The sequence below is a fragment of the Osmerus mordax genome, chromosome 12 (genome assembly GCF_038355195.1).
Source record: "Osmerus mordax isolate fOsmMor3 chromosome 12, fOsmMor3.pri, whole genome shotgun sequence".
Taxonomy (NCBI): Eukaryota; Metazoa; Chordata; class Actinopteri; order Osmeriformes; family Osmeridae; genus Osmerus; species Osmerus mordax.
In genome coordinates this window covers 15,548,676-15,620,764 of record NC_090061.1, presented here as the reverse complement: position 1 = coordinate 15,620,764, position 72,089 = coordinate 15,548,676, and the positions used below count along the sequence as shown (strand labels likewise).

The 72,089-nt window shown below is 43.1% G+C and overlaps 1 protein-coding gene across 1 annotated transcript; it reads left to right on the top strand.

The window, feature by feature from the left end:
• The first annotated feature begins 27,290 nt into the window (after positions 1-27,290).
• gcna (germ cell nuclear acidic peptidase) lies at positions 27,291-47,551 on the top strand. The gene is made up of 12 exons (XM_067247810.1): positions 27,291-27,415; positions 43,313-43,517; positions 43,605-43,671; positions 43,957-44,009; positions 44,126-44,192; positions 44,281-44,360; positions 44,520-44,972; positions 45,215-45,398; positions 45,700-45,832; positions 45,914-46,049; positions 46,190-46,394; positions 47,190-47,551. Exons 1-12 carry the CDS (start codon positions 27,326-27,328, stop codon positions 47,425-47,427), a joined length of 1,911 nt encoding a protein of 636 aa, XP_067103911.1. The 5' UTR covers positions 27,291-27,325; the 3' UTR covers positions 47,428-47,551.
• The last annotated feature ends 24,538 nt before the right edge of the window (positions 47,552-72,089 follow it).

Sequence of the window (72,089 nt, the reverse complement as noted above, 5' to 3'; positions counted from 1 at the left end):
AGCTAACAGCTAACCAAAATTAACTCACGCTTTACTCACATCACCTAGTAGCTAAATGTGTTGAAAGTTTCAACACATTTTACTATTGTATAACCAACCAGAGATCGTAATAATAGATATACATTCACAAATATGCATCCAAAACATCCGACAAGCGTCTGTCATTCGTCTCGTTTTGAGCTACTAGAGGCCATCTTTGATTTTTTTGTGTTCCGGCAACAGATATGACCCTTGATGATGTACCACTTGACCCCGTACACCTCAGTATTTTCTCGTGAGAAGAGTAAGTTATCTCGTTGACCCTTTGACACCCACAATGCATTGAGTACTGATCAAAACAAAAAAACATGGAAGCCTACATTATCGGTATTTGCCAAGTTAGCTTGTCGACAGCTACACTATGATAATATATCATATCTATTCACTGTGGATTCACTTGTGTGAATATTTGAAAATCGGAACAGTAATGACAGTACTAAGTTATTTTAATAAATATTTTAGTAAGTTAAAAAACCCACACGAACACGTTTCTTAATTTTTACCACAGTATCCCTTTACTCATTTCAGGTACATGTCCAGGAAAGGGTACAATCTCGTCATTCTCACGTTACATATCAAGGAATATCATTACCACAAACATTCAGCACACAGCTATAAAAAAAATATAAAAATTATTTAAAACCTTGATGCTGTATAGGGGTTGGCAAGGCTTCCGTCAACATATCGTCAAAAAGGTACAGCATGTTTGAGTTGTGTGATGTACTGGCTATATTTAGGACATGATCCATTACACAGGATCCACTATGGACATCCAGGATCATGAAGGGCTTGGGATTTCTGGGTCTGTTGTCATGACAAATCAACTGGCATTTATTGTCATCATATACTTACAGTACACAATGAAATGAAACAACATTCTTCCAGGACCTAGACAACTACAACAACTACATAGAATTAGGTCAAACAAGATTGGTCCAACAAGACAAGATCCAATTTGTGACAAATGCCTCAAGACACCAATAAGTGGGGATACTCTGAATGTAAACAAGTAGGCTAGTGCAAGGGAAACTGTGAATGTAAACATAACCTACTAAAATCATATGTGGACATCAGTTATTGAGGTAGCAGCCATATGCAAAAAAAAATATTGGAGTGATGATGTACAGGAGCCTGGGGGTGCATGGGTTTGTCCACAATGCGTGTGGCTTTGGGGATGCAGCGTTTGTGATCTCTCTTCCGTCCTCACTGTCCTCTGCAGGCTGTGATGCAGCTCCTCGGGATGCTCTCTATAGTCCCTCTATGCAATGTGGTGAGGATGTGGGATGGGCTGTCAGCCTTTGCAAAAAATAAACATGCTGCTGGTACATCAAGGAATTAGGTGTTCGACGGTCTCGTTGATGTTCAGCAAGGAATGGTCACTTTGTGCTGACCGTACTTGCCCGACACCTGAGAGAAGGCCATGTACTATACATGGACAGTTTGTACAGCAGCGCTGTCATTTTCTGTCTCTTGGAACGGGGCCTGTGCGGGCCAACATTCACCTGTAAAATTAGAAAGGGAGATGTTCAATATATAGAAAACGGTCAACAGCAGGCAATCAAGTGGTATGACAAGTGGTGCGTTTCATTACCCTATGAAATATTACAGTCATACATTGCCGTCTTGTCATTTCAATAGGTTGTTAGATTGAATAAGCATAAAGTCTGGTTTATTCTACATGTCGTCCATCAACTAGCCCTAGCCCAGATTTTCCAAACAAATGACACTTGCCTCTAATTTTTGCTTGAACTGTGGCCTGACAATAAATGAGGAATAAATTTTCTATCAACACGGAAATTAATGACAGTAGATGGTAGCAAGAGATCACAAAACATAGCCATCAATAGAGAATGGATGTCTGAATTATTGTGTTTGCTTTAATTTGACTAAACATGGCAAGTTAGTAATCGCTAGTTACCTGAATAATACCCTTTACGACGAGCTAGCTAGCAAAAACATCAGATAGTGGAAAACAACCACAGGTCATGTTTTCGTCTCAATATCATGCCACAGGTATGTGTATATTTTGTGGGTATAAATAATCTACTCACCAGAAAAGCTTCCCAGATAAATTGAAGCCAACCAAAAAGGTTTGAAGGTATCCAAGCAGCATGAGCTTGCTTGATCGCCTTTCGTCGAGGTGTCTGGGAGTCATGTTCCAGTCTCGCCTATAGCTCAATTTGGTTGACGATCAACAGTTTTTGCTAATTTACTTGGCTATGTTACGTAGTTTGTGTAGTAGGATTATAACAAAGTAATGCAAGTGCATCTAGTCAGTCTAGCGTGTTACTAGGATTGTAATGTATCGTTTTGTTTTCGTTTAGCTGGCTTCCATCCAGTAACTTATTTTGTGAACACGGGCTGCGTTGCCAACTCAGAAGGTTTACGAGATGGAAGCCAGCTAGAGAAAACAAAACGATGCATAGCAATCAAATCAGACTGACTGGATGTATCCGAATAATTTTGTATTCGTTTTAATCCCACCACACAAACAACGTAACATAGCCTAGTAAATTAGCAACAGCTAACTTGTTGATTGACTCTTTACTACACTACGAGCTAGCTAGTTTGGCAAAAACATCACCTCGTGAAATACAACAGTTCATCTCAGTATCGTGCAAACTATATGGGTGGTATAATTTGAGTTATACAAATACTTCAGTCACCAGAATAATCTATCTACTTTGAAGGTTTACGCCAGTCCCCTGAAGCGGAAGAAATACGTAACGAGAAGGTGGATAAACAAAACAACCAATGAATGGAGTATTCGTCACTAATACGGGGTGCAAACTAAGTCAATGGAAAATGCGAACCGAGAAATACTGAAATTGTATAGCAATTAAATTTTAATGCGTCATAATCAATTTCTGGAACGTTGAGATTGATCCAAACTCACGCGCATAAAAAACTCACTCTGGGGGACCAGTCAAGGAATTTAGAACCTACGTGTGAAAGGGTTAATAACTTTTCATCAAATTCGAATGGACGTGGCCGCCATTTTGGATTTAATGGAAAAGTGTAAAAACCTTTTGCACGCCCCAATTTTTGTCCAATGTTTACCAAATTTGGCAAAGATGATCTTTAGACCCAGTTTCACAAAAGCAATCAGATGAATTTTCAAAAACGTTTGTTCGGTAGAGACGATCAAAAGCGGTGGCGAGGCCGCCAAACGAGGCCGCCAAACGAGGCCGCCAAACGAGGCCGCCAAACGAGGCGCAAGAGCATATCTCAGCAACCATTTGCGCGATTGTCACCAAACTTGGGTTCCATCGTTCCCATGAGGAGCAGAGGAGGCCTGCAGTGTTATACCAGAAAAATAACTTTGAACTTTGAAATATGATTTTCTCCCTGTGTAGTTGGTCCATGCTATCAAGTGCGCGATTGCTATTGATGTGTCGTGTTAGCTGGACCTTCCCTTGTCGTGTTTTTTGGAGGCTATGTCGGATTCTGAGCTGGAGTTGTTCGAGGAGGTCGTCCCGGTTCCGGGTTCTGCGTCCCCCGCTGCTCGACGCAGTTCCCGGCTCGCGGCTCGTCGGGGCTCCGACGGGTCTGCGTTAGAGGCGGGTCTGCGCGCCGTGGGTGTCCTTCCAGCGCCCGGGTTGGGGCATTCCCAGCTCCGCACCCTGGCCGTCGGGGTGGACTGCGTGTCTCCTTGCCGAGTCCCGTCGCCCGAGGCTCCCCCTGTCTCCTCCGCTGCTCAAGGTCGGAAGCGTACAAGGAAGTCGCGCCGTCCGGAGGTGCTTGATTCGGACGCTGGGCCGTCTACCGGCCCTGCCGTCGCTCCTCTGCCTGTTCCCGTTTCCGATCGGCCCGGGGAAGCCCTTTCTTCTACCCTTCTGGTCCTGGCGTCTTCCCTTCAATCCATCGATGCCCGCCTGCGGTCTCTGGAGAACGCCGGGGCTTCCGCTCCCAGCCTCGGCGCCCCTCGTGCCCATGGAGGAGCCACTGCACATCCTGGCTTCCGCAGTAGCTGTTCTGTCAGCAGGTAGGCCTTACATCCCTTCGGGGGCTGACATTACCCCCCGCTTAAGATCCCACGTCCTGCAAGGCAGGAATATCAATTTGATTCGTCTGATCCTCCCCTCGCCCGAGTGTGACGCGAGCGTCTCCACCAGCGATCAGTACAGCACGGTGCTCCGTTCTGCTGACCCCAGGTTGGCAAGGGACCTGTCTATCGGGGAGTTTCTGGTAGCTTTCGGGATCTTCCGCGATGTGGTGTGCTCCGTGTTTCCCCTTAGACGGCAGGAACTAGACGGCTACATGGCTCTGATTGGGGACCTGAATCTGCGCTACGGGAGAAACCTGTTCTACCAGTATCACAAAGAATTTTCGAGCAAGGCTGCTCGCTACGTTTCCCGGTCTAACGTGTTGCTGGACTGGTCCGTGCTCGATACCGAGCTGTTGGTAATGCTGGTCGGGGGCTCCCAGGCCGTGTCTTGCGGCACGTGCGGCGGCTTGGGGCATGCTGCTCCTCTCTGTCCACTGGTTCCGTTTCTCCCGGGGGATCCCGGGGCCCAGCCTCGCGCTCGCGGGTTTGGTGCTGCCATCGGAAAGGCGAACGTGGACGTTCGTGGCCGCAAGGTGCGCGTTGCTTCCAGGAGGGTCATCTGCAATAATTTCAATGAGAGTGTGTGCTCCTACGGCAATTGTAATTTCCTTCATGTTTGCAGCGGCTGTCAGGAAGCCCATCCGTGGTCGGTGTATCCACGTCGGGGCCGCCCTCAGCGAGGGCGTCGTGGTGGTCCGAACTAACGGCCGAGCACCCATCCACTCCAATAAATGTGTCTGCACTGGCTTTCGAACACTCGTCCCATCCCGATTCCGTGTTCATTGATCATCTACTCACGGGGCTGACTCAAGGGTTCAGGGTGGGTGTTTCATGTCCATTGTCGTCACTTGTTTTGAGCAATCTCCAGTCAGCGGTGCGGGAGCCGGCTGTCATTTCCCAGCTGCTGGCCAGAGAGTGCGGTAAACGCTACGTGATAGGCCCGTTCGACTCGTCCCCTTTTCCACTGTTTCGCAGTAGTCCCCTCAGCGTCGCTACGCGGAAGTATTCCGGTAAGAAACGTCTTATCCTGGACCTGTCTGCTCCGCGCTCTGGTCTGATTCCCGGCATTAACGGGCTTATTCCCCTCGAGCCTTTTTCGCATCGCTATGCCATCGTGGACCACGCCATTAAGCTCATAAAGCTGGCGGGGTCCGGTGCCTGGCTTTCCAAAGCAGACATCACTGACGCGTTCAAGATCGTCCCCGTTCACCCGTCCCAGTGGCACTTGCTCGGGATGAAATGGGATAACCGGTTTTATTTCGCCGTGCGTCTCCCGTTCGGGAGCAGGAGCAGCCCCTCCATTTTCAACCGGGTTTCCGAGGCCCTTTGTTGGATCCTGTTAAACCGGGTCCGGGTCCCCGCGTTGCTCCACCTCTTAGACGATTTTCTCTTGGTGGATCCTCCGTCCGATGCGTCCGGCGCTTCCCTGCTGCTGTTAAAAAATCTGTTCCGCGGACTGGGCGTTCCCCTTTCCGACGAGAAAACTCTCGGGCCGGCCACTCGCCTCGAGTTTCTTGGTATCACGCTGGACACGGTTGAGATGAAACGAAATCTACCCCGTCGTGGTCGCTTGTTACCTGTGGGGCCAGTCGTGGCGTCGTAAGCGTATAGCTGTGTTGTGCGACAATCAGGCCGTGATGAGCATCATAAATTAGGGGCGCTCTAACTGCCCACTCATAATGTCATTCATGAGACGCATCACTTGGCTCTCCGTTACTCATAATTTCATCCTCACAGCACGTCACGTGCCGGGCCACGATAATGTTATAGCTGATTCCCTGTCCCGTTTCAATTTTCAGGTGTTCAGGGATCTGTGCCCGTACGCCAGCCAGTGGCCCTTGGCCTTCCCCTCCTCGTGTCACTGGTCCTAGATTAGAAGAACACTCCTTGCAGGCATATTTAGAGGTAGCCAAGGGTTATATGAGTAAGGGGTTGGCTGCTTCTACCCTTAGATCGTACGATTTCGCCTGGAGAACGTACGCTATGTTCTGTCTGTCTTTGTCTGTCCCGCTGGTACCCGTGTGTGTTAACGTGGTGTGTGCTTTTGTGTGTCACTGCACTGATGTTCGCCACTGTGACTACTCACTCCCCCCGCTAAGAACGCCCTACCTTCCCCCGTTCCCTGGTCGGGCGGTCACTAGGGTTCAGGTCGATTAGCGCTCCCGCTATCAATTAATGGTGTCACATGATCCGTGCCTTTAAATATGATTTTCTCCCTGTGTAGTTTGTCCATGCTATCAAGTGCGCGACCCTCCACCACCCCGTCGCCGCCCGGTTCCTGTCTCAGTTCTTCGGCTCGATTGGTCGTCGGCTGCCGCCACCGCCACCAGTGTCTGGACTCCGTGGGGGATTCTTCTTCGGGCGTTGGGCAGGCGCCCGTTTATCTATATAATTCCCCGTAGGGTTCAAGCTCCAAACACCGTAGTACATTTATTAGTCTGTAATAAACATCTTTCACGATTCCCAGGTCTCTCCTGATTGAATTATTGCATTTCAGGAAATTAACTTATGGGTAGGAAATATTCAATGGTTTGGGCTCTGTGGAGTATTTTGTAATGACAAGTAAAAGTTGGGTATTTTGTCATTCATCCATTCCTACTCCATGCTCTTGATTATGTAATTTACCTACAGGTATATCTTATAGGCTATGTTTATTTGTTTACATTTTCTAATGTGAGTCAGTGGCTTGGCAGTATCTTAACAGTAAGGTTTGGTTATTTGTGATAAACTTGTCATGATTATTTTGGTGAAACATTAATTTAAAGTGGAAACCATTTGCAAGATAAATTGTTCTCAGTTGGTCTTAAGTCTGTAAAATGTAAACATACAGAAACGGACTCGACTATAAATACAAATCAAATTTGAATGTAGACAGTGTAAATTGAATAAAGGGAAATAATGGATGTCTAAATATTTTTTTAAGTAAAAAGATTGGTGTTTTGAGAATTCTAACCATTTCAATATATTCTTAAAGTATGAAGTTATGATAATGTAAGATTATGAAATTGTTAAGCAGTAGTGTGGTATGTTACATTTAATAGTTTTTGATGATTTTTCTGTGTTTTTAGATGCCACGTTCCAGCAAGAGATCCAGTGCAGCCAAGAAAAGGATATCTGCTCCAGAAGATCAAGGATCCACTGTTGAGGTTAGACTTCCTTGTGTAAAAAAATGCTAAACCACTGTGTTTAAGTGATAAGGTTAATTGAGAAAAATGAATGTGAATGAGCATTTTTAACAACGTCTTTGTTACGGACCCTTGTTTAAAATGTCGTAATTCAGTCTGTATAGTTGTGGTTGTGTGTTTTTTCTTTCTATTCTCCCCTCTTTCTTTCTATTCGCTGCATGCAGGTATGGTCTAGTCGGCGTTTGTTGGCGGTTGGCTATCAGTCTCCCTACCTCGTGATTGGTAATCAGCCGCGCACTTCCAATCAGCACCGTACTGGTCAGCTGTTTCAGAGATTGCTTTAGAGAGTTGTCGAGTCAGAGAGACTTCTTGTTGAAATCATTGTAAATGTTGTTAATATTTTGTTAGAATGGTTTGCTTCATAGTGCACTCTTTTAATAGAGAAGTTATTTTGGTATTGTGCTTTAGGTTAGTTTGTTTTTGTTCACTGCACACGGGGCTTTGGAATAGATAAGCTGCCCTTCATGGGCATAGACCATCACACAGCGAACCTGTGTTAACACACTAGGTAAGGAACGGTGCCACCCCATGTATGTTTAGTCTAGGTAAGTTTATGTGTTTACTAGATAAGATCCATCCATCCATCATCTTCCGCTTATCCGGGGGTCGGGTCGCGGGGGCAGCAACCTAAGCAGGGAGGCCCAGACTTCCCTCTCCCCGGCCACTTCCACCAGCTCTTCCTGGGGGACCCCGAGGCGTTCCCAGGCCAGCCGAGAGACATAGTCCCTCCAGCGTGTCCTGGGTCTTCCCCGGGGCCTCTTCCCAGTGGGACGTGCCCAGAACACCTCACCAGGGAGGCGTCCAGGAGGCATCCTTATCAGATGCCCGAGCCACCTCAACTGGCCCCTCTCGACGCGGAGGAGCAGCGGTTCTACTCTGAGCCCCTCCCGGATGACCAAGCTTCTCACCCTATGTCTAAGGGAGAGCCCGGACACCCTGCGGAGAAAACTCATTTCGTCCGCTTGTATTCGCGATCTCGTTCTTTCGGTCACTACCCACAGTTCGTGACCATAGTTGAGGGTAGGAACGTAGATCGACTGGTAAATAGAGAGCTTCGCCTTTCGACTCAGCTCCTTCTTCACCACGACGGGCCGATGCAGAGCCCGCATCACTGCGGACGCCGCACCGATCCGCCTGTCGATCTCACGCTCCATCCTTCCCTCACTCGTGAACAAGACCCCGAGATACTTGAACTCCGCTTGGGACAAGATCTCCTCCCCGACCCGGAGAATGCACTCCACCCTTTTCCGGTCGATAACCATGGCCTCAGATTTGGAGGTGCTGATTCCCATCCCAGCTGCTTCGCATTCGGTTGCGAACCACTCCAGTGAGAGCTGAAGGTCACGGCCCGATGAAGCCAACAGGACCACATCATCTGCAAAAAAGCAGCGACCCGATCCTGAGGTCACCAAACCGGACCCCCTCAACACCCTGGCTGCGCCTAGAAATTCTGTCCATATAAGTTATGAACAGAATCGGTGACAAAGGGCAGCCCTGGCGGAGTCCAACCCTCACCGGGAATAAGTTTGACTTACTACCGGCAATGCAGACCAAACTCTGGCACCGGCCGTACAGGGACCGAACAGCCCCGATCAGGGAGTCTGGTACCCCGTACTCCCGGAGCACCCCCCACTAGAAAGATACTTTTTGATTTTTGCTTTGGCATCATTCCATTGTTATTCCCCTGTGATGAATGTGCATTTTCCACACATTGCCATTCCCTCCGTGTTAGGCAAAGAGGGTTGTAACAGTAACTGACTACTGTTTGCATTAAGTGTTAGGGTTAAAGATTTATTTTCTGAAGTGAACTGTAGGGTCAATAAAAGTATAACAACTACAGTTTATCATTTAACAGTGAGCAGAGGCTTCACTTGATTTCCTTAATGCTTGTTTTTATGAATGTTTAAATTGAATCAACTTCCCCTTTCTATCAGGCAGGCTCCTTCATTGTTTTTAAATCCAAACTTAAAACACACCTATATGCACTAGTGTTTCCCACTACCTCTTGAGTTGTGATTTTACTGTTATTGAGTGTTAGTATTTTTTTTTTACTATGTATTTTATGGTGTCTTTTTTATTACTATTTTTTTGTGCTGTTGTTCGGCACCTCGGTCAGCTTTTGCTGTGTTAGTGTGCTTTATAAATAAAACTTACTTACTTAAATGCAGATTGATGCTGAACCTGTTTTAATGTTGATGGCTACAGTTACTGTTTGAATCATGTATTAATAAATATGTTACTAATTGTGACATGTCATTCTAATCAATTAAATTGTCCTCTTATGATAAACTTGGAGGACTGTGTTCCTGTATTGACAAAATACAGACCATGGCATTCCAAATGTTTTCCTGTTTTGTATTGTATGAAATAAAATTGTCATAAGGTTGCTGTCACTTATTTATGCACTACAATGTGTATGAAAAGTTGTAAACTTTCTTCTGCCCATATCAAATAACCATGTATTTTTGATGAGCAATAATACATGTGATGTCACTGCTAATATCAGTAATGTACACTTGAAAAACTATATACCAATATAGCGTTATGAAGACTGGTACTGCTGATGTGTAGTTATTCTTCCTTACTTAATAGCTTTTCCCTGTTCTTCAGATGCCGAGGAAGAAGAACTGGCGGAAAGGGCGTCATCACTTGGCTGCTGCTGCAACATGTAGCGCCTTTTCTGATTTTTCTCTATCCACTGATCCCCACTCTACCCCTTGTGATATCCCATCTCCCTCTTCATCCCCCACCCCAAGCTTCACCTACTCTGATTTTCCTCCTCTTCTGACCTCTCGGTCATCTATCTTTAGGCCCTGTGACTCTCTTTCACAGTCTGTGCCTGTTGTGAACTGCGATAATGTATCGCAGTCTCTTTCAAGGACCAGTGGAGCATCGTTCACACTGCCTCTGCAATCTATAAGGTGTGCAGCCATTGGGGCAGACTGTTCTCACGGTGAAACTCTCAGTCACCAAGAAAAAACACTTGATACAAATCTTGCAAACTTTGGTACAAAACTGTGCAACGCTGCAAACTTTGAAATGAAACTTGATACAAATCTTGCAAATGTTGAAACATACACTATTGTAATACCTGATGAAATTGAAACTATCAAAAGTCATTCAACAAACTCTGTTGAATACATGAACAGTGGTGAGCTGTCCAACACCATGCCTCCAAGCTGTCATAACAGGTACATACAAGGATCTTTTCATCAAGGACATGTGATTTATGAAGAAAATGCAGGTGTACCATGTCTGACAAACAGTTTAACAGCAATGTTGATGAATGAACTGAAAGATGTGTGCACGTGGCAAAGTAGTGACCATGATAATATTCTTGTGAATGGAAACAAGCTTTATACGTCAGTGCAGAACCGCAATCAGGTAAACCATACTCATCTTTTGGTAAGTGATTTGCCAAAGTCTCATGTGTTGCATAATGTTGATTTTACAATTAATCTTGGACAAGCATTTAGTGGCATAGTAGGAGTACATGATTATGATCCAGAGTTGGCAGATATGTCAATACGCCTTTATGAAGCACTGCAAAGAGCACTACTAGGAGATGACAGCTGTTTTTTGGCAATGAATAAAAGTACTTGTGCCATTATTACACACCAGTGTTTACTCAGTGTTTACTCCCACTCACGTAGCTATGATGGCCTTGTTCATCCAACAGGAAAAAGTGTTGTGTGTTTCTTTCAAAGTTTTGATATGTACAGCCATCACATTAATAGGCTGGCAAGTTCAATGAATGCCTTTGGAAAACCGTTTGAGGTAACTGGAATGAGCTTTACAATGAGATTAGAAGACAGCAACAACGTAAACACTACAGCACTACACAAGTCTAGTAGACGGAAACGTAATGCAAATGCCATGAAAGCACAAATGACACTGTTTTGTTTGTATTGTGGGTTATTCAATAAACAAACAAAAGACTTGAAGAGAAGGTTCTTTATATATCAGAATATATCATGTCTAGTATGCAACAGGCTTACAACATGAAACATGCGACTTTGTGAGTTAACCTCTAGTAACACTCTGCGCATGCACCATCTAGCTGATGGTCATAGGCTTAACTGAACATAGCCAAATCATTAAATGTTCATATCATTACATCTCCCTTTCTTAACATAAAAGTATACTTTACTCAAGACAGCACTCATAACTTAACTACTAAACAAGGATTATCTAAATCTGTTCAATCAGTCTCAGGTGGCTTCACATCCCTAGAGGGTCTTGTAACAGGTGGTTCCTGTACAGGAACTGGTGCTTCAGCTGGTGGCTTCTCTGCGTGTTGAGGTTGATCAGCAGCATCATCAGTCCTCTGATCTGCTTTAGCTGGTGCCTTGATATCTCAGCGATTCCTTCTTAGCACAGCGCCATTTTCTGTCTGTATGTTGTACGACCTTGGTTGAATTTCATTGAGGATCGTGGCTTTCTGTGTCCATGTATTACTTTTGTCTTTCAGCCTGACATGGTCACCAGTGTGCAGCTTAGGTAGATTCTGTGTTCCTCTGTCGTAATAGATCTTCTGCTTCGCCTTTTGTTGTTCCTTGAACCTCTTTACCTTCTCCCCCTCCTTCGATTTCAGCAGATTTTCTTGAATGGGCAGGTTTGATCTCAGCCTACGTCCCATGAGGAGGTGCGCTGGTGACATACCAGACTTAAGGGGTGTTGTGCGGTATACCAGCAAGCTCTGGTAAAAGTCTGTCCCATCATCATTAGCTTTGAACAGCAGTCTCTTCACCGTCTGAACAGATTTCTCCACTAACCCATTAGACTGTGGATAGTGAGGACTCGATATTGTGTGCACAAAATTCTATTCTTCCGCAAAGCGTCTAAAGCTTGCATTGGAAAACTGTGGTCCATTGTCCGTAAACACTTCACTCGGCACGCCATGTCTGGAAAACACTGCCTTCATGGCTGTTATCACGGCCTCTGCTGTCGTGGAGCTCAGTCTACATACCTCTGGATACAGCGAATAGTAATCAGTCACTACAACATAGTCTTTCCCAGCACAAACAAAAAGATCTGCGCCCACCTTCATGTATGGCCTGTCGGGCACCGGGTGCGGCAGTAGCGGCTCGGCAGGATTGCTTGCTTGATATTTCACGCATGTTGAGCAGGTCGACACCTCATTTGCCACATCTTGATTGATACGCGGCCAGTACATTACTTCGCGTGCCCTTTTCCTACACTTTTCAATCCCAAGATGCCCTGCGTGTATCTTCTTGAGCATTTCTTTTCGCACACCTTTTAGGATTACAATCTTGCTACCCTTGTAGATGATGTCTTCCACTACCGACAACTCTGCTCTGCAGTTCCAGTACTCTGTTATATCAGGTGAACAACCTTGCTTAGTGCTAGGCCATCCATCTATGATGACTTGACGCAATCCTTTCAGAGTTTCATCCTTGCTAGTCTCTGATCTTATTTGTTTCATTCTCACGTCTGCCACAGGCATTGCGCTTGTTATCATGTCCACATATGTGTCCACATCATCTGACATAGCGCCGTTCGCTGGCTCTTTCGGATCTACGGCTCTTGACAATGTGTCTGCAGTGTACATAAGCTTCCCTGGCGTATACATCACAGTCAATGAGTAGCATTGCAGCCGGATCATCATTCGTTGGATTCTTAGCGGGCAGTCATTCAGCGGCTTTTGAAACAATGCAATCAGTGGCTTATGGTCTGTTTCAACAGATATGTCCTGTCCTGACACAAATTGATTAAAACGTTCACAGGCATATGTTATGCTCAGCAGCTCTTTCATAGCGCGTCTCTGCATCCGTCATTGAACATGATGCATATGCAACCGGTTGCCAATCTTCATATTTTTGCAACAAGACAGCTCCAAGTCCGCTCTGTGATGCATCAGACGAGATTTTGATGGGCTTCACTGGGTCATAGAACCTCAGCACCGGTTCCAATGTGAGCTGTGTCTTTAAGTCTCTCCGTGATTTTTATGTTCGTTGTCCCATTCCCATTCTGTTCTCTTTTCTGTTAGTTGTCTAAGGAGTGCCATGCGTTCTGAAAGGTGGGGTATGAACTTCGCCATGTAGTTAACCATTCCACTAAACCTCTGTACATCCTTCTTACATTGCGGCCTTGGCATGTTCTCAATGGCTGACACTTTTCTGGGATCTGGTTCAAATTCCTTTGCTACTCAGAATGTCCCCAACAAACGTCAGTTCACTCACCCCAAGCTGGCATTTCTCTTTGTTTTCCTTGTTGCCTCCAGCACATTTCTCAGTCTCTCATCATGTTCAGCCTTGGTACTTCCCCATACAATGATATCGTCCATCGATGTGTCCACTCCGTCCAGATGCTCATAGATCATGTGAATACACCTTGGGTGCTGACGCTATACCAAAAGGTAATCTAAGGAATCGATATCTGCCAAACGGACTGTTGAACGTGCACAGCTTTGAACTTGCAGTGTCCAGCTTCATCTGCCAAAATCCGGAAGATGCATCTAACTTGCTGAAGTATTTGGCGTTTGCAAACTGTGACATAATTTCCTCTCTGGTGGGAAGTTTAAAATGTTCTCTCTTAATTGCCTTGTTCAAATTCCTTGGGTACATGCAAACTCTTGGTTTTCCGTTCTTTTTATTCACTATGACAAGCGAACCCACCCAAATGGCACTTTCCGACATGGATTGATTACTGGCGGCACATTCTTGTCCACTCTGATTGTGTGCTCACCAGGTAGGCATCCTAGGCCCTTGAACAAGTCACTGTACTCTCTCATGAGTTCATCATAATCCATTTCTTGGTCTACTACCAGCACTCTCTTAACAAGGTTCAGTCTCTCACAAGCAGATAATCCGCACGTAGAGCTCTCCGAGCCCCTCGGAGAGCTCTACGTGCACCTCCTGATTTTCCTGACTGTCCGTCCGTCATTTTACGGATACCCCTTGATAAACAGGACAAACAGAATCCTTTGACCGCCATTGCTGTAAGTTTTTACAATTCATATTTCAGCTAAACAGTACATGTAAATCAGCATCTGAATCAAAATGTGACGAGAAATGGGCATGTAGTTGCAGAAAATGTGCGTATTTTATTGATGAAACGGCTAATTTGTAAATTTGCTCCGACTTCTCGATAACCTAGGTAAATAAACACTCGACGACGACTTACAAAAAAACGTTGCGCCACCTACTCTTATGGCGGTGAATTGTTTTCAGCACCCACAGCCTACGGAGAACCATAAACGAAGTCTATCCGTCCGTATCCGTGCGCCCGCCCATCCGTAAACGGAGACGCAGAAGCATATTTCGGCCTTTACTTAGGTTCCTCAGTTCGGTCACATATTGATCAATCGTTTCTCCCGTTTTCTGAACACGTGAAAAATCTGTGTCTCTCAAATGTGACATTTGTTTTTGGAATACAGTATGCTTCAAACTTTTCCAGTATTTTATCCAACTTCATCTTGTCTGCTTCTTCAGTGAACTGAAAGTTATTATAAACTTCGAGTGCTTCCTCACCCACAACATGCAAGAACACTGATGCTTTCGTTTTAGCATTCTTCTCATCGGCGCCAACTGCTGATGAATACAACTGAAACCGTTGCTTAAATCTTCTCCAATTCTCAGCCACATTACCTGTCAGCTGTAGATTGAGTGGTGGTTGTAACACTTGCATATTCACTTCGTTTAGTCCTTCTTCTCCCTCGGAAAGCAGGCTAACGATGTCCTCTGGCAGAGTCGACACTAATCCACTCGCTAGCTACTCACTCACGTGGCTCGTGGTCAGCAAAGTTGTGCTCTCTCTCCAAGACCATCTTCTGACACAATGTTTTGTTTGTATCGTGGGTTATTCAATAAACAAACAAAGACTTGAAGAGAAGGTTCTTTATATATCAGAATATATCATGTCTAGTATGCAACGGGCTTACAACATGAAACATGCGACTTCGTGAGTTAACCTCTAGTAACGCTCTGCGCATGCGCCATCTAGCTGATGGTCATAGGCTTAACTGAACATAGCCAAATCATTAAATGTTCATATCATTACAAACGCCAGAGGTATTTGTTTATGTTCCCGAGAGCACTTTTGAAACACAAACAGTGTGTGGTCATGCATTGCCATTGCAAAATGAGAATTTATTGTGTGAAAACAATAGGTCTATCAATGTTACTAGTGATGAAAGACTTTCAAAGATGAAAAGTATTGATCCAAGTGTAGACAAATACAGTGAGTGTATTGGTAGCACATTGAACGTTGTTGTAGACTGTAGGGCTACTGCAACAACAGAAACAGAATATCTGTACACACACATTTAAAAAATGCGACTTGCATGAAACATATGGCAACGCTGTCAACACAGTTGATGAACTGGGTAAAAATAATGATGTTGTAATTGGTGACGTGATTCTGCCGACATGGACGTTTAATCCCTTAACATGTATTAATCAAAGTGCTTTATGTTCACAGTTAGATTTGCAAAATGTAAATAATAACCATGTGTCGACCAGAATTCAACCATACACTGTATTAAGTTATCCATGTGAGTCGAAAGCTATTTAAAAAGATGGTAACTGCTTATTCCGGTCATTGGCAATGGCAATTTGCAGCAATGAAAGCCCTCACATGAAAATACGCAAACATGTGGTAAGACACTTAATGAAAAATTAGAAAACATTTAAAAGGTTTCTGAGAACTGAATACACATCTGTAGAACACTACATACAGTCTTCACGAATGATGTATGCAAATACGTGGGGCACTGAATTAGAAATTATGACGGCAGCAGATCTGTTTCACACTGACATCTACACATTTAATTCACACCGCTGGAACATCTACAAGTCTTTCAAGAACGAATGACAATGCCATATATTTGCACCATGTAAATGGAAACCATTATGAATTGGTAACTTGTGTAACAGATACACATCGTGAAGGTACATGTGCATCATTGTGTCAAGCAAAAAACCCTATACCAAAGTGTAATGTACATTTGAGGAAGAGGCCATCAACAACAGCCATTGGTCAAATCAGTGGCGGTTCTACATTGAATTACACCCAGGGCGAGACGCCCTTCGCAACAGTTTTGTTGCAAAGCACACTATTATGGTGAAATGTTATCTCATGTTTGTTGAGTTAAAACCGAAATATTGTTGTTGCATAGCAAGCATCATAGCAAAAAGGCTAACAAACGTAAGAGTTAGCCTATACCCACCAATTATCATTAGCCCTTCATTCATGACATGGATACCGTAATAATCATACGGAGACATATTTGCATACCTTTATCTTTTTCTCGTTTCTCTTCTTCTTTTCTTTTTTTTCGAAATTGGGCACCTGATGGCTTACTTGACCTTTTCCTGTCCATCTTCTTTGGCACTCAATAGTCAACAGATTTCCCATCCCCCCAACACTATCACTAACGACCAGAAGTCAAGACTAAACCAATTCACCTTGGTGACCACAATCGTTTTGTGTTACATATTTTTATTAGCCATTTCACACAATTAAAAAAAACAAAAATGTGCAGGAACTTTAGGCCTATATTTATAATATTATGAATAGTAATATATATTATATTATATTTGAGACTAACTATTTTGAGGACACTTAACCTCAGGGAATTTAACAATTTTGAGGACACTTAACCTCTTTAAGGACACTTAACCTCAGGGAATTTAACTATTTTGAGGACACTTAACCTCAGGGACTGTAACCCTTTTGAGGACACTTAACCTCTTTGAGGACACTTAACCTCAGGGACTTTAACAGTTTTGAGGACACTTAACCTCAGGGACTGTAACCCTTTTGAGGACACTTAACCTCTTTGAGGACACTTAACCTCAAGGACTTTAACAGTTTTGAGGACACTTAACCTCAGGGACTGTAACCCTTTTGAGGACACTTAACCTCTTTGAGGACACTTAACCTAAGGGACTTTAACAGTTTTGAGGACACTTAACCTCAGGGACTTTAACAGTTTTGAGGACACTTAACCTCAGGGACTGTAACCCTTTTGAGGACACTTAACCTCTTTGAGGACACTTAACCTCAAGGACTTTAACAGTTTTGAGGACACTTAACCTCAGGGACTGTAACCCTTTTGAGGACACTTAACCTCAGGGACTTTAACAATTTTGAGGACACTTAACCTCTTAGAGGACACTTAACCTCAGGGAATTTAACTATTTTGAATCATAAAAACGGTTGATTTCCCACTACTGTTGATTTGACTAGGTACGATGAAACATAGTAATCGTCTAAATTTGGTTCTCAGTTCCGAATAGCAGTACTTTTTAACAGGTGTCTGCTTACCTTTTTTATATTGAAGCGCCTCTGACGATTACGTCTGCCTCCTCGTACCGGTGTATGGGTCTCTCTCCCGATCTGTCGGTCGGGCCGGAACCCTCTGGACTCCCTCTTTTCAGCGTCGGGGTCACCAGTTGAAGGATTCAAAATCTATGTGTCTATTCCAATATGTAATGATGGTATTCAATGACACAAGTCTGTGTTCTAGAAAGAGTGTTCTGGAGTCGCAGAGGTCCCATAATATCAGCTTTAATGCAGCAGTTGGAATTCAACAAGTACAGAGCTCTGGGGTTGTCTAAGTTTCCCTACCCGCAACAGAGTTTGGGCTGGTTCACGAAGTCCAACTGGCTATCTTTCCCTGCCCCAGCATATTATATACAATGCAATTGAAACACAAGTATCAAAAAGGGTTCAGCTTGTTCTCTCGTGCGTCAGGGAGTTGTTCTTGCCTACGCGCGTCCCACCTGCTCGGGTGCCATCTCCACCCAGTTTCAAGGTTGTTTCTGAAAATGAAGAGATAGAGACACAAAGAACAGCCTGCTTCCCACACTCAGTGTGAGACCCAATGTTTAAGCCTGAGCACACTTCTAAGTTCATACCTTTAATAAGCACAATGCATAACTTTAATAAGCACAATATATTCTTTAGTTTACATATAAATCTTTGTCATCGTGAGTTTCCTGATCAACAAGAAACACAACATGGTACCAGGAGTAGCCAGGGGCGTGCTTCCCACACTCAGTGTGAGACCCAATGTTTAAGCCTGAGCACACTTCTAAGTTCATAGCTTTAATAAGCACAATGCATAACTTTAATAAGCACAATATATTCTTTAGTTTACATATATATCTTTGTCATCGTGATTTTCCTGATCAACAAGAAACACAACATGGTACCAGGAGTAGCCTGGGGCGTGTCCAGGGAGTGGCCAGGGGTGGCACTGGCCACCACTGAAAAGTGATTGGCCACCACTGGTGCCACCCCTACCATGCGATTGGCTATTGGCTGACAGTCTTGTCCATATGCATGAATACTGGCCAATGAAAAAACATCTCAAATATGAGGGGTGGGAGTTCAGGCTGAGCGGCATGTTCAACAACCACACTGGAGAAGCATGAGAGAAGACGCTGATGATACTAACGTCGATTTTTCCATGTGTGCTGGGAGATATTCGTAAGGAAACATTCAGAAGCTAAACATGAGCTAGAAATTTGTATGACGTTATTTAACACCATGCAGCCCGCTTACTTTCGGTGTATGGAATACAGTTCGTATTCGAAAAATAGCCTGATGTAAAGTCTTTACAGTCTGCAGCTTGCTTTGCTAAATAGCATGCTAGCTAGCAAGCATTCACGATATGTGAGTCAGGTGGCTGAGCGGTTAGGGAATCGGGCTAGTAATCTGAAGGTTGCCAGTTCGATTCCCGGTCATGCCATCTGACGTTGTGTCCTTGGGCAAGGCACTTCACCCTACTTGCCTCGGGGGAATGTCCCTGTACTTACTGTAAGTCGCTCTGGATAAGAGCGTCTGCTAAATGACTAAATGTAAATGTGAGACATTTTATTTATAAGATGTTAAATACCCATGCCATTTGTCTGTGTTTCACATGATGATTGGTTTGTAGAGTAGTTAACAAAAGTAACGCAATGCATTGTATTGTTATTCTGCCAAGTTTACTATATTAAATGGAAATCATAGTCCTGTATTACTTCAGTCAAAAGATGACCGAGGTGAAGTTAGTTTCATATTTCGACATTTGTCTCACATTCGGAAGACGCTACTTTGCAGCGTCGCGTTAGGGACCGGGTAAAAACTACTCATACATAACATATTTTGAAAAATGATGACTTATAATATTTTAATGAATATAAAACCTCAAACGGACACCAGAGTATTCTAACAATGTTTGATGTACTTCCTCAGCCTTTACTTTTTCAATTAAGTTTCAAACAAAATGATAGAAAATCACTATCTGAAAATAGCTTAATCCTCACAAATCTTAATAACTTTTTCAAAATTGTGTCAAAATATTTCAAATATATACCTGATTATTTTAATAATATCTGGCCTACTTCCACATACAATACAAAAGAAAAAATCTTTGGAATTCTACATAAGGCTGACGTGAGGTGAACATAATATTATTGAATAATGTGAACTTTCTGAAGAACAAAGAAATGACTCTGACACAGGCAGCAATGAGCCCCCAACAGTGCCTGATGCAGTGTCTGCTCATCAAGGTATGTCCTCTGAACATCAGTAAGATTTAATACGTACGTCATACAGTAAAGGTTTGATATCAGTTATATTGTTTGTTTGTTATTACTCTAGGAATCTATAAATAATGGTAAAATGACTGAATAAATGGTTCTAAATGTATGAGTAGGCCTACAAATAATACATCTGTCATTTCAAGTTTGCAGTTACATTTAGTCATTTAGCAGACGCTCTTATCCAGAGCGACTTACAGTAAGTACAGGGACATTCCCCCGAGGCAAGTAGGGTGAAGTGCCTTGCCCAAGGACACAACATCAGTCGGCATGACCGGGAATCGAACTGGCAACCTTCGGATTACTAGCCCGATTCCCTCACCGCTCAGCCACCTGACTCCCGTTGGAGTTGCAGTTGGAATGTTTCTGACATGTATGACTGGTAGAACTTACGGAATCCATTGAAGAAACTGTAGACTAATTTCTAGACTGTTGAAAATTATTATGAATACATTAGAATAAATTATAATTTGCAATAGGGAAATCCCATATGCGGGATGCTCAATTTAGATTAAGGATGTGACCATTTACTAACAACTACACACAGGAGGAAAATGTTAATAGAAAATGCTTAGTTTATTGAGATATAACACGCAGTTATATATACCTACAACAAAAAGGGTAGATAAAAAAATGTGAACTTGAGTCTCGATATGTGGTTGATGGCCTCCCTGCTCTGAGGCTGTGCCCCTGCCTGGCCACCCTGTTCAAAATGTTCTAGACACGCCCCTGGGAGTGGCCGAACTTGCCTTTAACGTCGTTGAGTTTTAGTACAACAGAATACTAACGGACAGACGTGTGGATTTAGCAGTGTTTGTTAGCCCGTTGCAGTCATGGATCAACTAAAGCCTCCAGCGGAATTGAAGCTTACTGGCAATGTTGAAGACCAATGGAAGCGTTTCAAGCAGCGTTTCAGTCTCTACCTTGTGGCGATAGGAGCGGCTGAAAAAGACGACCAACAAAAGGTTGCGCTATTTCTCACAGTCGCTGGCTCGGACGCCATTGACGTCTTCAACAGTTTTCAGTTGACAGGTGAAGAACAAAAGAACTATGAACTAGTGTTAACTCGATTTCAGATATTTTGCACTCCCAGGAGAAATGAGATATTTGACAGGCATCTTTTCAACAGTAGATGTCAGAGTGAATCAGAAACTGTAGAAGAATTTATTATGGACCTAAGATTAAAATCGGTCAACTTTCAGACTCGCTAATACGAGATAGAATAGTTATCGGTGTAAGGGACAAAGCGCTCAGAGAAAAGCTACTGGGCGAGAATGATTTGATGATGGAACGGGCCGTACAGATGTGTCAAGCCAGGGAAGTGACACAGAGCCACATACGATCAATGGACATTGGTGTTGTGGGTGACACCGAGTGCAAAGTGGAGTATATTAGTAAAAAGAACGTGACTGCAAAGAGGTGTGGCTCCAAGGAAAGCGCCGAAAACAGGCAGCAGCGCACGTGCGGCAATTGTGGAGGGGTGCACTTACCTCGTCAGTGTCCAGCATATGGAAAGGAGTGTCACCACTGTGGCATGAAAAATCACTTTGCACTCAAATGTAGGCAGCGAAGACAACAAAAGACAGTGCATTACGTTAACGAGGAACAGGACAATAACGAGTTTGGTGAGGAGGCTTCAGCTGACCTTTTCGTGCGAACAGTAGCACTTGCAGGACCAGAAGATGATTGGACTGGTACTTACAAAACGAATGGAACGGACATTGTGTTCAAACTAGACACAGGGGCACAGGTCAACATAATTCCTGAGTCTGACCTGTTACGCTTCCAGGTAAAACCACAAGTAAACCAAAAACATAGGTTACGGTTAAAATCATACAGTGGTGAAGAAATTGCCACTTTAGGGACATGCACATTAGTGATTCAGATTGATGATAAATCAAATAAGGTCCCTTTTGTAGTAGTTAAGGGTGAGAAACCACCCATCATTGGGTTAAAGTCATGTAATGAACTGGGTCTAGTAAAACGAATTCACACCGTGAATGGTGAAATACCTAAGGTGGAGGATGAATATGCCGATGTGTTTCAGGGGATAGGAATACTCAAAGTGCAACACAAAATTGAGTTGGAACAGCCAAGCAGGCCAGTGATACATGCCACTAGAAATGTACCACTGTCATTAAGAGACAAGCTAAAAGCAGAGTTACATAGGCTGGAATCATTAGACATAGTAGAAAAAAGAGAAGAGCCTACTGAATGGGTACACTCATTAGTCATAGTAGAGAAGAAAGATGGCTCACTTAGGCTATGCATGGATCCCAAAGAACTAAATAAATATGTAAAAAGAGAACATTTCCAACTACCCACCATTTGGTTTTACTTCTGCACCAGAAGTTTTTCATAGGACAGTGCAACAGATATTTGAGAATGTGCCAGGCACAAAAGTGTACATTGATAATTGTTGATATGGGGTCAGACCCTTGAGGAGCACAACACAAGGCTGAAATCAGCACTTGATCAAACTAGAGTTAATGGGTTAAAACTTAATGCTGATAATGTGAATTCAGAAAAACTGAAATTACCTTCTTGGGTGAAAAATTAACATGTGATGGTGTTCAGATAGATCTCAAGCAAATTAGCAGCAATTAATAACATGCCACCTCCTACTGACAAAGAGGGTGTACAAAAGTTCTTAGGCATGGTTAACTATATAGGTAAATTTGTGCCTAACCTGGCAACGCATACCACTCAGATGAGACAGCTGCTGTGCCAAACCTCCGAGTGGCAATGAGACGGCAATCACCAGAAAGACTTTGAGGAGCTCAAGGCATTAATCATGCATGCTCCAGTACTAAGGTTCTATGATGAGAAACGTGTGACCAAAATCTCAACGGATGCCTCTAAGGCAGGTGTGGTTGCGGTCCTTTTACAACAGTATGGAACCAGATGGCGCCCAGTTGCATATGCATCCAGGGCACTGACACCATCTGAATGTAACTATGCGCAGATCGAAAAAGAGGCATTAGCCCTGTCATACGCATGTGAGAAATTTCATGTATTCATCTACGGTAAAACAGTGTGGGCAGAAACAGATCATAAACCATTGGTAACTATAGCCAAGAAAGGTCTAGCATTCACACCACCAAGGGTACAGAGGTTGTTCCTGAAACTTCAGAAATATGACTTGCAGCTTGAATACCGACCGGGAAAATAATTGCTCGTAGCAGATACATTGTCTAGAGCTGTTGATAGTTCTGAACCAAACCACATGTATGAGCAACAAGAGACCATACATGTAAATCTTATCAGAAAGAGTTGCCCTGTATCAGATGAAATGTGGACTGTGATTTCACATGCTACTGCTGAAGATGTGTGTTTAAAAAAGGTCATTCAGGCCATAAAATGTGGGTGGTCAGTACAAGATATACCAAATCCATATGGCCAATACAGGGATGAATTATCTGAACTGGATGGAATCCTATTTAAGGGTTCAATAATTGTTATACCAACAGTGTTACAGAAAAACATGCTGATCAAAATACATGAGGGTCATCTAGGGATAGAAAAATGTAAACGGCGGGCAAAAACAGTGTTGTTCTGGCCAAAGATGAATGCAGATATAGAGCAGTCAGAGCCTGTGAAACATGCCAGAAATACAGATCAAAACAGAGCAAAGAGCCAATGTGGGTTGAGGAAAATGAGGTGTTGAGGCCGTGGGGTACAGTAGGAATAGACCTATTTGCTCTTGAGGGAAGGAACTATGTACTACTGATGGACTATTACTCTCATTACCCGGAGATGGCGTTACTGAAGGATACTACTGCTAGTCAGGTGATAACTCACATAAAGTCAGTCATTGCTCGTCATGGAGTCCCAGATGTAGTCCGCACGGACAATGGCCCACAATTCAGCTGTACAGCTTTTAGTGATTTCGCTGAACTTTTCGGATTCAAGCATGTCACATCCAGTCCACTGTACCCGCAGTCTAACGGGCTGGTGGAGAATGGTGTAAAGATAGTGAAACGATTACTCAGTAAAGCTTTTGACTCAAAAACAGATCCGTACCTAGCATTGCTTAACTATAGGGCTACACCTCTAAAGCATGGATTGTCTCCTGCAGAGCTGTTGTTCCACAGGAAAATTGGGACAAGGTTACCAGCACTTCTAGAACCAGAAAAAAATGGATATAGTCATTCCTAGCAGGCTTACGAACAGACGGCAACAAAAGAAGTACTATTACAAAGGTTCCAGGGTACTCAGTGCACTTAGACCTAATGATAGGGTGAAAATGCACAATGGAAAAACTTGGAGTGAAGAGGCCCATGTGGTAAAATCAGTAGCACCCAGGTCATACAATGTAATGACACCGGAGGGAGTAACATACAGGAGAAATAGAAAACACCTGTTACTTGTTCCGGAACGAGCAGGCAGGCAGTCAATCGGACAAGGTCAAACAGAGTCTTGCTCAAACACTCCTGTGTCAGACAACACTTTAACACAGCCTGCTGACATGAGGAGGTCGGGTAGAGAAGTAAAAGCAACGCAAAGGCTTATTGAAGAAATGTAAGGTCTTAGGATCTATAGGGAGTAGAGTATGACTATGGAAGTAGTTGAAATTCAGTGTTCTGAGAATGTTGATAATTAGATGTGTAAGTTGGCACATTGATGACTTTGGTTATTACATGTATATAAGGTTAGCACATTGGTGAATTTGATTAATACATGTATTTAAGTTTGTTTTTAAGTTATTTTATGTTTACGTTACTGTACATGTGATTGGGTGTATTACATGTTGCATATATGTCTAGATAAGGGAGATGTGGTATACTGGGCTCAACGTCATGTGACGTCGAACCAGGAAGCAGCAGACAGAAGAGAGCATGGTGAAGGCGGCACATGTAACATGCGTTACAGAAATAAACTATGAATGAATAAATCATAAGTTTACATATATATCTTTGTCATCGTGAGTTTCCTGATCAACAAGAAACACAACACCTGGTACTTGTCTCCCTCTCCCTTGTGCAGGCATTACTGTATTCTTACTTTCTTGTGTTGCTCTATATTGTTGTTTTTCCACACCAGATCAGCCCAAAGAGGTCCTCTTTACTGTCTATACCATATGGTCATGCAATTGAAAGAACCTCAACACCTGAGTGTTTCCTAGTTGGGAATCCGATGTGATTTACAGTATTTGCATAACTTAACCTGTTTCTCAGTAGCAATGGAATACAATACAGGGGATATTTGTGTTTCAATTCACAATATAAACAGCTGTTCACTTTGACTTAAGCCAATAATTTAGGTTTTGAACATGATGTTATCTGTTTTGCTGACAGTGTGAAAGCATTGGTAAATTGGGCAGTAAAAATCGATTGTTTTGGTCTTGGTTGAGCTTGAGTGTAAAAGAAGTTAAAGCATTTGGTGGAATCAACTCCCCACCTCCATCAGAGACACTGACTGTCTCCCCACCTTCAAGAAAAGGCTCAAGACGCACTTGTTCCGGAAGTAATTTTCATTGCACAAACTAAAAAACATCACTAAATGGTACACTTACGCTGGACTCTTATGCCTCTGGCATTAAGATGGCCCAACATCATTTTATAGCCAGTGTTTGGATGACGACGAAGGATTTCACGTACTGCCAAATCCAACTCTTCATTACCAATGGTGGTAAACAGATCAGACGCCCTTAGGAACAAATGAGAGGCAAATAAGACTTTACTTAGACAGGTTTTTACATCAAACTCTAACTTTTAACTAGCTTACAGTATTTATGCCATGCTATCATACAACTGACAAAGGCCTGAATAATCAAGTTACTTAAAGAATATATTGTGCTTATTAAAGTTATGCATTGTGCTTATTAAAGTTATGAACTTAGAAGTGTGGCCAGGCTTAAACATTGGGTCTCACACTGAGTGTGGGAAGCAGGCTGTTCTTTGTGTCTCTATCTCTTCATTTTCAGAAACAACCTTGAAACCGGGTGGAGACGGCACCCGAGCAGGTGGGACGCGTAGGCAAGAACAACTCCCTGATGCACGAGAGAACAAGCTCAACCCTTTTTGATACTTGTGTTTCAATTGCACTGTATAAATATATGCTGGGGAGGGACAGATAGCGAGTTGGACTTCGTGAACCAGCCCAAATTCTGTTGCGGGTAGGGAAACTTAGACAACTCCAGAGCTCTGTACTTGTTGATTTCCAACTGCTGCATTAAAGCTGATATTATCGGACCTCTGCGACTCCAGACCACTCTTTCTAGAACACAGATTTGTGTCATTGAATACCATCATTACATATTGGAATAGACACATAGATATATGAATCCTTCATACTACGTCTCACCACCAGCTTTTAAGTAAGTACAGTACAGTTGCGACACAAACATAACTGTTAAACCTTAACCCCCCTAAATCATCCTAGTTACACCGGCCTAGTTTGCAGTCAGTAGTAAGGGCTTGCCAAACAAATGCAATCACCTTATTCCATGATCTGCCATTCGGTGGTGAAGTGTTCTTTCACCAACCCCAAAAAGAGTCGCAATGTCACGAACTGACACACCGGCTAACAAATAATTCTCCACAGCGTCTAAGGGCAGTACAAGAGAAGGGCGTCCAACTGTTCCGGAGTCGACTGAATGCATCAAAACATTAGTGCTAGCTCTAAGACTATGTTCCACTTCTTCAAAAATGTTGAACACTACAGGGTCAACCTCTGTGTCCGTAGATGAAGATAACTGTAACAAATACTCAGACAGAGCCTGAACACGAAAAAGTAAAACATCTGGTGAGGCACTTCCATTTTCAGCAAGATTTGCCAAAACTCGCAACTCTCTGGCTATCTCTTGTCTGTGGGCAGCCATTTTACTTAGTTTACTAAGATAGTCATAGTCATAGCAACCCCAGGCATGGAAAGTCCATCTTCGCACTCTGATACCGATCAACCAATGGGGTGACACCGTGACATAAATTGATTGACAGCTTACCTCATTAGCTTAAGGACAAGGAAATACAGAAATAAATGTACACATAAATAAATAAATACAGAAATAAATGTACACAGAATTAATAAATACAAAAATAAATAAATACAGAAATAGATTTTTTCATACATTTATTTTTATAGATTTACATTTTTAATGTATAAATACATTTATTTATACGTTTATTTATTCATTTATTTTTAATTTTGGCAGGTTTGGTCCTATTAAACAGGCTCTGACACCTATTATTTTAAATATCTCACTTCCTTTATTATGGTGACTACTTCCTCCGCGCCCGTTTTGAATTGGCGTTGTGTAACACAAAGCAATAATCCTAGCAAGTAAATAGGACGTTGTCACAAAAAGTAAGTAGGTAGCTCTAACTGTTTTGGCAACCAAAAGCTAGTTATCCATTATTATATAGCAAATAATTTGGGATTTACTAACCAGTTTCGCTGTTGATTTTTTTGGACATTTACCAACATACATAGCTTCCTGCTTCACACATATAGCTAAGATAACTTATTCGTGGTTTCACGGAGAGCTAATTATCAGCATGGATGGAGATACCCAAATGTTATTTCAAAGAATTGCTGACAAAATGGGATGGACAGAGGAAGGAGCATTGGAGATGGCTGAAGAAGAGGTTTGTTGTGTTTAGTGTTATTTTAACAAAAATCCTCTGTGCGGAGACACAGCCGACTTAAAATAAGAAACAAGGCGGTGTGTATACGTAACCTCCCAACGAATACATTGTAGCTGCAGTGTTTCCCACACATAGACTAATTCGTGGCGGTGCGCTACAGAATCAACACCAGCCACCACATATTGCGTTTCGTTATTCTTTTTGTAATTTTGTTTAAGCTATGTAGCTAAAACACGCAGCGTATTCGTTCAGCTGCGTTTCCTTTCCCTGCTCTCCCTCCGTCTCTCGGTCACTCACGCGTCTCTCTCACATACAGACACAGTCACAATGTCAGCACACGTTAGCAACGACGCATAGATATGCCGTTCTAGACAGACAGCGATATCAGCGAGCCCTCAGCATTAGTACCATAGCTGAAAGTTGAGGAAAGTTGAGGTTACTATTCGCTAGGTACCTATGAACATGTCTTAATCTGCTAGACAAGTGGGTTCCTCTTTGTTCTTTTGGTGAGCAATCTCACGTGCCCTACTTACCGGCGTCAGGGAGCCGACCAGCTAAATAGTTATTTATCACTAGAATCAGAAATTATTCGCCATGAAAGTTTGCACAGACAAGGAATTTGCTTTGGCAGGAAGGTGCATACAATAAACATATAGGGACCTAAAATTTAGTCCACATATTTAAATTTTAGGTCCCTATATGTTTATGTACCCTTAGTATAGATACTAAGGGTACATAAACTAGCAATACTAAGTGGAATTAGAATTAAATAAAATATACAATAAAATACAAGTTGCCGTAATGTACAATATAAAAATACAAATATAAAAAAAAATACAAATGTACAAGATACAATTTTGTAATGCAGTGCAAAAAGCAGTGTGTTTTAAGCAGGAAGTCATTAGAGTCAGTGTGGTCCCTTGGCCTTGTTGAAGAGGCCAACAGCGGAAGGGCAGAAACTGTTTTTGTGGCGTGAGGTATTGGTCCTGATGGACCGCAGCCTTCTGCCGGAGGGGAGTGACTGAAACAGGGAGTGTCCAGGGTGGGAGGACTCGGCCACAATCTTCCTTGCTCGCCTCAGGGTCCTCGAGGTGTGCAGGTCCTTGAGGGTAGGCAGATTGCAGCCAATCACCTTCTCAGCAGTGCGGATGATACGCTGCAGCCTGCTCTTGTCCTTGGCAGTGGCAGCAGCGTACCAGACGGTGATGGAGGAGGTGAGGATGGACTCAATGATGGCTGAGTAGAAGTGCACCATCATTGTCTTTGGCAGGTTGAACTTCTTCAGCTGCCGAAGGAAGTACATCCTCTGTTGTGCTTTCTTGATGAGGGAGCTGATATTCAGTTCCCACTTGAGGTCCTGGGAGAGGATAGTGCCCAGGAAGCGGAAGGACTCCACAGTGTTGACTGGGGAGTCACACAGGGTGATGGGGGTGAGTGGGGCTGTGTTCTTCCTGAAGTCCACAACCATCTCCACTGTCTTAAGAGCATTGAGCTCTAAGTTGTTCTGGCTGCACCAGGTCACCAGGTTGGCCGCTTCTCACCTATAATCAGACTCGTCTCCACCAGAGATGAGCCCAATAAGGGTGGTGTTGTCCGCAAACTTCAGGAGTTTGACGGACGGATGACTGGAGGTGCAGCTGTTGGTGTACAGGGAGAAGAGCAGAGGAGAAAGGACGCAGCCCTGAGGTGATCCGGTGCTGATGGACCAGGAGTCAGAGACTTGTGTTCCCAGCTTAATGCACTGCTTCCTGTCAGACAGGAAGTCTGTGATCCACCTGCAGGTGGAATCAGGCACGTTCAGCTGGGAGAGCTTGTCCTGAAGCAGGGCGGGGATGATGGTATTGAAGGCAGAGCTGAAGTCCACAAACAGGATCCTGGCATAGGATGCTGGGGAGTCCAGGTGCTGTAGGGTGAAGTGGAGGGCCATGTTAACTGCATTGTCCACGGACCTGTTGGCTCTGTAGGCAAACAGCAGGGGGTCCAGTAGAGGGTCTGTGATGGATTTAAAGTGTGCCAGCACCAGGCGCTCGAAAGACTTCATTACCACAGAGGTCAGGGTGACGGGTCTGTAGTCATTATGTCCTGTTGGCCTTGGCTTTTTGGGCACAAGGATGATGGTGGAGGACTTGAGACTGGCTGGCACATGGCATGTCTCAAGGGAGGTGTTAAAGATGTAGGTAAACACCGGAGACAGCTGGTCAGCGCAGTGCTTGAGGGTGGCTGGAGAGACAGAGTCCGGCCCAGCTGCTTTGCGGGGATTCTGCCTCTTGAAAATTCTGTTAACTTCACCCTCCTGAATGGAGAGAGTCGTCACTGTAGAGGGGGGCAGGTGGGAGGCCTCCTGGGTGGGAAGGGGTAGTTCAGGACTGTCCAATTGTCTTTCAAATCTGCAGTAGAACTCATTCAGGTCGTTGGCCAGGCGGGAGTTGTTAGTGGAGTGGGGGGCTCTGGGCTTGTAGTTGGTAATCTGCCTGAGCCCTCTCCAGACAGAAGCAGAGTCGTTTGCAGAGAATTGGTGTTTTAGTCTCTCCGAGTACAGTCGTTTAGCCTCCCTCACCGCCTTGCTAAACCTGTTCTTCGACTCCTTGAAACTGTCTTTGTCCCCACTCCTAAACGCAGCCTCTTTTGCTGACCTCAACCTTCTGAGTTTAGCTGTAAACCAGAGTTTGTCGTTGTTGTAGCTCACCCTGATGCGTGTTGGTATACAGCAGTCCTCACAGAAGCTGATGTATGATGTCACAGCCTCTGTGAGGTCATCCAGACTATTGGTAGCAGTCGACTAGTGTTGCTACTTGCATTGCTACCTGCATACCTACAGCTGGCAGCTCCGTTTTTCTCCTAGATTCAGACATAGCCCCGATAAATTGTAGAGCTAGTAGGCCGTAAGGTGAACCCTGTTATTGTTTCAACCCGCTCCACAGTCTGGCATTTACACAATCTGGCCCGCACAAGCGGCCCACCACGGCTAAATTTCTGCCGCCATGGTATCAGAAATAGGGCTGTACCAAATTTTAGGACATCTATGTGATTGTTAAGAGTGCATGTCGGAGAATAGCACGGATACGCGCTTCACACCGCAGTTGAGATATTGTGCGTCTTTGAGAAGTCGTATAGCTAACTTGGAAGTTAATTTAAGCCTGTTATTTTATTAGTCTATAGTTCTTGCTGGTGATCTTCGTTGTTTGTAGCGATTGCTGCCTTTGCTTACGTTTTGTATTTTCGGTGCATTACTATGCAGAAGTAGTTTTAATTAATAAATTGTGGGTTTATTGTTATTATTTGCTACAGAATGCTTATCCTATCAAGCTCAAATGAAGCAGACAGTGTACATGCTTTCGAGTACCTTAATCGATAGGCTATAGGTTACTGACCAACGTCAATTATTAATACGTCAATTAATAATTGGCAGCATTTATGCCATTTAGAACATACTAGAACATACTCATTTTATGAGTGGAACGTCTCTAAGTAGCCTAACCTTATTGCTTTAGGGGAAATAGTACGAAAACGTGCAATATTACATTAGTTATTAAACTAGGCTATTACCTTAACCTGGGGGGGGGGGGGGGGGCAGACTTATGTCGTTGTTGTAACATTCATTCATTCTTCCACAAATGAAAACACTGATCAACCATAAAAACAATAGTTATTGATGAAGAAAGTGTTTTGTCCGTCTCTTCATAAACGGAGTGACTAAGTTCAGTTAAGTTCTGGATTTTAATACGTATTTATCAATCTGCAGATTGGGAGAGAAAACCAGTCTTCTGACCATAAATGACAACACAACACCAAGCTTAGGTCTCAACCAGGGGGGTCCATCAACCATCAACGTCGATTAAGGAAAGTCTCACTTACTTTAGCGAGAGTTCCGTTCCATTAAGGTGGCTTATTTTAGTTCTAGCTACGTAACCAAGGTAACTTATACTTCGGAACTAGCCTGATCCGTGTCAGGCTAAAAGTCAATCTAAACTAAAATGTGTTGCAAATAATTTCAAACAGGCGGAAACAGAATCTCAAAAGACAGTTCCGTCGAGTAAATTCCTGCGCGCAAACCACTTTAGTCCGTGTTCGGAAACGTAAATTCAGACTTTTTGAAGTGCAGACATTAATGATTTAGCTACATGTTTACTTAATCTCCCAAAAATATATTAATTTAAATAAACAAGTTAAGAAATAATGTCACTTTTGTTTTCAAAAGCCATTGGTTAATTGACATAAAATAAGGACTTAGAAACTAAGCAGAGCATCTAGACAAGTTACAATCAATTATGGCATATCCGTTCTTTGACAACCCTGTGGTGGATGAAGGTGCTCAGATTATACAAAGAGCGTTTATCCCACCAGCCCCAAGGGTCTTCAGAGACAGAAGTAATGGTTCCCTGACCAGTATCTGTGGAAGAAGTATAGGTTCAGCAGGCCCAGCATAGTTTATCTAGATATTAATAGTATTATGTAATTGTCATTCTTAAAAAAAAAAAAAAACATAAATATATATATATATGAAATAACACTTTAGCAACTCTTAAGGATGGCAATGAACACATAAGAGCAGCCTACCATCCTTTGTAAAAAGTAATAGAAAGGAGAGTAGACTATAATAGTAGAAAGGAGGGTAGTAGACTGCAGTCTATGTAGGTAGGCCTAGACTATGTAGTCTGCTGGAATCACACACAAGGAAGCAAACCCACTGTAGCCAAGCCTTGACACTGTTCAGTCTGTCTGCATCTGTCTATGTCTTTGCATGTGGGACATTCTTGAACGGGCAACTATGCCAGGAAATATGAAGGGTATACCTTGCTTCAAAGCGGTACCTGAATATTATCATCAGTTTTTCAGGTAATCTTGAAACACAAAGAATCAAGGAGGACTTTTTATTCAATTGTATAAAGTATTTTCATTGTTTAAAGTAGCCTATATGTTGACAAGCCTGTATATTACCTCTCCTCTGGCTTCCCCAATATTATAGGTGCAATATACTGTCCCCATGGGTATATCCAGGCCCATTGGAAGACTCAGGGGGTGACTGCCTGGTGCCCCCATGGTTGAAAGTGTTTCTAAAATGCCCAGAGTGGCAAAAATTAGACCAAGTGCCCTACTGTCTGCCATTCACATTGTGAAATATGCTTGAGTGCACAGGATGCCCCATGCAATAAATGACAGTGTGCCCTCTATAAATGTAAAAAGAGTTCCTTTATAGTATAGAAAATGTGATGCAGTACCCTATAAGGTGCCCTTACAATGGCCTAAATTGGACTGTTCCCATGCCCTTACGTCCAATGGAAAAAGGTGCTGTTATGAAGTGCCCTTTATGCTGCCCCTACATGACAGTGTCCCAAATGTTGCCCTTTCCAAAGAAGACAATTAGATTCTGTGCCCAACAGTCTCCCCTAATGTTCCCAGTAGGGCATGCTTTCCCAAAGTGAGGCTGTGACAACACTTGGCACAGCCACAGTCTGTCACTGTCCAAGCCCCCTCTGGATCTGTGGAGGCAGACTATGTTAATTGGAAATACTCGTAATATAATCATGATAGTCATGCTGAGCAATTTTAAATGACTGTTCTGCCAAACAAAGTGTGCTGTTTGGGTCACCTTCCGATCTAAAAAGTCAGTGCTGGATCTGTGCAATACTAGTCATTTCAGTGAATCCCCATTTAAGTCATGGTTATCTTTCCCTTTTATCTTAAAGCTCAGCATTTAGCCTATCAGTTAATAAATGTGTGTGGCAAAGTTATTTTGAAGTAATTTTTGATTTTGTTCAAGATGTGAAGACAAAAACATTATTAGCCCACAATTAACCATGGCCTTCTTCAGTGTTTTGAATTTTATCCTACAATTTTCAATTGCTGCCACGTTCTTTTTTGGGATATTATTCTCAATCTCCTGTTGAGAATATCGACCATAGGCTAGCCTGCCAGAACGGTTTCAGACAGCTCATCAAATTACGCTAATTATCAGTAGGCCTAAATGCATATATATATATGTTAAGTAGATTTGGTAGGTCTACAATTTACGCATTTCAACGGTCGTAATGGTTTGACAAGTTGTCTCCCTTGCCATGTTAATTGCGGCAACATTGCCCTTTTAGGGAACAACAAAACTCAAAAAATCAATTTACGCTGCTGAAACAACACACCTCTGCTGCTTTACGCTATACTTTTTGCGACATAACTCCTCTTTTCGACGATCGCCTGATCTGGGCTGCACAGTCTAAGCTTATTGAGGTCTAGCTTGAATTAGCGTTGCCTGTTAGTGGAACGGAACGTTAGTGGAACGGCTTGAGGCTTAAGTCTAAGTTGACGTTTACCCAAGTGAGACTTATTCGTGTTAGCGCGACTTGCGTTAGCGACGTTGATGGAACACCCCCCAGGTCTCTCTCAGCTCCGAAAGCCGGAGGACCATCTTTTATAGGGCACAAGAATGTAAACATAGATTGTGACAGTCAGGCAGTAATGACGTTTCACCAGTCTCAGAGAAAGAGATTCACTGCTCCCAACACATGACAACTCTCAGACTAGAGAGTTCATAGTTGGAGCTCTCCTTGTAGTCATGACAAGGACCGTTTAGCCAGTACTTTTTCCTGACTCCGAACATCTATTAACCCTGACACATAGACACAATATACTCTTATTAATAGCAAGCTTACATGAGAACGTACTAACTAGTATCCAATGACTAGTTCTATTGATTAGTGAATAATGTAAGCACACCGGAAATCCCAATTTCTTCCACAGTCCCCCCTTTTGACGTTTAACGTCAACACAACAAACATTTATCAACTGTTTATCTGGGGCCTGCTGTAGTGCCTTACATTTCACAAGTTTCATAACATTTCAAAACCTTAACAATCAAACAATACTTTATCTGTTACTACTCAGCACAGCATACATGATTATAAGATTTGAAGAAGTATTAGGTAGTACCCAATCAGGTGAAAAAGTACAAAGTCAATGAAGTGAATAGCTTTTGTTTCGTTCTCTAGATAGGGCTCCTAGAAATTTTTCCTTGTTCAAAGTTGCATGGCATTATACACTTTGGTGATATTGTGACCTCTGATTCATCCTAGTAACACAGGCACCCCCTAGGACCTTACAAAAGAACTAGCTTATAGCTATTCACTTCATAAGCAAACAGCATAATGACAGTTTATCAATGATACTAGAAACATAGGCATATTTCTCTCCTGGACATAATCAAGGGTCATGCTCTCATGAGCTCAACACAGCATGGTATAGATCAAACACTGTTCATAAATTCCAATTATTTCAAACAGTATAAAAGTAATAAAGTAACCACTATCTTTAATTATTGTTCACTGATCTGTGGTTAAGGACAGATCTATTCAGATTGCATACAGCTTTGTACATCAGTTGGAAAATAGGAGGCAAATGGCCATCTTTATTACATTGGCAAAATAGTCACTTGGTACATGAGATTACATATCAGACATTTCAATCATTCTCAGGGCAATGCAGTAATCCTCATTCTTGCTTGCTTTTGTCTGTGGCTTGATTTGGGCTACCATAATCTTACTGGCAGCCTTCCGAGAGCCTACTGCACAGCACTGTACACAGCAGGCAGTACACATCTTACAAGCACAAACCACAATCAGCACAACAACGATTAACAAGCCCATTTGAATGTTAGTCGAAAAAGAAACCCCGAACAGAGGAGGTCAGTCAGCACAATTCCAAGCTTCAGGTTCCCCCAAAGCTGAAATTATGTTTTAATGTGAGCAGCCATACTTGTGATATTTGCAGATTCATCGTGAATAAAAGTACAACAGTCATGACCTATCACAGCACAGGTTGTTCCCTGAGCTGACAACAGATAATCCAGTGCCATACGGTTCTGTAGCGCTACCTGCCTCATGGCCTTCATCTCAGAAGCAACCGCAGTTAAGGCGTTGGCTGTCTCATTACCAATGGACTCCAACCCTACTGCTAAGCTCCTAATATCTCTAAAGGCAGTGATAACACCATACACAGGGAGAATGGCAGCTGAAAACTTGAAAAGTGACTGTGTACTATTGAATCCCTGTGATGTGATCCCAGCTTCTTAGCATCTGCATTAATAATACTTCTCTTGTGGCGGTGCCACCAATGTGTGTAACCATCCAACCCTACACAAGGCCACTTCTTGACCTTACACATATCAGCCATTGACAGAGGGACAGATCCGTGGATAACCTCCAGAATGCTTGGGACTCTAACCACAAACCCTGCAAGGTCTGTCCCCTCTAATGCTGCGTCAAGTCATTTTTCCCGTCCACGGTAAGGTGTTGTTGTACAGATTGTTCTTCATGTGTGCTTTATGATGAATCTCAATGTTCACATCAGTATAATTGGGAGCGTGCAATAGTGACTCTCGGTGTGGCTCATGTATGCGATGTCTGTGGACTCGTGCGTCCAGTATCAGTAAATGTCTGTCAGGTGTGTGCGTCAGTATGTCTGGATCTCTTCTCTCATCGTAGCTCAGGCAGTGGCCTCGGTTTCCTTGAAACAACCCAGAGCCTCCACCACAGTATCCTCTCGTCCCCGTTCTGGGTGCTGTCATCTGCTTCATGAATCACACATGGGGGAGAGAGGCATGGTAGCAACAGCAGCCCCTCTCTGGCTTTCTCCTCATGTGACTCACCTTTCGACGTCTTCATCCCCTCCGGGTGGGTGCTCTTTGGGACCTTCTTCTCAGTGCCCCTGGATTGGAGTGCTGGATGGCGGGGTCCTGGTTCTGGCTCAAATCGGTCCGCTGGACTGGAACCTGCTCCCGGATCAGCCGCTGCGAACGGGGCTCCACCCCCCTTGGTGTACTCCCGGAGGAGTAACCCATGAGACAAATGGCAAGTTGGAGGAGGTTCCATTTGGAGGTGCACCTGCTCCTCCACTGGCCCCTGGCTCTGCGTTGGGACCCTCCACCGTGTTGTTCGGTGGAGGGGCCGTTTTGCAGTGTGTCGCATGGATCCATGTCGGACGACTTCCACTTTCACCGCTGTGTGAGTCACCAAGAGAACCAGGTATGGACCGGTCCATCTCGGTGAGAGGGCAGTCCTCCGTTTGTGCACTTTCACATACACATAGTCTCCCGGTTGATAGGGATGACATGGCTCCCCAGCGGGTTCAGGCAGGGCAGCTTTCACCTGTGAATGCACTACCCTTGCTGCTCTAGTTAGGGCATAACAAAGGGTTAACATTGTATCATCCATCTGGTGGATATCCATCTGTTTCAATGATAGTGGGGGAGAGACAGGCAATCTCATTTGTCTCCCTAAAACTATCTTGTGTGGAGAAAGTCCATTCCTCCGCTGGGGAGTAGATCTCATGGCCATAAGTGCTAGTGGGAGTGCATCAGGCCATTTTAGGCCAGTCTCTTCACATATCTTGGCTAGTTTGTTTTTCAAAGTTCCATTTTGCCTCTCCACTGCCCCTGCAGACTGTGGGTGGTAGGGACAGTGGAAATGCTGGTTGATCTGGAGCGCTTTACAAAGTTCCTGAACAATTTGACCTGTGAAATGTGAACCTCTATCACTGGACAGTCTTGTGGGGATCCCATATCTACAGATCACATCTCTCATGAGAATCTTGGCTACCGTGGTAGCATCAGCTTTCCGACATTGATAGGCTTCTACCCATTTCGAGTACATGTCAACAATTACAAGCACATACTCAAAATTACAACACTTGTTCATCTGGATAAAATCAATTTGTAAATGCATAAAAGGACCACTTGGTGGCGGGTGGTCTGCGTCTCTTCTCTTTGGTCCCTTTCCGGGATTATGCTGCTGGCAGGTATGGCACTGAGCTCAACGTTTCTCTGCCTTTTTGGAAAAACCAGGTGCAAACCAATCAGTATTTACTATTGAGACCATACCCCCCTTGTTCGTATGGGCACAGCCGTGCGCCATGCGAACTAACCAAGGGATCAATGCACGTGGCGCCACCACGCGGCCGTCTGGGTGGCTCCACACTGTCGAAGTTGGACCTCTCACACAGCCAACGGATAACCAACCATCCCTCTCAGTGTTATCAGCAGCGGCTTGAAGGTCCGTCACATCATGAAGAGAGGGAGTGTGTGTTTCCGGTTGCTGAGACACAGAAAAAATAGAGACCTGGGACACATCAGAGGATTTGGCCGCAGCCTTTGCTGCTAAATCAGCTCTAGCATTTCCTCTTGAAACATCATCTGTATTGTTAGTATGAGCCTCACACTTAACAATAGCTAGCTTTGTCGGTAGTAGTATTGCAGATAACAAATTATCAATCATCTTTCCATTCTTGATTGCTCCACCTGAGGAGTTAATGAAACCTCTTTCTCGCCAAATGGCACCAAAATCATGAGTAACTCCAAATCCATACCTCGAGTCAGTGTAAATATTTACAACCTTGCCTTCTGACAAACAACATGCCCTTGTCAACGCAAACAACTCTGCCTGCTGTGCAGTGCATTGTGGAGATAGTTTACCAGATTCGAATGTCTCACTGTCCGTGCAGACCGCATATCCGGAGTTTAGGGAGCCATCCCATGCTCGGGACGAAGATCCATCTACGTACAACACAAGTTCAGCATTATCCATAGGTTTGTCAAACAAATCAGGTCTGGGTGTTAGCACTTTATCGACAACCATCTCACAGTCATGTGGTTCACCATCATCAGGGGTGGGCAACAATGAAGCTGGATTCAATGGGGAGCATCTATGGATCGTAATGTTACTTTGAGTCAACAAAATCAATTCATACTTTGTGGCTCTGGTGGCTGACAGGTGTTGAGTTTTGGTGCGTAACAGAAGAGCACTTACTGCGTGAGGAACCATCACTGCCAAGGGCGACCCCAGCACTATATCTGTAGTTGCTTCCACACATGTTGCCGCAGCACAGACTGCTCGTAAGCACGGGGGGAAACCTGCTGCCAAAGTATCTAAAGAAGAACTCATAGGCGATAGGCCTCCTAAGATTACCATGCTCCTGGGTTAGTACACCCTGGGCAAACCCTTTGGCCTCGTGGCAGTACAGTGTGAATGGCTTGCTGTAGTTTGGCAGACCGAGAGCTGGCGCCTGGGCCAAAGCCTGCTTGAGAGATACAAATGATTTATCAGCTTCAATGTTCCACAACAAATGAGTATCAGTCTGGCCCTTCATTAAATCGAGGAGAGGTCTAGCCAACACAGCATAATCAAGGATCCACTGACGACAATACCCGGCTGAACCTAGAAAAGATTTGAGTTGTTTTGGTGTTCTAGGCTTCGGTATCAATTGGATGGCCTCCACTCTATCAGGAGTCAAATAGTCGCTCTGTACCTTGGAGTGTATGGCCCAGATACTTGACCTCCTCAGACCATAACTGTAGTTTTGCCTTTGAGGCCTTGTGGCCCTTCTCAGCCAGTGCCTGAAGCACAGCAATAGTGTCCTGTTGGCAGGAGGCAACATCTGTAGAACATATCAATACGTCATCAATATACTGCAACTGAGTAGAGCCGGCTGCTAAAGTGACATCCTGGAGGTCCTGTCGTAATGCTTGACTAAACAACGTAGGTGATTCGGTGTACCCCTGTGGTAGAACTGAAATGTATAGTGGACCTGGCGAAACGTGAATGCAAACAGATACTGGCTCTCTTCTGCAATGGGAACAGAGAAGAAAGCAAACAATAGTCATTCACAGAGCATGAAAGTAACAAGGTTACTTGCTAAGTATCGTAACAGGGTTAGGCACAACAGGATGTATAACACAGGCATTATCTGCTTATAAACCCATAATAAACTTCCAAGTATTTTATTAGCCTTAAAGGATCAAATTGACCTTAAATCTACCTATAACTCCTTGTTTCAACAAAGCATCAATAACTGGGACAATACCTTTCCCTACTTCTCTATTACTAGCATACTGAGGTACGGTTCTCAAGAGTTGTACTACAATCAATGATAATAACAACTTGGGTAGCATTCTTAATGCGCCCAATATGATTAGCGTGTGTAGACCACAGTAGCTCAGGCCCAGCTTCTAGCAAGGCCACATCTGCTGTCGCTAAAATCTCTGCATTCCACTGCTGGGGGATGTGTATGGGATTGCTAGGCCAAGTGTTCTTTATCCTAAGGAATAGATAAGAAAAAGTCAGTAGTGCATTTCATTTCGGTTCAGTGTGCACAACAAATTCCTTTCCAACAGATTTACTTGTTACTTACTTTTACATAGTTGAAAGAAATACATGTTCATCTTTCAAAGATCCATCTATCCACCCATAAGAGCTAACTGAGAGTTGTGTCCACAGGAATCCTAGAAACTACCACTATCATCTCATTGATTTGGGTACTGTGTACTGTTGAACTGGCTAACCTATAGTAGCTCTGTGTCTTACTTGAAAAAGAGGAGCTCTCTGCCTCCCCTATTCTTGATTATTATTATTTTGATGGTGGCTGTTTACTGTCTGAGTGTCCTTGAGCAGGCCACAGCAAGCTCTTCGTTCTGAAGAAAACGGAAGGGGTTGAGTGCAGTAGTATGGAGTATATGACTGAAGGGTACTGACTATTTCTGTATACTGTGACAATAACCAGCCCTGTGGCATAGCTGTTTACAGAGTATGCACATATCCCTGTCTATCTCTTAGTCCCCTTGCTGCCTGACCCTGGCTCTCCTTTTTCCTTTAAACATATTATTTTCTTTCTGTAAGACATTCATTTGCAAGGGTAACAGCACGCTAACAGCAGTAGTGCTTCTTCTGTTCTTAGGCCTTCCTGACTAACCTCACCAATCATATTTTCTGTGGTATGAACCTCAACCTTCTCTTGTAGGTTCTGTGCTGGTTGCACCTGACCCGCTGCTTCCACTAACACTGCATTTCCCCTGTCTCTGGCTCTCCTCTGCATAGCCACAGCTATAGCAACAATCTGATCACGTTTTAACAATGACTCCTGGACGCTCTGTCTCTCAAACTGCTCTAGTTCAATTCTAGCAGCCTCTTGTTTGTCTTGCTCAAAACGTTCTAGCTCACTTTTCTGTTCATCTTTTCTCTGTCTCTCAAGACGCTTTGGCTCATTCCTAGCTTCTCTATCAGAATCAGTTTTAGCTTGATCTGACCGTATTTTCTCAAGATAGACAATGCCACGTCGTCTCGTAGCTTCAGTTAACCATATCATAAACATTGGCCAGCTGACAAATTGTTTACACTTCCCACTTGTTTCCTTGTCTTTCAAAACCGCTTTTAGACTCTCCAATATTTTTACGTCAAACGTTCCCTCATGATTAGTCCACGCATGCCATTTCTCAATGCTTGACACTGCTTGAATTCCATGTAGCTCAAACATATATCTGGCTGGACTGTTCGCAGGTAAGAACGTCTCTATCGTTCTCGTAGTGGAAGCTAAATTACCCATACTGAATTACAATGTATCTGAATACAAAGTATCTGTAACAAATCTCATAACGGTAGGCTATGTAGCCAACTCTTATGATTTACTGCAGCAAGAATCACACAGCACTTTAGAATATAGTCGCACAATCTCATAGCACTGTAAAACGGTCACAATATTGAAGAATAAAAAGAACTACAATATCATGTGGTAGTGAACTACAAATATGGCCTTTTTCAAGCCAAACTATCCTCGCCCTCCGGCGCTCGATCATGGGACGCGCCTACAAAGACCCAACCCTTTTGGCAACGCGCATACAATAATTTCCTCAACTCCGTTACCTCATAAGTAACAAAATAATCACAATTCGTGCTTAAGAGAGACGTTTTAATCCATAAACTGCCAGTCTATCTTTCCCTCAGTATTTGATTGTGTCCCTCGCTGATCATTTAATGCCAAGTTTGTCAGTAAAAACCTAACTGTCCCTTTACATTGTCAAAGTATCCCTAACTTGTTTAAAACACTTTACCCTTAAAAGTCGGTCTCTCGCATAAAGCCTTTGACCCTAATACATTATGACCGCCCACCTACTGTGCTTGGTCTTAAGAAAAACTCAAAACAACACAATACAGTTACAATTCAAACTAAAATAAAAATCCCAACAAGATCTCTGTTTAAAAGAGAAAAACTACTTTAAACATGCATCTTAAAAGTAACATATACATTTGGTTCACCCCTGGTCTGTATATATAAAACCATACACTCTGTTAACAGATCCTTTCCCCAGGTCAAGAGTATGGGCCGTATTCTCTGTCAACAGATCCTTTGCCTCAGATCAAGAATACATTGTTTTACATATTTCTTTAAATACTTCACACGACCAGAGTTCTTGTACGCTATCAGAGTTCGCCAACTCTGACCTAGACAAAGTAAAAATAGCAAGCCAATTAATGACCCAAATTTACTAAACCAAAACTCTAATATTATCTTCCTCCTGTTGAGGCCTAGCAGACTCTGGTCTGCTAAGACCAGGCTCCCAACTGAACGTCACAATAAAAAGTTCTTAAATTGTTTACGTTACCAGCATCGCAGAGGGACAGCAGGCGCACCAAGCATGAAGTAGTTCGTGAATGGGGTTTTGGAAAAGGATCCCCTTACCTTTTAGTTTTGTGCACCACGGGTTCTGCTTTATACTGGTGCCGCCGTGGGTCTCTCAGATTAAGGACACTCAGTCCTCACTGTCAGTGTCAGGACAGTTATCTTCCAGTTCCTCAGTTTATTTTGTGTTGGCACAATTACAACAACGCTATAAGTCTGTGCAACACAGTCCTGCAGAAAAACATGAACATCTGCCTGTCTCACAAGCACTTTTGCAGCCGCAGTGTATCACATGCAAAACAGTGTCAGGGGCCGAATTTCTGTTACGTGCAAGGTCCCATCCTCTATTTGCCAAACATATCCATCCATGTTGACAAAAAGCAGCTACCTTATTGGTGTAGAACGATCACGTGTCGAACCGTGCCACCAAAATCCTATTACGCTCTGAAGAAACTAGTTCTGCATAAAACATAGACGCAACGATAATCGACTGGAATTTCAGCGACAAACTTTTTTTGGGTAGCTTAGCACGACTCGTTCTTTTTTATGAGCTAAAGATTGTGTAGATGCCAGACTGTGGAGCGGGAATCATTTTCTAAAAGGGAGTCAGGTGGCTGAGCGGTGAGGGAATCGGCTAGTAATCAGAAGGTTTCTAGTTCGATTCCCGGCTATGCCAACCAAATGACGTTGTGTCCTTGGGCAAGGCACTTCACCCTACTTGCCTCGGGGGGAATGTCCCTGTACTTACTGTAAGTCGCTCTGGATAAGAGCGTCTGCTAAATAACTAAATGTAATGTAAAATACTTTTTGTGGTTCACCTTGTGGCCTATAGCTAACTACTACACTTCTGTAGTAGTGCAGTAGCTACTACACCCCACAATTTCCCCAGAAATATTTTCAGGCTTCAACCAGTGCTGCTCAAGCAGAAAGAAAGGGTCAGGGAGAGAAAGAGATATTCGTTAGGCATTGACGAAGGAGTAGGAGAGGAGGACAGCATCCAACAAGCTGTTGTGAGAGAGCCAGCTGAAGCAAAAGGTGAGGTGGACAAACAGATGTAGAAACAGGCAGGTAAGAAAGCAGGTCTCAGGATAAGGGAACTCTTTTCTATTCTTCCGTTTCTGGAAGATTTGAATGGGGTGTGAATTTTGTATAGGGTGATAAATGTGTGTATTTGGGGTTGGGCGTGTGATTCATTTTTGATTAATATTATTTTATATAATAAAGTTCTGTGTAACTAATTATTAACAAAGGAATTATTTTGAACCCCCCTGGTCTGACATGGAACACACACCCCCCCTGGGCAGACACGGGGCGACCCCCCCCCCCCCCCCCCCACCACCACCACCACAAATTGCTTTGTAATCTGTGGGAAACACTGAGCTGAGTTCCTACTAAAATAAAGACAGATCTGAACATAAGGCGGAACAGAATATCTGACCAATGGTTTATGCACCCTCCGGACAGCTTCTAAGGAGCATCAGTAAGACCCGTCTGGCAACATGCCCGACCCAGCCCCAGGAGTTGCATTCGCCAGTTAGGTTTCTCCTGTTGGACAGCGCAGATGACATCTTTGGGAAGGAGAACCAGAGAAACCAAGCCTCCAATGCCAATGCCATAGACTACAGGGATCAAGTCCAGATTGAGTCAAGCGAAGATGACTTTGATCAGTGTGAGTTTGAAATGGTAGTGCATTAACATCACACTACACGTGTCTGTAGGCTAGCAACGTTTAAATGTACGCTCTTCTCTTCTTAAGTTCTGATGCAGAATGCTACACCAAAAGAAGATTTAAGAAAATCCAGGAGTGCTCCCAAGAAAGAGAGGTATAAGAAAGACTAACGAGAATATAATTTTTTTACAAATAATACATTTTACTTGGCGTCTTAAGTAATCTTGATTTATGTATATGGGGTAGTCAGATGGCTGAGCGGTTAGGGAGTCGGGCTATTAATCGGAAGGTTGACAGTTCGATTCCTGGCAGAGCCAAATGATGTTGTGTCTTTGGGCAAGGCACTTCACCCTACTTGCCTCAGGGGGAATGTCCCTGTACTTACTGTAAGTCGCTCTGGATAAGAGCGTCTGCTAAATATAAATTTATATGTTCTCAGTGTTTCTGTTGCTGTTGTTGTGAGTTCAGACTGTGAGGACAGCTTTGAGGCCTGTAAGTCGGATTCGTTTTTTCTTTAAACATTTTTTTTTAATTAGTTTGATTTTATGTAGTCTATTTTAGGCCCAACATAAATCTGTGTTTTGGTTTTTCCTTCCTGTTCATGACAGTTTTAAACCGTGTGAAAACACCAAAGGCCAAGCCTAAGACCACAGCCGAGAATGAGGGTGAAGACAGGTATAGTGTAACCTTACACTAGGGCTGCCAAATCTCATTTGACTTCTGTTGTGTTAAAGTTAACATCATTCCTTGGTTCTCCCCTCAGTTTAAAAAACGTCATTGTTGATGACTTTTCTTCTGACGATGACTTTATCATTGAGAAGAAGAAACCCTCTACCTGCAAAAGTAAGGTTCATGACCTGCATACATACTGTATTTGTAGGGTATTAAGGTATGAAAATATGTTACCCGTTCTGGGAAATGTGCTCTTTTCACAAGAGAGTAAAGAAGCAGTCAGCACCAGTGATTATTTCAAATTATACTTCTCTCTTTTCCGCTCACCAGTATACAAGACTCCCAAAGCCAACATTTCCCAACCCCCAGTCAGAAAACCCCTGACTGAATGTGACTCCCCAGTCTTCCTCAGTGACAGCGATGATGATGATAGTATTGTCTCTAAGAGCACCTGGAGGAGCCGTCATCCTCCACGCCATCCCTCATCACGTACCAAAACTGTCAATATTCTGGAGAGTAATCTGGAGGACATTTCTCCTTCATCCTCTCAGTCTTCCTCCCCTTTTCTGCCATCTTTCCTAGCTCCTACTCCATCTTTTCCCTCCTCCCTCTTTTTGGCCCAGCCTCAGCAGACACACTCTGCGTCCCCTCGGCGGACATACTCTGCTCCGTCCAAGCTGGAAGACTCTGTCAGCTCAGAGGAGGAGTTTCTCTCCTTACTTGACAGAGTGAGGAAGAACAGATTGCTTGGCAGCAACACTCCTACACCCAAAAACAATACAGGTACCAGGCTCACACCTTTTTGCAAAAGGTTATTAGCTTTTCAATGGTCACACATTTATACACATGTTTATAGGAGATCTGAGTGGGTTGGACAGGTTTAAAAAAAGTAGTGTTGATAGTCCTCTCCAATGAGTACTTGTTCTTGACTGACATTTCTACATGTTTTTTTTCTACACTTTTGCCTTGGGTTCTCTTCTCCTGTTTTCTCATTGGCTACTTAATCTGTCCCACATGGGGACAAGGGTCAAGTTATAGGCTTCATGCCTCTACTCCTACTACAACACCTGTCTCAAAACCTTCCACAAAGGGACAGAAAAGGGCGGGCCCTCGACCTGGAGGAAGAATGCCAATGCATATGAAAACCTCAGTGCCGCCACAACCTGCAGTCACACATACGGAGCCCAGACCCAGCACCTTCAGCAGCAGGTACGAGGAATCTTCCCTTTAATGATGAAAGGAAAATAGATCAGTGTTGAAACTCAGGTGGTAGGTAAACAGGCAAGTAGCCCGTCCAATCATTGCATTCGGTCTGAACTCAATGATTGGTCGTGTTTATTACAGTCCTGCGATGGCCACAGATATTTATTTGATTTTACTGTCAGAGCATTTGATTTATTGATTGCTATCAGGATGTGAAGTTTATTTTAGCAAATATGACAAAAAGTGCTCCTCAAAAAAATTACTTATCCTAGCTTAAACATATTCTGACTCTGTCCCCTCACCCAAGACTAGGGATGTGTAGGACTCCCGGTTGTTTCCTTCAATCCCTATCCACCTACGCATGTGGCTTCAAGCTAATAAAGGAAAACCTCACAGCTAAACTCTTCCAACTGTACAACACCAGTGTATTTGAGAGCAAGGTCAGCAGGACATACACACTCACAAATTCTTCTGAATAAGTCTATTTCCGTGTTGTTTGTAAAGCTCTGTTCCTCCTCCAGCTGCCTGCTGGCATGTCAGTCAGCTGGAACAAGAAGATGAGGAAAACTGCAGGATATTGCATCACTGGACAGGAGCGGGTGGGAGGTAACCGCTACGCACGCATCGAGCTCTCTGAGAAAGTTTGTGACTCTGCAGGTAACTCAACACATGCTGTAGATAGTTTCTGTTTTGTTCTGTCTTGACAAAATTCCTCTGTCCCTCCCCGTCTTCAGACACACATTGTTTTTCCTCTCTATAATAATCTTGTCTTTTTTCTGGTCCTCTTTTCTCACTAGACCGCCTGAGGGACACCCTGGTCCACGAAATGTGCCATGCCGCCACCTGGCTAATCAACGGCGTACGAGACGGCCATGGACCCTTCTGGAAACTGTACGCCAGAAAGGCCACGCTGGTCCACCCAGAGCTACCCATGGTGACCCGCTGTCACAGCTATGACATCAACTACAAGTACAAGTACCAGTGCAGTCACTGCAAGAACACGTAAGTTATGAGTCCAAATAGCTCTGGGTACTTCAAGTGGACCTGGTTATTTCAACATCGCCCTGTGTACTTGCATAGTGTAAATCAATATCTAACTGGCTTTGCATTTATTTGAAGGTCCCATGGCATGCTGTTTTTGGATGCTTTTATATAGGCCTTAGTGGTCCTCTAATACTGTATCTGAAGTCTCTTTCCCGAAATTCAGCCGTGGTGCAGAATTACAGCCACTAAGAGCAGTCCTACAATGAGCTTTCCTTAGGACGTGCCACTTCTGTGTCTGTAGCTTTAAATGCTATGAGGAGGAGAGAGGCAGGGCTAACTGCCATGCTTTGGTCGTTTGCAAGCCATGATGTCTCTCGAGGAAAAAAACAATATCGTGCTAGCACGGTCGTAGCTCATTTTCTCATTGGCGGGCCAAATTATCTGGGCGGGCAAAGCACAGAAAGGGAAGGTAACATTTCCTCTTATGACGACATAAGAGAAACATTTTCAAATCGGAGTGTTTGAGCTTTAATTTTCTCAAAGGTGGAGAAAAATACCCAGGGCTTGGTTTACACCTATCAACATTTCTAGCCACTGGGGGACCTCATATTAATGTGAAATAACCTCCTAAAGTGAAATTTTCATGTCATGGGCCATTTAAACGTTCTAGTATGTATACACTACACCAGAATTTTGTATTAAGTGTTCTTTTCATAGTCTTTCTTTTTTTGTGCTGCTAAAGTACAAAACATTCTTGACTCTACACCCCTTAGTGTGAACGTGTGAACTCTGGTCTTTTTGTGATCTCTACAGGATCGGGCGCCATTCCAAATCTCTAGATACTCAGAGATTCATATGTGCCCTCTGCACAGGGCCATTGGTCCTTCTGGTCTCCGCCAATAGCAAGCCCCGTGCACCCACACCTTTTGCAAGTTTTGTCAAAGAAAACTATGGAAGTATGCGCCAGGAGCTGACGGGACAGAGCCATGCTAATGTGATGCGTAAACTCAGTGCCAACTTTGCCACCAAGACTCGCCTTAGCCAGAGCTGAGATTCAAGCAGAGGCCTGTTTCCAGCATCTTCTGCCATTTATGCATTTAAGGAGATCTGAGAGGGTTGGACAAGTTCATGTAATATGTTGATAGTTTTAACTTAACCAGATTCATACTCCTCATGTCGTGTCTGTCAACTGCTCAGCCCTCAGCAGAAACGCAAATGTGCAAATTGTGTTTCTGCTGAGGGCTGAGCAGTTGACTGTGGCAGGACCTCACTGTCTGAGAAACAAACTGGGTTTATTGTAGCACACCTCTTCTTAATAACCTCCAATTTAACCTGCTACCAAAGTGAAGTAAGATCTTCTGGAGATGCTGTGATGGTCCATACCATGCCATACATCTTACCTGGACACTCATTGCAGCCTGTTTCTGTGAATCAGTATGTCAGGCACTGGAGGCTCTAGACTGAACTAACAATGGAAACCTGTCCTTTTATGTATCAATTGCAATAGTATAGTCATGTGACTGACAGAACTGATCAATTACCTCAAAATGAGATTGTGTATTCGTAGGACCATTATGTTGTCACTTTTGGGAATGGGAACAGCAGTAATGATACTCCTCTGGCAAATGACCCAGCGTTGTGAATTCACCAAGTGAAATTAAATGATTTCTTTTTTTTGTAATATTTGTCTTTCATGTTTGTTCTGTGATTTTGAATAAAGAAAAAAAAATATTTTGTTCGTTCATTTTCCAATAGAAACATACGGTAGAAAGTTTGTTAAGACTTTTTTTGAAGAACATTCTAGAATTTTTGTTTGATAAGTTTGCCCCTTGAAAGCTTCCAGTTTCTGATGCGAGAAAGATTGTTTTGATGCAGTCAGCGAGTTTAGAAGCGAGCAAGTTACTGTGGTATTTTATTTTAAATATCTTTTATTTTAAACATCTGTCGTCTTTTGGATCCTGTTGCTATGTTCGTTGAGATTGGGGACGAACAAGTTGTCCACAATCAAGATGTTTACATTTCCTATAAAAACGGGACAACGGAATGACTGGGTTGCTGCTGTAAAGAGAAGCTTACTCAGTGTTTTAAAAAGGTTGTTTGGGGTGCCATAACTTGTTATGGAAGGGAATTTGAAATCATGCCTAGCATCAGTGGCGCTGTGTCCTGGCTTAGGCTACTAAAATAAATTTGCGCAACAGGCAAGGGATCCACCTGAACAATAAATATACTTCCGCTAACTCGGTTGTGGATATGACACTACCATGCCTACTGGCTACTGGCTCTCTAAGCCGTTTCCATCTTAGTATGTATATTGTTGACTCAGACTCTTTATCAAGTAGTGTACAAAGTCGAGGAAGTTTTATTTGCTTGCACATGTAGCAAGCAGACAAGGTATGGTGGTACAAAGTTGTCTGCCGACCAGTCTCCATGCAAGACCATTTACAGGGCTGCCAACTTTTCAAAAAACCTGGGACTGAGATTTGGTGGGGCTAACCAAAATGTTGCTGCGTTTAGTGATGTGTCGTTCGTGAACGATTTGTTCATTTTGAACAAATCCTTACAAGGACTCGGGAGTAACGACAGTCGAGGAGCCAGAGGGGTGGCCGGGGTGGCACTGGACCCCCCTGATATCAGACTGGCCACCCCAGATGCAGTGTTGGAACCAGACTTTTATATATGGGGTGGCCAAGGGGTGGCCAGGGCTACTTCAGGGGGTCCACAGACCAAGACATCTAAGCATTTTACCCATGCTTGCAACTTTACAACTGGCTCTGGAACCAATCGTCACTCCTAATGCCTAAACCTCACAGCCAATCAGGGGCATAGTGGGAAGAGGTTTTCTACATTCATCTAACCTCTTAATTTTGCTCTCAAAGTGCACTAGATTGGTGTGTTTAACTTTCAAATTTAAGAAATTTTCTTCTGGGAGTTCCCTGACCCCCCTAGAGGGTCGGGGGTTCGCTGTATCGTTCTCACCTTTTTTACCCCTGACCTGTTTGCATGCTTGCAATGTCGTTTTTCTCATTTCATTTATATAGCACACTTTTAAAACAACAACAGTATCATTTAGCCATTTGAAATCTATTGTAATGACCTGACTAGGTCAGAAAGGAACATTGGTCCAAGCATAAGATGAAGTTCCCGAATTGACGTTTATTAACCACACGGTACACAGGCACAGTAAGCCAAACCGCTGTTTGGCCCTATCCCACGCTAAATAAAAGAAAGGTAGCCCACAAAACAATAGTGACCTCTTGTGAAACCCAGACATAACAGAAAGAACAGACGCTAAACCTGGTCTTAACTTAGAATGCTCTATAGCCCCTGCCCAACCCCCCTCCATACCCCTTCGCCAACCACCAGGATGCCTGGCATCTGAACATTCTGGGCATTCCCGTGATTAGCAGACAGCAGGTTGATTGGCATGTCTGACCCCGCGAACACTAGTGGTAAACAACCAACTAACAGCCTAACATAACACACGTCTTTCGGTGTGGGTCGCTACACTATTTTTGTACTTTAACTGCTAAGATTCCTTGATGAGATGCCTTATCAATCTATTAACATTACAATAGATTAACACTGTAGTCAAATTGCTACCCTGTTTGCTATTGTAGCCTATGCCTGTTTGAAATACGTATTCAGAGTAGGGCTAGCCATGATCTAGTAACTTGGTAGTTGATTGAAGATAATAATGGGGATATGTTTAAGATTGAGATTGGACTCAAATGTGGGTAATTGGATGTGTAGGCCTACATGTTATTTTTGCTTAGGGTTCACTTCAAACACTAAAAGAAAGGGTGAGATAGCAGACTTCTTCAAAAAAGCTGAGCAAACAGGATCAGGTGGAAATAGATCCCAGTCCTTGCACCACCCCAAGACCTCAGAGCAGCTCCCTCCCCAAGGCTACAGGCACCAGGTCAGAGCATACTAGGCAGTCAGTCACATGACAAGTTTAGCTTGTGTTTGTAGGCCACACATGTAAGCCTACCAGGGCTCTAGAGTGCGACCAATTTGGTGCGACCAAAATGTGTACGGGTGCGACTAAATTTTTTCCTAGGTTGCACCGGTGCACCTAACCTCCTCGCATCCGCTGTCTCTCCACAAACAAAGCGTTTGTTATCCTAAGACGGAACTGACACTCATGGTTGGATCATATCGTGGTATAAACCAATCAGAGACAGAGATGGGGCGGGTCTTTGCCTCTGATTGGCTGTGGTCCAGATTTTCCTGTAGCTCCGTGCTGTGTGATTGAAATTACGACCTGAGCACCAGAGAGTCTGTTTAGCAGACCTGGGCATTGTATGGCGCGCGGGCCATAACCGGCCACAGGCTGTCTCAATCCGGCCCACGTGAGGTAAATCAAAAATTTAAAATAAATAAATGTGTTGAGCCGTAGTAAATATGTAGTCCTGAAAGACTACAGTGATCAGGCGATTTGCATATGTGCGCTTGCGCAACCTCACCGACAGGAGAGTTAGCTGTTGGTTAGCCCTCGAAAATGAAAAACTTTGCCACTGATTAACTTTTAACAAGACATGGACTTCTAAGTATCTGTTTACTGAGGTCAAAGTGAAAGCTGTGAAGAAAAAAAACTAACGCGGACATAATAAGAACTTCACTGATTCAGTGGGCACGGGCTGATGGTTTGCTAGTTGAACTGCAGACCCTGATCATTACCTGTCAGCTGTCCTTCGCATATCCACCTCAGACATTCAGACAGGTTTCGATGCACTTGTTCAAGCCCAGTGGATTTCTCTCACAGAACAAAATGAACTGAAAAAACGTATTGCTTTTTGTATAAAGTTGATCAATTCCACATCTTTAACATACTGCAAAACAACTTTTCAGTGTTTGTGAAGATTAACTGGTTACAAATAAAATGAAACACTGTTGTTGTTGTTGTTTATACTGTTTATTACTTCTATAATCTTTCCTATTTGACCTACACCAAAATCTAAAATATTTATATAAATATTTACAGAATATCCTTATTCTTCTGATAACCAGTAGCAGCTAATCAAAATATATACTTTACTGCTTTTTACAATGGGAGAAAATGAATAGTGAGCAAATTGATGAGGCCCTCCAACACATTTCAGGTTTCTCATGTGGCCCCTTGTAAAAATGAATTGCGGACCCCTGAGTTACGAAGCTGGGCCATGGAGCTAACCCATGGAGCTAGGATTTTGATGCTAGGGAGAGTGTGGCAAGATGATTTAGCCAAGGCCATAGGGCAAGAAGGCCAAATTACAGGTGTTGGCCATCTGAAGGGCATGGGACAGCAAGGTGGGACCCGCTATAAGACTTTGAGCCATGAAATGTTAGGTCTCAGTTCAGGGAAGCACTTTTAAACTGTAGCACTTTCTATTTTGAAATGTTTTATTTTGCTTAAAATGTTTTAGTTTGGTAGCTCAGTGAAGCACTTAAAAGATTTTTTTATATATATATACAGTATGATTGTGCTTCAAATAAAAAAAATATTTACCTACACCTTATTCTTGTTTAAGATCATTTACATAATATATATGAATGTATATGGAGCGTGATAAAAAGGTGAACTTGAAATTGTGGCGACGCAAGGAAAAATTTGGGTGCACCTAAATTTTGTGCTGGTGCACCTAAATAAAAAAGTTAGGCGCACCAGTGCAACCAAGGCAACAAGTTAGTCTGGAGCCCTGCCTACACAAAAGTTTTTTTCAGAGTAAGCCTCACTTTAAAATGATGCTTGTTGATTTATGAGTGTTCTTATTTTGATGTCTGTGTCATTTTTTGTGTGAGTATACACTAATAGTTACGTTTTAATGTAAAAGATTCATCAAAAGATCTAACCTCTAACCTGGTTAGACCCAGATTATATATTCATGAAAACAGAGTGACCAAAGTCTCTCCAGTTTGTGAGTACACTACAGTGTGTGTAAGAAAGAAATTAGTTGCAATTCAGATGTAGAGACAGTCTATTCATAGTAAATGTAGAATTTGATTAAAGTAACCCTAGTGGACCATACTAGGCCACACTGAAGAACTCAGGCTTAAATTAATTTCAATTTCTCATCAGCAATCATATGAATAATTTACACTGCTTAGGTGCCAGGCTAACACACACATTTTCAATCTTGGTCTGTGGACCCCCTGCAGTTGCCCTGGTCACCCCTTGGCCACCCCATATATAAACTGTTAAAGAAACCATCTTTTCAACCGGGGATGCTACACCTTGCACCTTGTTTACTGGGTTAATCTGATTAACTGTAAAAGTGCCCATCTTATCAGTAGTGATGGGGGAAACAAAGCTTTCCGAAGCAACGAGCTATTTGACACAATTGTGTTGAAAAAGTATTGCTTTTTCGAAGCGTTCGATACATCTTCACCATAGGGACATCTGCTGGTCGAATTATGGTATGGCGACTGTATCGAGCGATGGAAGGAATCAAGTGACGTCAAGTCCTCGAGACGTCAGTCTCACAATCGTCATTGACAACTTGATAAATAAATGTTATGTGACAAATGTGTCGATTTGTTAGTGTCAAAAATATGTTAGCATATTTCTTATTGTAGTAACGTCTTTGCTGTTTTACATTCATAATATTTGTGTTCCGGTTCTTATAGCAATATTCTAAAATATAGTTAGGTTCCGTATGGCCTCGTGGTAAGAGCTCTGCCTTATCGACTGATCTTGCGAGTTCGAGTCTCGGGGATCTCGTTTTAGAGGAAGTATATGCTAAATGAACAACTTATTGTTTGATAATGTAGACTATCCGCTCAGGTTTTGGAACATGCTTTTGCAACTGGGAAAGGCCACATTTGAAGGTAAAACTAGAGAAAGATGTAAGTGCTTGTGTACACCTACTCTCTCACATCTTTATCTCTGTATATCTAGCTCTGGCAATCTATCTGTATTTCAGGCTCTGTCAATGAATATATTCTATAGCGTCCGTAAATAGGCCTATGACTCCTCTCTATAACCTACGAATATTAGTGATTTCTGATGTATTTTTAAGCGTTTGAATAAAACGCCGTTGTCTCAGCCGCTCGTGTGACATCTGAAGCTTCGGACGTCACTTCGACAGGTGATCACGTGGTTTTTACCCAATTGAAGCCACGCTCGACAAGTTTGTATCGGTACAAATTGTTTCGAAAGGTCGATACCGCTTCGTGAGAACGGTATCGAGCATAACATCACTACTAATCAGGCAATCCACAATTACCTTCAACCTTCAAACATACCCCCTGTACCCTAATCCCAAGATTTCAGCCTAATTTTCTCCCTCTCTCTGGCTTCTATCTCTCTCTCTACCCTGTTTTCTCTCTCTCTTTAACCTCTTTCTGAATCTTTCTCTCTACTCTAATTCTTTCTCTCTCTTTCTTTCCCTTCCACTTGCCTTTTTTTTGCTAGTATACATATAGTATAGTATACATACGGGGTGCAGGCCTGTGTGAGTGTCAAGGTACTGCATGTGGATGTGGGCTTGTCAAGCAGAGGGCAGTGAATGTGTGGCTAAAACTGGACTTTGTCAAAGCCACCCCAATATTTCCATATTTTCTAGCGAGAAACCAGGGCCCACACAAACAGGTCAGAAAAAGCAGTCTGGTATATGTTTGTTTTTAATTGGGAACACCCTTTCAGTTAGATGGTAGAGGGATACTGTCAGTGGCGGTTCTAGACACATTTTACTGGGGGGGGGGCCAAGGGGGGCCAGTGTTTAATCAGAGGGGCACATTAAAAACGGAAACAAATGATATTTAAACATTAAATACTTTCATTTTGCTTTACATTAAAATCATACAAACGGCTCTGGCTTTCCCTCTTCCTGCTCCTCAGCTCTCTCAATACCTTGATATGTTTCTCTCACTTTTTTTATTTACTGGGGCAAAAAAGGCTGCAATGTCCCTTCCTCATTTCATGATGACTACTAGAAGAAGAAAAAACACTTAAAAAAAATGATATATACCGTATTTTCCGCAGTATAGGGCGCACTGTCAATGAATGGTCTATTTTCGTTCTTTTTTCATATATAAAGCGCACCGGACCATAAGGCGCATTAAGCGAAACAGGTCATCTTCTTGCTTCCTCCACTTCCGTACCATTGATTCATTAATGTTGAATTCTCTCGCAGCTGCTCTATTCCCATGTTCTACTGCGTGACTGATAGCCTTGAGTTTGAAGTCTGCGTCGTAAGCGTGTCTCTTGACAGGTGCCATTTTGGGGTCCTTATACACACACACTGTAATATTATGGTGAAGCACAGTATGTATTACTCCACGACGCTCCTGACTACGGTAGCTGTAATGCTGCAAGCGGTGCGGCTTTGTAGTTTACCAAAGTCGTACTAAAACATTTTGACCGAGCGCCATGTACCACACAAAATCGCTTTGAGGTCAGTGAGCACAACCACTGTTTACCGCCTTATATATAATCCATATATAAGGCGCTTCGGATTATAAGGCGCACTGTCGTTTTTTGAGAAAATTAAAGGCTATTAAGTGCACTTTATAGTCCGAAAAATACGGTATTCAGTCAGCTCAGAGGGGGCCAGGGACATTTTTACAGGGGCACTGGCCCCTGTAGGCCCCCGTGTAGAACCGCCCCTGGATACTGTTATCTGTGGATTGGGATGGATTACGGTCATTCCAGACCCAAATGAGACCTTTTTAGGGTCCTTTCCACATGAGTAGGTTGTCAGGAGAAAGTAGGGTATCACACTAATTGGTGCTGATTGCAGTGCTACCAGAGAGATTCTGTGTGTGTGTCCATCTGCATAAACAGAGCTTGTTTCTCTCTAAACTGAGCGCAGTGTGAGTGCTCTCTCCCCCTCAGAGCACAGCCTAGCAACAGTCTGTCTTCCACTGGAAATGGACTAATAATTCAGCTTGTCATCGTTACCCTTCAACGGAAACTCTTACCGTGGGTCCCCCTGTTTTTCTCCCTCTGCAAAACATGTTGGTTCTCTCTGTGTCAGGGGGAGAGAGGGGGACAAGATAACTGCCACACAGTCCCAGCTTCAGTTTCAGCTCTAGCCCAGCCCAGCCTGAAACAGCTGAGGACACATTGAACTAAGATCAAATATTACAACTTTGTTTTATGCTCACAAGTTCAAAATTGGTGCTGGGGGTTATACAACCCCCTGTGCTTTTCAACTTTGAGAATTAATTTGATGTTGTCCATCTCCTTGAAATTCTCGGGAATTTTCTGACTCTGCACGTGTGTGTGTTGTGTGCAACGCGTGACAACTCGTTTCTTTCAAACAAACTAAACAACTACGGGCATGCTGTCAACAGATCAATTCGTTTATTGGTGGCCAAGCCGCGAAGCGGCGAAGCCACCTTAAGTGTTTCTACCTTTTCTTCTTCTTATTATTATTATTACTAGACGTGGGCATAGATACATTTTTTCATCATAGCTTGCGTAGTATAGACCTAGCTCCCAACCCAACTTTGAGAATAGATTAACGGAGATATTTTTTTTATTGCCCGATAAGAATCTCACGTTAACGCAGCGCGTTAACGCCGATAACGGCCCACCACTAATTATTACAAATCTGTCATGGGAGTCTATGGCAGCCCCAACCACATAGTCAGAAGTTGTGAAATTTGGCACACTCTTTGGGACCAGTCCCCTCATCAATTTCACAAAGTTTCATGTCTCCCATTCCAACCATCTAGCGCCACCAATGGGTCAAAGTTGAAGGTGTGGTTACACATGTTACTTTTGAACCATATGCCGCATTTTCCAAAATGAGGTATTGTTGGATTCCACTGGATCAAGACGAGTTCAACACACTCTATGACATCATACCCAGTTATATAGATTCTCCGCCATTTTGAATGTAAATGAAAAGCGTTTTTTCGCTACTCCTACAATTCTTGTTGAATCTTCTTCAAAATTGCCACAGATGATCTTCAGACCAAGCCTCACAAAAGTTATCCCCTGGAGCTTTGATTTTTGCAACCGTTTGTTAGTTACAACCAATCAAATTGATGTGGCTGAATTGATGTGGCCGCCATTTTGAATATAACGTTTTTTCGCTACCTCTCCTATATGGTTTGTCCAACCTTCACCAAATTTGGCACAGATCATCTTCAGACCAAGCCTCACAAAAGACGTCACAGACGTGTTTTTTGATTATCTAAACCTTTTGACTGGAACAGCCAATCAAAGTCGTCAACCAAGCGACCATAAAAGAAGTGAGGTCATATCTCAGCACCTCTTTACTGAATTGACACCAAATTTGGTATAAGGACTAGGGACCCTGTTCTAAAGAAGTCCAAAATAGGTCATGCCATTTCACCTCTAGGTGGAGCTGCAATAAGCAAAAATTTGGCACCATTTATCTGCAGATCAAGCCTCACAAAAGACATCAAGTTTTTTTGATTTTCTACACTTTTGACTGGAACATCCAATCAAAGTCGTCAACCAAGCCACCATAAAAGAAGTGAGGTCATATCTCAACACCTCTTTACTGCATTGACACCAAATTTGGTATAAGGACTAGTGATGGGCATTGCGGCTCTTTTTCGTGAGCCGGCTCGTATGGCTCAGCTCACCAAAAAGAGCCGGCTCTTTTGGCTCCCGAACGGCTCTTTAAAAAATACATGTTTTAACTATGAATTTGACTGATGGGTGTGAAAACTATTTGAATTAAATTATGAAATGAAATCATACTCGATTGTAACCTCATATCTTTAAAAATGCATTGATTTGTCATGGCTCTCCTCCGAGTTTTGACTACTCTCTGACTGTGTGTGAGTTGGCTCGCCCCTCCGTCATGCAGGATTGACAGGAACAGAATGTGAGGATGATCGTGTGCGCCTTTAAGCCTACAATTATTTTTTTGTTGTTCTTTGAATTAGTCAATTATTTTAAATACAATTAAAATTCATTATTTCATAATCATTTAGTTTTTATAGGCTGTATTAATCTATTAAAAATTGAGTCGGCTCTTCCGATATGCGAGCCAGCTCCCGACGTTCACCTTCAAGAGCCGGCTCTTAGAGCCGGATCGTTCGCGAACGACCCATCACTAATAAGGACTAGGGACCCTGTTCTAAAGAGGTCCAAAATAGGTCATGCCATTTCACCTCTAGGTGGCGCTGCAATAAGCAAAAATTTGGCACCATTTATCTTCAGATCAAGCCTCACAAAACTTTTCACATTCCGGTAAAGCTGATCAAAGTCGGCGATGAAGATCATATCTCAGGAAATATTCGCTGAATTGACATCAAACTTGGTACAGGTGCTCGGGACCGTGTTCCAAAGAGGTCCACAAAAGGTTGTCATCTAACCACTAGGGGGCAATCCCGTGTCTGACACATGTTAAATTGTGATACCAGCTGAATTGATGTGGCCAGGGGCAGTTTTAGGCACGGGCGGACAAATTGGCTGCCGTGGCAAATTGGCGCCCCCTTCAGGCAGCTGCAGGCACCCCTGCTTGCTGAGAAGGTGCCGTGCACAGAAGCTGTGTGAAAAAAGGGGAGAGGGACAGACAGCTCACCTGACTGGGTCTCCCAAATGGAACGGACAATTCATAATATTATAAATATAGGCCTAAAGTTCCTGCACATTTTTGTTTTTTTTAATTGTGTGAAATGGCTAGTAAAAATATGTAACACAAAACGATTGTGGTCACCAAGGTGAATTGGTTTAGTCTTGACTTCTGGTCGTGAGTGACAGTGTTGGGGGCATGGGAAATCTGTTGACTGTTGAGTGCCAAAGAAGATGGACAGGAAAAGGTCAAGTAAGCCATCAGGTGCCCAATTTCGAAAAAAAAAAGAAAAGAAGAGGAGAAACGAGAAAAAGATAAAGGTATGCAAATATGTCTCTGTATGATTATTACGGTATCCATGTCATGAATGAAGGGGTAATGTTAATTGGTGGGTATAGGCTAACTCTTACGTTTGTTAGCCTTTTTGCTATGATGCTTGCTATGCAACAACAATATTTCGGTTTTAACTCAACAAACACGAGATAACATTTCACCATAATAGTGTGCTTTGCAACAAAACTGTTACAAGTTAAGTTATTATTTATTTTCATTATTTAGGTTAGGCCCTGTAATTAGCCAACGGAATTTTCAAATCTGTAGGTAGTTTCAAAGACGAACATTTGCTATTTGCTACAACTATATTTCGTGATAACTAAAAGTGTTCCTCCCTAAAAGTTATAGTAATATAGCATGTAATAACAGACATTTAGCGTGTAAGGGCATGTTTATGTAACCCTCCTATTATGTTTGGTGTCAATTTGACCCCAGGCTGTTTTAGCTGTATAGAACATAATTGGTCTTACCATAACAGCCTTTTGATTTCAATGGAGGGGGGGGGGGTGCGCGAAGGGCGTCTCGCCCTGGGTGTAATTCAATGTAGAACCGCCACTGGATGTGGCCGCCATTTTGAATGAATGAATAAAACGTTTTTGGTGAATACCAAATATTCACCTAATTTGGCACAGATTATCTTCAGACCACAATCACCTTGACATGTCAAAATAGAACTGAATTACAGCTGTTTAAACTTGGGACAAATCTGACAACCGCTTGCCACAGGAAAAATTCCTTATATTTTTACACAGTCACTGAAATCTGATTTCCAGCACTGAGAATAGCTCACTAGGATAAATTGGTGTCCTGGCAACTTCAACGTCGGAGGTTCAAATTCAGCCAAAGCTGACAAGCTTGTCATGTCTCTGATTCTCTGTTTAGCGAGACTATAAGCTCCTGCAAAGGAAGCCAGGTACACCGCAGTCACTAGATGTCGAAAGTTTCTTCTGGTTTATCTGACCAGCTTGGCCACCACATTGCTGCTTGCAGATATATTTTTCATTCGTTTTTATCAGGGTAACTGTTATGTATGTACATAATAAGAATACGCTTGAGACACGGTCGACATGCAAGCCAGCGGCTACGTTTACTGAACATGAATTCAAACAACAACAGGCATGCGCAATCACATAGCTAGGCCTTACTAATCCTAAATCCTAACAGAACTCCAATGCGCCATCATGTGGCTACTCCAAATACTACAATTCCTCCCTCCTAGATTTCTGAATGACTGAATGTCAACAACACATTTTTTTGTTGTTGTTTTGTTTTAAATACAAGTAACTGTAATAAACAGTGTTCCATGTTAAAGATTAGAAATTAGCTTGGTAGCTGTAAAGTCATTCCTCTATCAGTCTTTGCGGAGGCCTACGGTCACGGGTGGGGTAACGTTCCTCTTCACCAGACGTGTCCGCCTGGTTACCCCCTGGGGCACTGGTGTCAGTGGCCGATGCAGGAATAGAGACTGACGGACAGTCCATTGCAGAAGACTCAGGTGCCGCTGTCTGCCCTCCTTTTTCAGCACTGGTGGACACCACGGACAAGTCTTCCTCTAAGGTCAGTCCAGAGGTTCTCAACTGATTAACATGGCACCGCCAAACAGCTTCTGATGCAACTTCGACAGTGTAAGACAGAGGGCCGTGTCGTTCTTTCACTGTGGCCGGGACCCATTTACGATCTCCTCTGTAACTTCTAGCTAATACAGTCTGTCCAACGGCAAAGTGACAAAGTTTCCTGTCGCAGGCCCTTTTAGCCTGTTGCATTTGTCTGTCTTGGACAGTGCGTTTGCTGTTTGGCTGAAGAAGATCCAATCGCGAACGAAGCCGTCGTCCCAGGAACAGCATAGCTGGTGTCTGGTTGGTGGTGGCATGTGTGGCATTTCGGTAAGCAAACAAGAGGTTACACAGCTTTTGGTGTAGGTTGATATGGTCATCATCCATGGTTTTGAGGCCTTGTTTCAAGGTCTGAACAAACCTTTCTGCCTGGCCATTGGTAGCTGGATGCCAGGGAGCTGAAGTAATGTGCCGGATCCCATTGTTCCTCAGAAATGTTTCGAAGTCCTCACTCTTGAATTGGGGCCCGTTATCGCTGACTAATTGCTCTGGAACTCCCGTTCTGGCAAAGAGCTCTCAAAGCACTGTTATGGTTTGTTTGTTGTGGTGGAGTTCATTGTGAAAACCTCAGGCCATTTGGAACATGCATCCACTACTACTAGGAAGTTTGTGCCCATGAAAGGTCCTGCAAAATCCACATGAATGCGTTGCCATGGGGATGCAGGCCATTCCCACAGGTGAAGTGGGCTACGTGCTGGTTCATTTTGTACCTGCTGGCAGCCAGAACATTTCATGGCTACGCTTTCCACATCCTGGTCAATTCTGGGCCACCACACAAAGCTCCTAGTTAGCGCCTTCATTTTTACCACCCCAAGATGGCCGGAGTGCAGTTCCTCCAAAACCTTAGTCCTGAGGTTACTTGGTATGATAACTCTTATTCCCCACATAACACAGCCGGCATTCAAGGTAAGTTCATCCCTACGCTGGTAGAACGGAGCTAGGGTGTCTTTGTGGGCTGTGGTCCAGCCAGCCTGTGTGGCCAGGTAAACTTGAGACAATGTCTTGTCACGTCTAGTCTCAGCCTGTACCATCTCAGCGGTGATGGGTGGGCTTTCGATCTGGCTGAGGGTGAACATGTCCTGTGCACGGCAGTCGTCCTGTTTGTTGTCGATATCATTCAGAGGCAAACGTGACAATCCGTCTGCGTTAGCGTGGTCTCCAGTCCTCCGGAACTCTATCTTATACTGATGTCCTCCTAAAAACAATGCCCAGCGCTGCATGCGAGCAGCAGCTGTCACTGGAACCCCCTTTTGAGGACTGAAAATCGACATGAGGGGCTGATTGTTTACGAGAGTAAATACTCTTCCAAACAAATACTGGTTAAAACACTTTACCCCCCACACCAAGCTCAGTGCCTCTTTGTCAATCTGGGCATAATTTTTCTCTGCCTTAGTAAGGGATCGAGGTGCAAAAACTATTGGGCGTTCACTGCCATCATCCATAACGTGAGACATCACTGCCCCGACGCCATACGGTGAAGCGTCACAGGCCAGCTTTACCGGTAGAGAAGGATTGTAGTGGGTTAGGACTGTGGGTGATGTCACAAGGGTCTTTGCTTCCTTGAATGCCTGCTCACAGTCTCTGGTCCACACCCATTTACGCCCTGTCTGGAGGAGCTGATTAAGGGAATGGAGCGCAGTTGACAGGTTAGGCAAGAATCTGTGATAGTAGTTCCCAAACCCCAGAAAGGATCTTAGCTGTGAAACATCTTGGGGTCGAGGAGCCTCTAACACTGCCTGGTCCTTCTCCGGACATTTGTGTAGCCCGTTTACATCAATGTTTACATCAAAGTGTGTCCGCAATATGTGACGCTGGATTTGAAAAACTCACATTTGTCTCTCCTCGCTCGTAGTCCATACTCTTGTAGCCTCTTCAGGACTTGTCTCAGGTTCTCCAAGTGTTCCCTACCAGTGCTTCCTGTCACGATGATGTCATCAAGGTAGCATTGTGTGCCTGGTACCCCTTGTAACACCTGGTCCATGGCTCGTTGCCATATTGCTGGTGCAGAGGCCACTCCAAACACAAGCCTGTTGTAGCGATATAGACCCTTGATGGTATTAATGGTCATAAATGTCTTTGAGTCCTCTTCCATTTCCATTCGAAGGTATGCGTCTGCCAAATCCACTTTTGAAAAACGCTGTCCCCCAGACAGGTTTGCAAAAATGTCCTCAATCCTCGGTAGTGGGTATTGCTCCTCTTGAAGTACTGGGTTAACAGTGACTTTAAAGTCACCACAAAGTCTCACTGTGCCATTTGTTTCTTAACGATAAGAACCACAGGTGTCGCCCAAGGGCTCCAGTCGACTCTGGAAAGTATCCCCTGGGCTTCCAGACGGTCCAATTCCTTCTCCACAAGAGGCCGGATGGCATAGGGAACAGGGCGTGCCTTGTGGAATGTTGCTTGAATCCAGGACATACATTTACATTACATTTATGCATTTAGGAGACGCTTTTATCCAAAGCGACTTCCAAGAGAGAACTTTACAAAAGAGCATAGGTCACTGATCATAACAAAGAGATAGCCCCAAACATTGCGAGCAGCCAAAACATGAAACATACATGGTGGAAAACCAAATAAGTGCCAAAGGGAAGAACCATAAGAGCATGCAGTTAAACAAGTTACAATTGAACAACATGAAACTCTCCACAAGAGTGCAAGAGTGTACCTGTAGAAAAAACAATCAACAGTAAAATATTTCACAGCGAGTACAAGAATTTGAAACCGTTACAACTAACCAACAAAAGAAACAAGTCTCTCAATACGAGTCATTGTGATCCTGGAGGAAACTAACATCAGGTCCAGCCAAGTATTCCTAAGTGCCGTTGTACTCCCGGAACAAGTGCGTCTTGAGCCTTTTCTTGAAGGTGGGGAGACAGTCAGTGTCCCTGATGGAGGTGGGGAGTTGATTCCACCATTGGGGGGCCAGACAGGAGAAGAGCTTGTGTTGGGACCGGGCGCTCTTGAGCGGTGGGACCACCAGACGGTTGTCAGAAGAAGACCGTAGGTGGAGGGTGGGGGTGTAAGGCTGGAGGAGAGACTTGATGTAGTCGAGTGCAGTCCCGTTCACCGCTCAGAAGGTCAGTACCAGAGTCTTGAATCTGATACGGGCGGTGATGGGAAGCCAGTGGAGGGAGATGAGGAGCGGGGTAACATGGGAGCGTCTGGGTAGATTGAAGACCAGACGGGCCGCCGCGTTCTGAATCCTCTGGAGAGGGCGGGTTGCGCATGCTGGGAGACCGGCGAGCAGCGAGATGTAGTAGTCCAACTTTGAGAGGACAAGTGCTTGGACTAGGTCTAACACATCTTCCTGGTTGTTATGTTCCACTTGAACAGACAGTACCCCAATAGGGACAACTTTTTCCCCTGTATAGGTCTTGAGGAGGATGGAAGTCGGTTTCAATGTTAGTTTTCCGAAAAATGAGTCATAGTCTTTTTTTGATATTACTGAAACAGCGAGCCAGTGTCCAGTTCCATTTTAATCTCTTGTCCGTAAATTTTTGGAGTGAGCCAGATCATCTGCTTATTTCTTCCATGCAGACTATGCAGTTCTAACCTGGCTAATGCATCCTCGCTCTCACTATCTGATATTTCTGTAACATTGTGTACACGTCTGTTTCCACTGCGATTATCTTTAGTGTTGGTTTTTCCACTGCGACACACTCTCTAGGTGTGACCTGTTTTTACACACCGTCTACAGAGCTCATTTCTAAATCTACACTGTGATGATGAGTGGTAGCCACCGCACCTGTAGCATTTCTCTTGGTCTAACTGCCTTTGCATTGTTCCTCGCGTGGCCAGCTTATTCACGCTTTCAGTTTTTATGCCATCTTGTAATTCTAACGCGTCTTTGGCAGCCGTTTCCATCGACACCGCAATTTCCAATGCCCCTTTGAACATGAGAGCTGCCTCCATTAATAGTCTTTTCTGGATTCCTTCATGTCTAGTACCACAGACTAATCGATCTCGTAATGTATCGTCCAGGGCAGCCCCAAAGTTACACTGTTCAGAAAGTCTTCTGAGCTCAGCAACATATGCCAGTATTGACTCTTCTTTTGTCTGGTTTCGTTTATGGAATCTAAACCGTTCTGCAATAACAAGTGGTTTGGGCGATAAATGTGCCTGCATTACCTTCACAATCTCGTCATAGCTCTTGCCGGAGGGTTTATCGGGAGCTGTTAGGCTTCGGAGAAGGCTGTATGCTTGTCCTCCCATCGCGCTGAGCAGAACAGGCACATACTTGACTTCCTCCACTCCATTTGCGGCAAAGAATTGCTCAGGTATGCGCAATCACATAGCTAGGCCTTACTAATCCTAAATCCTAACAGAACTCCAATGCGCCATCATGTGGCTACTCCAAATACTACAGTAACCACATGGAACTGCCGTTCGTTACCAACATTGTGTAGTTAGGTTTTATATAGGGTGAATATTGTAAGTATGTAGGCTTCCAAAGTAATATTAAAAAAATAATTATAAAGTCTACAACTTTACAAATGTTCACAGTAGTCTACAATTAATGTAGTTCAATCTTAATAACATGTTTTTTAATTCAAATGTATCAACTAATATGGTGTATTTTATCATCCTGCAGCCGATTTTGCAAGTGTCTCGCGAAAATGTTAGACCAGCTGCCGAAACAATCGCTGCAGGTCGCGAGCAATCGTGGCACTTCGCAGCGCTTCGCAGCCTGTGTGGCCAGTCCAATTAGATAACATGGGCATCCAGGTATGTGTGAAACAATGAACCCCCCCCCCCATCAACAGATTGGAGAAGGAAAATAATGGAGAGAAAGACAGGGAGGAGAGCATAGGCATGATGGTGGAGGGAATGGATTTGGAGGGAATGGATGTGCTCCTTAACACTTTCCCCCATCACAACACACTAATTTCTTAAATGTTTGTTCATTCACACACACACAACATTCCCTCCTTTTCCCAAAGTGTTTTGATAGCTTTGACTTTGATAAAACGAGCACTGTTCCAAATGTGACATGTATGGGAGGGAGAGGGGACGACGTGCAATATATTGCCTGAGGCTGGGCCCCCGCAGTAAAGGCTAAGCCTACGTTGTACACATGTTTAACTATTGAGCCACTGGGGCACCCCTGATTAACCCAGATTCACAAAAACATTTTCTCAGTGAACACACCCTGCTAGGAAGGTCAATCTAACACATGCATCTTACACAAGACCATTCTTGAAATCATCTATTCACAGCTAAATAGGCCCAGTAAAACATGAGATATCTTTGGTTTGGTTATGCTACAGGAGAAACTGGGGAATTCCCTCTTAAATAAATTATTATCTAAACCCATAAAAACATATTATATTGTGTTCTATTTTAAAGTATACATCCTGTCTGGACTATAAAAGACTCTCCCTCACAGCAACAGCATTTCCTATAATTCTAAAAGAGCAATAAGAGAAAGCGTCCAAGAGAGGTGAGAGAGACGTGAGAGAGAAAGGGAGAGAATAGATTGAAAAGAAAGTTTCCTGAGCAAGGTTTATTCTGGCACAGGTCACAACATCACATTAGAGATCTGGGCCCCAAAGAATATATTGTGCTTATTAAAGTTATGCATTGTGCTTATTAAAGTTATGAACTTAGAAGTGTGCTCAGGCTTAAACATTGGGTCTCACACTGAGTGTGGGAAGCAGGCTGTTCTTTGTGTCGCTATCTCTTCATTTTCAGAAACAACCTTGAAACTGGGTGGAGATGGCACCCGAGCAGGTGGGACGCGTAGGCAAGAACAACTCCCTGATGCACGAGAGAACAAGCTCAACCCTTTGATACTTGTGTTTCAATTGCACTGTATAAATATATGCTGGGGAGGGACAGATAGCCAGTTGGACTTCGTGAACCAGCCCAAACGCTGTTGCGGGTAGGGAAACTTAGACAACTCCAGAGCTGTGTACTTGTTGATTTCCAACTGCTGCATTAAAGCTGATATTATCGGACCTCTGCGACTACAGACCACTCTTTCTAGAACACAGATTTGTGTCATTGAATACCATCATTACATAATGGAATAGACACACAGACTTTAAATCCTTCAGCCCCCCCCTGCACCCCCCTGATAAAATATGTTCCCATGGCTATGTAACTCTGAATTAGCCTGGCTCTGCCCTTCTACGTACTTCCGCTCAATTTGGATTTTGCTTCTGTACTAGGTATGGGATTTCAGTGCATCAGTCGGTTTTCAGAACAGAACAGAGGGAGTGTCTGAGAACGATGATGTTGATGTTGTGCACTAGTTTGAGTAGTAGTTCAATAATGGCGGCGGAGAAAGATGCGAGCGAATCTATTCTGCGGTTGTGGCAACACTCAACAAGAACAATCCTTGCTGAGTTTTGTTGGTGGTCAGGATGTTGTGTCCCTCCTCCCCACGGGGTTCGGGAAAAGTTTGATTTTCCAGCTACGGCAGCTAGCTCCGTGGTGAAGGAGTTGGCGAAGGCGAACGCTAGCGATTATGGCAGATCAGAGTGGCTTTGGGCAGATCCAATAGTTTTAAACTTCAACAGAGTACCCGCCTTCAAGGAAGTTAACGCTTGTCAATGGAGCGATCCCAGACCCTCTGTACAAATGAAATGTACGAGGGTCTGGTTAGGACCAGGCTAACTCTGAATAAGGGGCCTATTACTTTATCAGTACAATGCCTGTTCTGATTAATACAGATAAGATTGTAAGGAGCTATGAACTATAACCAGCAATAATTGTGTAATATCTACACACACACAGTGACAGCTCAATCTGTTAATTTTTTACATTTGTGGTGGGAATTCGTTCAATTGTGGTTCTGTGGAAAGGTAAATAGTAATAGTAATTCGTTTCGACAGTTTCAATTACAAAATACTTGTAATTTAATACAGCGTTGACGTTCTGTGATATATCTAAGCAGATGTTTTATGATCAATTAGCGTGAACAACCTAATCTGTAAACCTAGCCTGTAAAGCCGCCCCATGGGAAAAGTTGACCGGAAACAAAATAGTCATCGCTGCCCTAATCTGACCGGGTGCGCCTGCGCGTTTGCGCTACCTCAACAGCATTTGGAAAGTTTCTCCAAATTAATCGGAGACCACCAAAAACGAAATAAAGGAGTAATATGTCAAAGTAAGTTGTGGATAGACACTTTTTGCACAGTAGAGGACATAAATGAATCTGTCTGAATATTAGGAAAACCTTTTGAAACAGCTTCAAAACGCGCCATTAAAACATTGGTAAGTAAAACTTGTTTCAAGTAGGTTTCCAAATTATTGTATAAATGTTTGCATCGTTGCTATTTAGTGAGTAGTTTTTGTGGGGTGTAGTGGAACTATGGGTTGGAGAAATTAATTACGAGTTGCATATAAAGATGATTATTTGAGGAAAATAAGTTGCCCTTTTAATAGAGGTGCCTGTAAAACCAACACATATCGGAAAATTGGACCCTGTCAACTGTTGAATGTCCCTCACTTAAAGTTAGTAGGCTATGTTTCACTGCCCTCCATTTTTCTATTAGTTAATTTCATGACTGCGTGTTGTTCTCATTGGGAAGCCTATCCTTGGAAACATTTGTCCTGGCAGCAAATAATTTAACATTAAGTGAAAGAAATTAACTCCAGTAAATGAGTTTCAGAGGTGGATCAATTAATATCCTACCTGAAGGTCTACGCTAACGCTGTCGCGTGGTACTCAGAGAAAGAACAAGGCAACGGCTGACGCCTGGCCTCGCTTCAGTTTAATTCATGGGAATGGGCAGATAATGAGGTCCTACATGAAAATGCTGGTGCTAGTTAGAGTTCATCCAGTATCACATCATTTTGTGAAACAGTCACGAAAAAGAATCTAATATTTTGTGACACGTTCACGAAATTGGCACTTTTTTCGTGACTATGCCACGTTTTTTCAACCAGTGCATTTCAATGTAGAGAATATTTCATGACCTCGGCACGTTTTAATTAACCAATTCCTTTCAATGGAGCAACACAATGGGAATATTTGTTCATGTTCATTTAAGGTTTTGTTCTAATTTTTAAGCGATAAGAGTTCATAAAATAACTTGCCGTGTTCTTTTTTAAGAGGTAGGTGAAATAGGCTACATAGCCTATAGTTAAATATTATGAACTCCACACCACTACATGTGGTGGAAATTTAGAATACAGTTATAATGTATGTGTTTTATATATAAGGAATGTGTTTTAAGAGAAGTCTAGAGACGGGAAGTCTGGGTGAACTGGGAGAGTTCTTGTCACCTGGGGAGGAAGAGACAGTTGGTACATTTACATTTAGTCATTTATCAGACGCTCTTATCCAGAGCGACTTACAGTAAGTACAGGGACATTCTCCCCGAGGCACGTAGGGTGAAGTGCCATGCCCAAGGACACAACGTAATTTTGCACGGCCGGGAATCGAACTGGCAACCTTCAGATTACTAGGCCGCTTCCCTCACCGCTCAGCCACCTGACGCCCCTGATCATGCTGCTCTGACCCTTCCTGTTGCATGGGTGGTGTTAATTAAATACTTGTTTGAAGATGTCCACACAAAGGACAGTTGACCATTTGACTGGTCAACTCCTGTGGCTTTAGTATCTACTGGTTTGGGGAGAGATGCCACATCAAAGAACTGTGGGACAATTGGTATGGAGATGTATTGTTTCAAACTGTCACTGAGTTGAGTTAGCCAATCACAGAGACCGCTATATTGATGGATAGACCCTCAGAAGAACCATTTGTTCTAAGTTTATATAAGGCAGGGTTTTAGGGTTGTTCTTCATCACTCTCTTGCGAACGATCTGTGGCTAGCACCTCCTTCGTTATGACTGATCACAAAGTACTTAAATGTTATGCTAATGCACAAGCTAAATAAATTGTATTGGAACCGCCATCTCTTGACTATTCAAATCTACACAGTGCCACTAGAATTCTTCCATTGCACTACATCTCGGAGATTTGCCTAATCCTGACATAGCTTTCCACTCCCTCACACCTTACTTGAATCAGGAATCAGAATCAGAAAGGGTTTTAATCGCCATGAAAGTTTGCACAGACAAGGAATTTGCTTTGGCAGGAAGGTGCATACCTACATTAAACATAGGAATCTTAAAAATGTAAATATGAGATATATTACTATACTAAAGGTACATAGACTAGCAATGCTTAGAAAATAAAATATGCAATACCTTATAAAGTTGCCCTAATATACAGTAGGCCTATAAAAATACAAGTATTACAAAAAATATATTAGATTTATTAGAATAATAGCCTAGCCTAACCTATTAAAGCCTACTACTTAACCACTGATCCGTGCTTTTACGTATCCTTTACCACCCGTATCTAACCGATCTTCCTATTTATAACCAAGAAAGAACTTAACAATAACCGAGAAAAGATAGAAGATGTCAACTATGTAATTCATAATGGAACAAGGCCTGGACAACGAGAGCATCCGTCCTGGCACGCGACCTGGCTGGTTGCCCTGGCTTCTATCTCCCGCTCAATTTTAACTTTCAGTGCGACTTCATCCCCTTCCAGGTAAGTAGCATATAAATGAATTTTCATTCATTTTTCATGTGAAGTCTACGTTTTGATGAAGTTGCAAGCTATAATTCCTCTGTTTTTGCAACAAAACATAGAAGCCCAACTGTATTGCAATTATTGTAAAAAAAAAAATGCAGTAGCTATAAACATTTTAAAAACAAGCAACCAGACAAAATAATAATAATGATAAAAATAACGTAAATGAAACACTCAAAACCAGATGGCACGCTCATTGGTACATAGGCAAGGGTTGGGGGCCCTTTACAAAGTCCAAGAAGAAAGTCCACATTTCTTCAAACTGTGCATATTTTCCTTTCAGTGTATATTATGCTAAAAAAGCTGAAAATAGTGAAAATTTAGTAGAAAGTTATAAGCTGTATCTTCAAAGCAACCAAAAGGTATTTTTGAAAGGGTCTGGAGCAGCATTCCAACAATGATTTGAAAGGATTTACCATTACTTTTAAAAGGAGAATAATTTGCACAAAAACCTTTGTATTTTAAAAAGTATAAAAGCGAGAAATTAGAAAATACCTGCAAGCTGAAAGCTGAAATGAATTTCAAAAATGTGTGAGTCACACAAAAGAGGCAGTGTGGAAGCTGAACTGCATCATCTAACAAAGCTAAGTGCTTAAATACAATGCGGGAGAATAAGTTTGAACGTTGTGAAGCAATCAAAGAAATAGTTGAATTTCAAGAGGCAGTGTGGAAGCTGAACTGCATCATCTAACAAAGATAAGAGCTTAAATAGCCTACAATGCGGGAGAAGCTGAAAGCTGAACTGTTAAACAGAAGAAGTAGGCTAGCTAGTCATAACAAGAATATTATAGTTTTAACAGCTGAAATTATAGTTGGGGTAGTAATAGCTGTAGCCTATCATTGAGTGCGTTTACTCGGCTTTCTTAGTAGGATTCAATGTGTTGATTGAATGAAACATACAGCAGTAGGGCCGATACAGGAAGACACGGCGACACTTTGTTGCAGAAGGATGATGGTGCAAGTTTTGTCCGTGGAGCATACAACGATTAATAAAAAGAATCATGTAGACGCGTTTATTGAGTAATCGCATAACTAACTAGAGAGGATACAATTTCTGGGGAAATTGTAGGGTGTGCTTGCTTGCGTCAGTTGCACAGGGGTCCGTTTTTGGATGACATTTTTACAACTGATATTTCTCTATATTTTATATAAAAATGCATACTTATTATTCATAAAGATTACATAGATTTAAAAGCATTTTTTTGCTGCTCATTTACAACTGAAAATACGAGTGAAGTGTAGAATGAAATAGATATCTTCTCATTTCCCCTGCAAGAGGCAGCCTCATCGTTGAATCAAAACGAATAAATTTGGCAGACCGGTGTAAAAATTTACCTAATCTCTATGACTTAAACGTCCTTTAAAGTTTTTCCCTTCTCGTGATATTTTAAGGCATTTAGCCTACTCATTGCATTCATTCATTAATAAAGAACCCCCTTTGAAGATTATTCTACGACGTTACCGGCAGTAGAAGATGGAATCGCGATTCAGACAGTCCCATCTGCTAACTGAAAATATGCCCCCCAAAACTTAAGTAAGATTGACATTTATTTAGTGGAAAATCGCTCATTCATAAAAAGCTCACTGGTAGCGATCATTGTCAGTAACAACGCAAAATGCGATATAGCCCTGTGTGGAGAAGCTGCCCCGGTAAATTGTACTACTACGGTACAGTAGTAGACTACTGCTGTGTTCGTCTTGGTAGCGATTGCGTTGGTTGAATTGGATTTAACGTTCCGTTGTACGGTTTAGGCTGAAATTAATTATTTTCATGAACAGATTGACAACGTTTAGGCTGTGGCAATGAAGTTCAGGTTAGTAGTTAGATAGACTTTTGATTTAAGTAAGGGGAGTTCCTAAACAGCTGTGTACTGTAGATGTTTTTGTAGTGTGTCTCGCGTAAGCTACAGCGTTGCAGTGAGCTACACTGGTTTGAAACCACAGGTAATGGTAATTTCACCAACAAATCGTTTACTAATGTCAGAATAAATCCTACAACGAAAATGTATATGTGAGGAATGTTTATTTTAACGATTGAAAACAGATACATCATAGACCACTGTAGTATGTGTTGCCCGGGCAACACAGGCTAATGTCATGATGCTAATACTTCAGTGAAATAGTAGACTACTGTTTCCGAAAGTAGATGTACTTCCTTAATAATATCAGCTTATACTGTACATTACACATGACAATTGTGTGTCATATCACAAAGTAAAATGAGTAAATAGTTATCACCCTGGCCTCTTTGCTTGTGGCGTTTCTGCAGCTGCCTTGCAGTAAAGCTATAGTTAGCCTAGCTATCCCCCAAGTTAACAGATGCGAAACGAATGTTCTGCCAAAGGTAGTCACGCATGTTTTCGTGACGTTAGTGACGTGGTGACGTTAGTAACGTCAGTGACTGTGGCTAGCAAATTAGCCACCGTTAGCTTCACTTTTCGCCACAAAAACCTAACTTCAGCCTAAACCATGCAACGGAACGTAAATTCCAATAGAAGCAACTCAATCGCTACCAAGACGAAACTTTTGACACCTACATTGTCTATGTAGGCCAAATATTGACTGAGTTTTAGGGTGGCAAAAAGAATAATAATAATAATATATATGTGAGAGAACAAAGGTTGTGCTCTCGCCGAAGGCTTGAGCACACCCAATTACACATGTAAACGGAGTAATCGTATTAATGGCATAAACCGACAATTGCTAGTAATCGTGTTTCTCATGGTCAAGTAAA

Bases quoted from the DNA above. Each gene is read 5' to 3' on its own strand.
- gcna (XM_067247810.1), top strand. From the start codon at position 27,326: ATGGATGGAGATACCCAAATGTTATTTCAAAGAATTGCTGACAAAATG. The intron at 45,399-45,699 runs GTACGAGGAATC...CCCTCACCCAAG, and splicing joins CCCAGCACCTTCAGCAGCAG to ACTAGGGATGTGTAGGACTC. The intron at 46,050-46,189 runs GTAACTCAACAC...TTTTCTCACTAG, and splicing joins GAAAGTTTGTGACTCTGCAG to ACCGCCTGAGGGACACCCTG.